This window comes from Cheilinus undulatus, linkage group 23 (assembly GCF_018320785.1).
Source record: "Cheilinus undulatus linkage group 23, ASM1832078v1, whole genome shotgun sequence".
Taxonomy (NCBI): domain Eukaryota; kingdom Metazoa; phylum Chordata; class Actinopteri; order Labriformes; family Labridae; genus Cheilinus; species Cheilinus undulatus.
The window spans coordinates 19,831,405-19,903,493 of record NC_054887.1 but is presented as its reverse complement, the minus strand read 5'-3'; the positions used below and the strand labels follow the sequence as shown (position 1 = coordinate 19,903,493).

General features: G+C 40.1%; 2 protein-coding genes across 2 annotated transcripts; one reads left to right on the top strand and one right to left on the bottom strand.

The window, feature by feature from the left end:
* Positions 1–48,388: 48,388 nt before the first annotated feature.
* On the top strand, positions 48,389–52,857 carry LOC121505282 (transmembrane protein 229A). The gene has a single exon (XM_041780447.1). The coding sequence runs from the start codon at positions 48,465–48,467 to the stop codon at positions 49,548–49,550; it is 1,086 nt and encodes a 361-aa protein (XP_041636381.1). The 5' UTR covers positions 48,389–48,464; the 3' UTR covers positions 49,551–52,857.
* A 4,555-nt stretch (positions 52,858–57,412) lies between these two features.
* Positions 57,413–67,621, bottom strand: LOC121505799 (hyaluronidase PH-20-like). The gene is made up of 9 exons (XM_041781352.1): positions 67,470–67,621; positions 66,008–66,171; positions 63,524–63,663; positions 63,270–63,436; positions 63,025–63,193; positions 62,713–62,931; positions 61,164–61,322; positions 60,647–60,736; positions 57,413–57,850 (listed from the first exon to the last, which is right to left on the bottom strand). Exons 1-9 carry the CDS (start codon positions 67,619–67,621, stop codon positions 57,413–57,415), a joined length of 1,698 nt encoding a protein of 565 aa, XP_041637286.1.
* Between the last annotated feature and the right edge of the window lie 4,468 nt (positions 67,622–72,089).

Sequence of the window (72,089 nt, the reverse complement as noted above, 5' to 3'; positions counted from 1 at the left end):
ACTGAGTCATGTGAGGCCTGCAGGTCTTTAGATGTTCTTCTGGGTTCTTCTGTGACTTCCTGGATGAGTCATTGATGTTCTCTGAGAGTAAGAGAAGTCTGGCCACTCCTGGGAAGCTTCACCGCTGTTCCAAGTTTTCTCCATTTGTGGATAATGGCTCTCACCATGGTTCCCTGGTATCCCAAAGCCTTTAAATGGCTTTTTAGTCCTTTCCAGACTGATAGACTGAATAAATGACGTTATTCTGAAAACATGCCAGGCCCTTGTGTTTTGCATTACTAACGTCACCAGATTGCATGCCATGGCCTTTATCAAAATTAGATTCTGTCCGGGTTTAGGCAAGGGTTTGGTATGTCTTCCAAATTCTGTTAGCAAGCTTGTATGTGTGTTTGAGGGAAATAAACAACAGACTTAAACAACATATTTTGACTAAAGGTCACTAGCAATTCATTTTTGAGGTTGTCTTCATTTTGCTTACGGTACGATCATTTCTACAGTGGTGTTCTGTTTGTGTCTGTGTGTTAGAGCAGCTCACAGGCATTGGAAATGTCAGTGTGTGTTAAAATGTGTATTTCTGCACATGGATTTGAAGTGAGCTCTCCACCTAGGTATAATTACACGGAGATGTGCTCAATCTGACTGCATTTATGAGCAACCTGTCACATTCATATCGCTGTATTGCCATAGTAACCAAAAGGTCTCTTTTTGAATATCACTCTTCAGAAGCTTTGCCGAAACCAACGTCATCAGACCAGTAACATGGTGCACGCTCGTTTGTATGTGCGCTGGTATACCTGCATGTGAGCATGTAAATTCATTCCCACTATTCCCAGTCACAGCATGAGATGGGGGAGTTGAAAGAGAGAGTGGGAATTAGAGAGGAGAGCAGGCTGAAAGAGAGAAAAAAAGAGAGCGGGTGTGCATGTGAAGGGTGCAGGCTGTTGCTAGGTGGAGCAGGTTTGATGCTAAAAAGAAAAGATGTCTGTATGTACACTTCTGACACCTCTTTCTCCCTTGCAAGTGCATCAAACCTGCACACAGATGTAGAAAATATGATAGCATACATACAGTGGGCCTATATGGAGCACACTAAACACAGCGCGGCCTTGTGACACAAACAGAACTGCAGAAACCCACGCAGCGAGGAGATAGAGCAAGCCGAGGCCACGAGAAATACAGGAAAAAAGTCAAAAGAAGGAGCAGATAAAAGAGTGCGAGACAGCAATAAGAAGAGATAGCAAGGAAGGTGAAGAAGATAAAGTGAGGGGATGGAAAGAAGAGGGAGATAGCAGCTTAGCAGAGAGGAGAAAATGAAAAAGGACGGAGAAAAGGATGTGGCCGAGAGATGGAGAACAGCACCTAGAGTTAAGTGAGAATTAAAGAAGAAGAAATGAGGAGTATTAGTGAAAAGTAGAAAAAGAGAAGAGACGATTAAAATCAAGCTTTAAAGAAAAGACAGAAGGTGAAAAAGACAGATATTCACAGCAGCAGAGATGACACAGAGCTCAATCTGCTGCAAGAAAATAGCCTGAGGAGAAGTGTAAAACTGCTCCCTATTACTGTTATTACAAAGCAGGGAATCAATTGTCTTAATCTGTAATTAAATCTATAGATAGTGGACGTGAAAACATACCACGTCTAAGAAACGCTACATACAAAGGAAAACCATTTTCAGCCCTCTAATTTAGTTTTTTTCTTTCTTTGTGGTGTGACATGTTTGGTGAACACCATTGTCTTGTCAATCATACTACAATGACAAAACATGAAGCTTCCTTCCAAAGCAAAAGTGTAAATGTAGAATGTGAGTATGTTAAAGTACTTCTTAAGCTGTGTTTCCACTGAGGAGTCTTGTTCAGATCAGTCCAGTATGGTACGCCATTTTTCTGTCAAAAGGGGATCTCTTCTCTTTTGGCACATTTCTGTTGAGGCATCAAGCATACCAACCCCACCCTGAAGGGTGGAGTGGAGTTAAGCTGCGTTTTTACCAGGTGGTCCTGTTTGACGGAGTACGGTTTGGTATGGTGAACCCAAAGATGGTGTGTGCTTCCACCAAGCGGCAACCTCCGGTCCTGAAAAATGAAGCCAATGCAGAAGTGCAAAAAACTGCTATACCATGAGTGTCCACTTGAGGCTGGCTGCAGGAACACTGGAAGTCCCATCTGGACACTTGTTAAACAGCCAGTTTTGACACTAGAAATAAACTGGTTTACAGCATGGTTCAAAACACCAAACGTGTCTCATTAGCTAGTGTCTTATTGTGCTCCCACTGTACGGGGGGTGAATTTTTTTGTACCATGATCATTTGGATTATATTTAGGATGAAAGCTGATTGGTGCATTTCATTTGATTGACAGATAGCTTGGCAGGCAGAGGCTCCGTTTCTGTCAACCAGAATGCTAGCGAGCAGGCTGACAGGAGGTCACACTTAGTGGGCAGGCTGTTAGGTTGATCCAAAGTTCGGTTGAGAGCGCAATTTCAATATGGAAGCCTCCATGGATTGGCCTCAAGAGCCGTTTGAGTCCGCCTATTGTAAGCAGATGATTGACGTCACATGGGGTTTGTCCAATTCCTTCTACAGTCTACAGCTTCCACCAAGACCTGTACCCTCACTTGGTAGGTGGTGTCAGGACCAGCTGGAAGGTCCGTGGGATGCTAAAATATGGCAGGTTCGGTGTTTGTGTTTATCACCACTGTGGTGTTGAAGATGATATTTCTTTCAACCAATCAGCGAACTGCAGTCTGTTTATTGTGTGCATAATTCCACTTCTTAGGGACAGATAGGTAAGCCTGGCACCCCTTTGAAAGAGTGCCAACAAAGCAGGATGGTACCAGTTGGTTATGTAGGATCCTTCCCAACTTTTGATAATGGAAGCCCTAATAGACGGCAAAGCGTGCCGTACCAAACTGAAAAGGCCCACTCTGTGGAAACCCCCCATTAAACTCAAAGGATTTTTTGGGGTTAGGAGTTGTCAAAGATACAATAAATCCCCCCCTGCGACCCAACTGTGTTTCGATTTAAAAAAAAAAAAAAAAAAAAGATTTTTCTGGCAAAGTGACTTATAGCTGAGGTTAAACCCAGCAGTCAAAAAGACTAATATTTTTGCACCAGATTGAAAACATTTTAATTCTATTGTAAAGCTCTGATTTTTAATATAGGACTTATTTGGGATTGACTCACTTTTAGAGCAAGTCTCAAGTGGCCACTTTAGGAACTGCAGTTTTTGGCACAATCATTCTTTAGCCCCAAATAGTTGTTGCTTTACTCAGACATGGCTGGATTGTTAGTTTTAGTTGGTATAGTTTTAAACCCTGCAGTCATCTTTGTTTCTATGACAAACATTTTTCACTTTTCAGTGGGATGTCTTTCCAGTTATATTTGCTACTGTGGCATTTCCAATCAATAGTACTGACACTGCCATGCTTGTCCTTATGACAACTTCCTGAAAAGCTAAGTTTGTCCAACATAATTGCTTATTGATTGTGTCAAGGATTAGTAAGACATCATTCAACAGCCTGTTTATTAAACTAAGATGATGCTGGCTCTGTCCGCTGCAGTCTGCAATCAATTTAGCTCTTTGTGCCTTCTACAAAGCCAGACTTATAAAACAAGTAGGTGAAAAGAGAAGATGAGAGAGTGAAACAAGTAAAAGAGGACAAGGGCTTCTTCCTCCCACTACTCTGAGTCATCACACCCCTGCTCCTACTTCTGTCTCAATGCTTTACAGCACAAGCAACCAGATAAAACACAGGCTGACATGCAAACATACACAAACACATGTGCATGCATCTACACAGGCATGCATAAATGTAGACACACGTGAAAAGCACAACATGAAGTTGCACACATGAATGGTTGCACGCACACACCTGTGCACTTGCTCGAGGCCAAAGAGAGTTCACCATGGCAACAGGAGAGTGGGGCAGCAGGATGCAGGCACAGGCTGACACAGGTGTGTGCACAAATAACACTTAGACCTGTATAGACACAGACGCAGGAACACACCAGTAAAAACAGAGTCTAAACTTAACCTGCAGCATCAGCTGATAGTGTCAGGAAGTGTGCTGTGTTCTTTGTTTGATGTCAGTTGAAGGTGTGTTTAGAAACTGGATAATAAATGAATTGAGGAAAAAGTCACTAAACTATTGCAGGTCTCACCTAACCATTCATACTCTTTGACTAACAAACTATGCCCTAAGGACTTCTTGAACCTTAATCAGAGGAGAGGTGACCAAGAAGCTGATGGTCACACTGACTGATCTCCAGAGATCCTGTGTGGAGATGGGACAAAGTTCTAACCATCATGGCAGTCCTCCACTGATCTGGACTTTATGGCAGTGGATGGACAGAAGCCTCTCCTCAGTGCAAAACACATGAAAGCCCACTTGGAGTTCGCAAAAAGCACATGAAGGACTCTGAAGTGGCCTCAGTTATTAATGTTATGTCTGGAGGAAACAAGGCATCATTCATTACCTTCCCAATACCAACAGTGAAGCATGGTGGCAGCATCATGCTGTGGGGGTGTCTTTCAGCAGTAGGCCCGGAGACTGGTCAGGGCTGAGCAGCTTAGCTCTACTTGGTTTGACTCGGCACAGCAACCCAGCTTGTTTTTCCACCACAACCAAGCGACCCATTTGAGGGGACATCTAGATCTGATGACGAGTCTATGGCGTTGAATAGCTGCGATTCAGTAAGCACTGATTTGTTCATATCACATCATGCTTGTCTAAGCTGTTATCCTGAGGTATTTCAAAGTTTGGTGCAGCGGTTGCTACTTAAACATGTCATCAAGGCGTCCCTGAATGATGACGAACCAATGTGACATCAATGTGGCCAGTTGGAAGCCAAGCAGTCACGCTTTAGCCCTACTCTAGAACAGGACCATTCTGGGTGCAGTCATGCTTGACTTGGCATTGCCCAGAGCAGTCCAACTGGTCATAGAATAGTAAATCAGCATGGCTTGGTTTGGATCTGCAAGGCCAATAGTCATCGTAGAAAAGCCCCAAAAGTTCAGATACACCTTCAATGAAAACCTGTTCTGTAGCACTCAGAACCTCAGGTTTCCAACAGGATAATGACCATAAGCACACAGCCAAGACAACACAGGAGTGGGCTTAGGGAGTGTGGATGTCCTTAAGTAGCCCAGCCAGAGCCCTGACTTGAACCCTATTGGACATCTCTTGAGAGACCTGAAAATGCCTGTCCACCGACGGTCTCCATCCAACCTGACTGAGCTTTAGAGGGTTTGCAAAATGAGTGGCAGATTATCCCCCAGTCCAAGTGTGCAAAGCTTGTTGCATCATATTCAAAGTACTAAGTCCTGGGTAAAGGATCTGGATACTGATGTCAATAAGTTTTCAGACCCTGGTATGCACAAAAAAATGTGCATGCCTGAATGAAAATGAGGCAGTCACACAGGTGGTGTGTAACCACCACGCAACCAGTCTGAAATGGCCCTGACATATCGAGCTGGTTTTAAGCTGCAATTGTCACATTATCTCCAATGGAAGCTGGATGTCATGATCATGGATTATGATCTGCTGCCTTTGCCCTCCATACTGACTGACGCCAAAGCCTGCCATTACATGACTGGTAACACCCCAAGAATACAGCAGAGCACACAGAGGAGCCTATAGGAGCTTGGATGGTGCCATCTTCCTTTGATAGACCAGAATGTCTCAGATTTGTGACAGAGCAATATGATAGCAGCATCCAAAATAATCCGGCTGAATTGAATGCTTCGCCACTTCTGACCATCAATCTATTTGACAGAAGACTCTCCTGGATGTGAGCCAGTTTTGTACGAAACCGACAGAATAACAAGGAGAAAATGTGTGACAGAAATATCTGTTATGAAGTGCCATGATTTGAAATGAGGTGCTACATTTCTCAGATTTAAGGACACCCATCTGTCACAGATTTAAAGTGCAGCTGTAAATGCAGACTTCTGTGAAACAAAATCAAGAGAATAAAATCACCACTACTGATATATGGGTGTTTCTTTAGGCGAGCTTCAAGAAAAGTGTGTAGGAGTAGTGTGTGGGAAAATTACACTGGACATGATGCTGACTTCAGCTCCCTTTTGGCTGACTTGCTGACTTTCCACAGGCAGATAAGGAGGTGGTTAGGGATTGAAAAGCATTTCAGGTGTCTTTATTCTAAGGATAGAGATGAGATATACACTAAAAAAAACATGTCAGACATTTCACACCAGTATCGATGTCAGCACAGTTGCAGAGTTGTTGTGTTTTGCTGTATGTGCATCATAAGTCCAGCACAGCCTTAAAAATGTAAGATTCAAGTTATTTTTGAGACAATTCCCATTGCAGAAATGTTCTTACCTATAACTTGCCAAGAGTAGGAAGACAGTACTTATGCTACTCAAACCATATGATATGTTGTATGTTAACTGGAGACTTTTAGCCAAAAGCACAGATGAAAAACTTAACCAATACAAAGTCACTGAGTGACTAGAACGAAAGTCACCAGTTTACGGGATCACTCATTGAACTGATACCTCGGGGGGGAAGTTAAATCCAGTTATCATGTTATCATTTTGTTTCTTTAATATTTTCCCCCATGCATAGATGTAGAGTACAGTTCTTTAAGAAATGTTTGGGCCTGAAATTGAGTCTGAACTAAGGTGTGTATTGGCAAGTAAGCTTGCTTTATGGTACCATAAGGCGAGAAGGAGGATTGACATATCCCAGGTAGTGCTCTGGATGTCCTTACATATTACCAGGGGCATGGGAAAATAATCTGTTGAAAAAATAAAGTCAACATCTAGTAACAGAGTAACATGCGACTGTGGCAAGTAAGCACAGCCAAGAGTCCCAGGTCATGCTGTGGATGTCTCAAAAATGCTGGCGGTCTCTAGGCGTATTACCAGGGTGAAAAGGCCTAGAAATACTGTTGAGCTTGAACTTTGCTGCCATTTGCCATTTAGTTTTCCGTGACTACACCTGAAAAGGAACTTATCAGTTGCCATTTATTTTGAAAGGCATGTATTTCACTGTGCAGTAGCATTGATAGATCATATAGGAGTTTGAAAAAGCTTTAAGATGCAAAGCAGTTGTCTTACCCCCATATTCCACTTAAGGCCGGCTCAGGCCACACAATTTTTTGGTCATTCATGACAGCACCATGTCAGACTATGCAACAAAAATCCCATCTTGGCTGGCTTCCTGGCCACACCACAAGAGTGATCCTGACCGCTCACTGTATGCTGATGTCACCACTGTCTGAGTGCAAGTTCACAGGTTGGGGGGGGGGGTCAAAGAGTGTCAGTCACTCTATAACAGAAGAAGTTTTTTTAGCAGTCTTTTGCTCATAAAAAAAGGGGAAATAAGACACAATTATGGATTGAATTATGCATAACAGTTATGAATGTCTCAAGAGGAGGACAGTATGGACTGGCTCTCCCTCAGATGGAACTTAAGGTATGCATGTGATAGCGTAAATAAAATAAAATAAAATGTACACATTACTTGTAGGGAATAAAAGGGGATCAAAAGTGGTAAGTCTTGTAAATGATGATGCAAAGATAAGGAGAAAATGCCCTCCTGTTGGTAGGCGTCAGGATTGATGTCGCTGAGGTCGGGTCAGGGTGTCAAACTAGACGACAATGTGAGAAAAATTCTGCTTATGCTAGTCTTGTTGAATCGTGGTTATGGGGCGTCTTGGACGCGTCGTTAATTGTGTCACACTACAAGACTGTTAGTCGTTCCCGACTCTCTAAATCGGGCCCGAGTTTTGACAATGAGCTGCGACGTTGCAGTCGGGATTAAATCTGGCTGAATTCTTGTAGACTGAGCCGGCCTTTACTCTGCCTGCAGCGCCTCAATCTGCACAGTGGAGCAGAGCACAGCTCCACGCAGCTGGAGGCTCGAAATCACAAGATCATTGGAGAGCAACCACTTCACATGGGCAGAGTACTTTAACTGATGTTTTTAAGCCTTTCTGGAGTTGATTTGCCATTCATTTTGATATTATTCCATGATTTTCTTTCTTCTGCCATGGGTGAGTACATAAGGAACTTAAAAGATTTGTTTTTTTCTTTGAAAGATTTGTGTTTTTTTATGTAAAATTCTGTGGTTTTGCACCTTGAGAGTTAACTTTCGGGGTGCAGATGGCCTAGTGGTTTACACGGGCAGCCCGGGTTCCAATCCGACCTGTGGCCATTTCCCGCATGTCTTTCCCCACTGTCTTGTTCCTGTTTCCAACTCTATCCTCCTAAAAGCCCAAAAGTAAAAAAAAAAAAAGGTATCTTTCTCTGTGTTGTATTAATGTTTATTCTTATGACAGTCAGCTGGTAACCTACCGACCTTATAGGATTCTTTCCATTCCTACTACTACCCTACCTCACTGCAAATGGCCTGAAAAGGCAAACCTGCCATTATCTGAAGGTAAAAAATTAACATCAATAACATTAAATGTCAACACAGCTCACTTAATGATTCAGAGTATGGTGAGCAGTCTGTTTGACTCTGCATCCCAGTGGTCACACCAACCAGTGGAACAACGTAAGACTAATTAGACAGATAGTGAAGATGACCAGTCAGACAGAGATAACTGCTGCCATTCACACTTTTAGATAATCTCACCACTAAGCATATCAGTGTCAGCTGACATCTCCCACTTGTAGATCCTGATAAAATCCCACATTTGTGTTGAGCAAATTCTGCGCTTTAAGAGAGGAGAGTGAGCGTGGGTCAAGTCTGCAGATATTGATTGAACTGTCCTTGGTTTAGAGGAGCATCATGTGCGAGTTAAATTGAGTGCTGTAATGCAGACGGAGGAGATTGGATATGATGATAGAGTGAATTCATTACAACCGCAGAAAGAGTCGCAGACAGCCAGAGAGAATTGGGTCACTGGCTAATTGGACAGAAATACATCAGCCCGCCCGCCCGATGAGTACACACATACTGGACACACTACTGGCACGCCTTTACAGTCAGACTTGCATGAATACACATGCAATTTACAGTATGCTAACATGCAAATTATACCATTTGTACAAACCTACATGTGTACACAGAGCAAACATAGCAAGCAATTACACTATACAGTATGTATAATGGTAGATTAGCATATAATAAGCATTTAATCAATTATATTTTATCTCAGTGGGGCTGCCCAGACAAGACCAGGGGATTTGCATTATGCATGACCAAGTCTGGCTTACAGAAACCCACCCACCCACATTTCCACCATCACTCACTTTGATTAGATCCATATATACAGCATGTATGATCTCATGCACGAACACACATGCATGACGTTTCTATGCACCCTGATTTACTGTACGCTAAGTGAGGGGGCTATAAATAGGGTGCAGCTAACATTATTCTGAATATATCGGAGAGGAGCGAGGAAGTAGAGCAGAGAAACAGGGGGAGAAAGAAGAAATACTGCCAGGAATAAAAAGGAAAAAGAGAAGAGGTTTATTATTCCGCCTGGAGCCATCGTGTGTCTGAATTTTAAAGGAGAGAAGGAAACAATAACAGCCGTTTTACTTATTCAAGGTGTTTTGCATTTTGCTGCATCATGCTACCGTCAAGCAGCTCAGAGCAGAGGAAGGAGGAGGAGGAGGAGAGAGAAAAGGGGGTGCACACTCACACATATATACAAGCTCATGCACACGGACTCCCCCTTGAGCCTTGATGTATTTCATCTCAGAGGTTTTTGAAGGAGTGATACTTTGATCCGGCAGATTTCGGAGGGTTGTAAGATTATAAAGGTTGTTAGCTGGAGATTCAGTGAAAAAGAGATCATTGAAAATGACTTGCTGAGCCTTTTCTTTCCGTATCGTGTGTCTCGTTATTTTGCTTTGCAATTGCATTGTTTGGTTGATTTGTTGTCTTTCCTCTTTTTTCCCCATCATTTTTTACTTTGCACTTTTCTAATAACATCTGCTGCACTAAGTCAGCTACCATCAAAATGATGTTCATGATTTATAAAATACTTACACACGATTGTATCATTATTCTCTTTGTTCCAAGAATCAAAAGGAGCACGAAGATGATCTAACAACGAAACCAAAATTCAAAATCAGTCTGTCAGTTTGTTCGAGTGCTTGATGCAGAGTACAAAAGGACAAATATGTCTCTTCCAAAAAAATCACATATGATTGAATTAAATCCAATTTAAAAGGCTGCACAATTAGTTGCAACAGCATCTACACTAACCATCCACTTTATTAGGTACACCTTGCTAGAACCGTGTTTGACCCCCTTTTGCCTTTAGAACTGCCTTAATTATTTGTAGCATAGTTTCAACAAGGTGTTGGAAACATTTCTCAGAGATTTTGGTCCATATTGACATGATGCAGATTTGTTGGCTGCTCATCCATGGTACGAATCTCCCGTTCCAACACATCCCAAAGGTGCTCTATCGGATTGAGATCATCAGTACTCAAGTAGGCTATGGTGTTTAAACAATGCTCAATTGGTACTTTGGGGCCCAAAGTGTGGCAAGAAAATATCACCTATATCATTATACCACCACCACCAGCCCAAACCACTAATTCAAGGCATGATGGATCCATGCTTTCATTGTTCACGCCAAGTTCTAACCCTACTATCTGAATTTCACAGCTTAAATCAAGACTCATTAGAGCAGGCAACATCTTCCCAATCTTCTATTGGTGAGCCCATGCAAAGTGTAGCCTCAGCTTCCTGTTCTTAGCCGACAAAAATGGCCCCGGTGTGGTCTTCTGCTGCTGTAGCCCATCTGCTTCAAGGACTGAAAGACTTGAATGCTGAGATACTGTGAGCACCATACCGCCTCATCCAGTGAACCAGTCGCCCCATGCACAGGTCCAAGTCTGTGGTTGATCTCAGCCTTGTGGTAAGCAACTTGATAGATTCCGCTGCCAAGGTAGGAACCAATCACAGACATAGACCTGATGGCAGAATCCAAGGCATCCCAGAAAGCCTGGATCTTTGTTTTGGCTCAAGAGATGAGCATCCCCACTCAAGAGATGAGCATCCCCACTCAAGACCCCCCCAAAGGAAATCTACGTAGGGATAAAAGAATCATCAGGAAAGTCTAGATCAATGATCTGGACATCACCGAATAACACCCCACAGTTTGCTACCCCTGTCACCCAGCTCATTCTCTGGCCCTTACAGATTTAACCAACAGGCTAAAACATTAGCTTAACTGTGAGGTAGTATGCTAGCTTATTTAGCTGAGCTAAGTTCTCCTATCTAGTAGTTTTACCGAGCAAAATATTGGTCAGTGGAAATACAAAACGATGTCTTCTACAGTTAGTAGGAATTGCTACTGCTAGCCTGCTAGGTGCTAGCATCAGCTAGCCCTAGAAGTAGTCACTGTCATATAAATCAGAGGTTATTCATTACTTTGACTGTCTGAGGTGCCCTGGCTTTTGTTCTTTGTTTCTCACTTTCCCATCTACTTAATTATGCATCGATAAAAGCTCAGAAGAAGAACTTTGGAAGTGAGAGGACGTGTTTCCCTGCCTTTCATTTACTTATGCATGAGAAAGAGAGAGAGAGTCAGATGGCGGGCAGACGGAGGAGATGAAAGATGTGGAGGGAGATAAAGTAGAAAATGAGGAGGGAGAGATAGCAACGCTAAGAAAGATGAGGGTCAAAGACACAGGAGGGAAGAAAATGAGGAACCATAATGGAGAAGACAAAAGGGCAGAAAAGGGATATTTAAATGTTTTTTTTCCTCATGTTTCTGGTAGAAATTAACAGCAGGGGTGACAGCACAGCCTCTGGGATGGCAGAGCGTGTGCGTGTTTGAACCAGACTGAATAATTCAGAGACAAGCTGGGACTGGCTGAGTAAACATTAAGTTGACATAAAGATGCACCCTCACACACTCACTGCGGCTCCCCCCGGTGTTCAGGGGGTTTCTCTCCTCCTCTGGGTCGGCAGACAGATGGGACAGGAAACGTGTCACTGGGTCAAACTCTGACAGCAGCGGCAGCCATCTTGGCACCGCGAAGACAACTGTCACCTCTATTAACCCTGGAGAGAAAGAGAGGCTTTTTTGGCGATGAAGACCATTAAAGTGCTGCCAGAGAAATCTGATTTTACACATCCGTGTGAGACTGAGTGTTGACGGTTTGATTTGATAAAACGTGTAAAAGAGAGAGTTCAGTGTTTGCTATTGAGAATGATTTGCATTTAAGTGGAAAAGTCTCGATGGAGTGAATAAAAATGAATTGAAGGTGAGTGGAATAAATCAGAAATTAGTATTTAGAAAGGAGAAGTAAAATTGTCGTTCAGTCTGCACTCTCCGATGAGTTTAAATGTTAATATGGTACTTACAGCTTCTTCAAGCAGATGAAAAATGTCCTTAAAGGCTCTCCAGGAGTTTACAGGCCCAAGGTGATGTCAAACAACAGTCCACCACAGTGGCTTGTGGGGCTGGCTGCCGTTGAAGCCACTGCTAAGCGGTGTTATCTCCCACCTGGTTTCCATACACTTTTGTGCACTTTTAAATAAATGTTACAAAAGGTTTCCACACTAACTGGTATTCTTGGCTGTGTTTATTACCCCCTTTCCCCTATAACAATCACAAACTCATGCCAAAGCAGCTTGGCAGGGGAGTGAAAACATCTTTCACTTCATGAAAACCTTTTAGTGCTGTTCTTTGCCCTTTATTTTATAAAGAAGTATGGTCCAGTTCTGATAAAACTGCTACTATAATGAAGCTACATAGCTAACAGCTACACTAAGCGGAAGCCATTGCTATCGCTCTCAGTACAACTAAACCCCACCTGTAGCTACCACCTCGTTCTCACCTTAAATGACGCTGATTGGCTGTTGTGGAATGGAGCTTTTCAAGATGGACTTGCCTGATAACATGCATGGAGTCGTCCAAGTTCATCAGCTTTGCAAGGTTAGCTTGAAGGTGCCTATTCTGCAGAAGTTTTCTTGGTCTGTAACCTGGCAGTCCATTCCTGTGCAGGGCTTTAGTGATTGTCTTCTTTGCAACTACAATTCCTGACTTGGCTAAGTAATTTAGAAGTGTTTTTGCAGTTGTTTTAGAGTCTTTAGGGGAGGAGCAGCTGGAAAATGATATGGCTGCCTTTTCCAATCAGTGCATGTCAAGTGCAACTTCATTAGACTGAACTATGTTTGCCCCTTTTATCATTTTTACCCACAACGCACAATTTTAGACACTTAATTCAAATGTAATATCACTGTTTACATTGAAGCTTATCATTGCAGTTCAAACATTAATCTCTTATACGGGAGTCTCAGCTGTTTACATACACATGTTCCTCCTACATAATCCCCATGTAGAGGCAGTGAATCGCTTACAGTCATAGAAAATGACAAAACTAAACAAAGCTTTTATCCATATTTTATTCTTTAAGCATGAGTGACATACAGTGAAGCTTTAAGGCTCATTTTTGGAGCTTCAAACTAATTAGATGAGTAAATGAACATAGTGTGTATGCTTACCAACCCAGAAGCAATCTCTTTGTCTCCTTTGTCGCCTTATTCAAACATAAACATAATTTGACTTCTCTGCATCCTAGTTTTTCTTTGTCTGCTTGTTAATTTCACTTTATTGTATTAATTTCACCAGGGTTTCTTTGTTTTCCACCTTTTTTTTTCCTACCAAGTGTTTCTCGCTCTCTACTTCTCCTGCATGTTCGTTCTCTGCGCTCCGTTGCTAAAGCAGTGGAACATGGGATAGCTGTCTAACCCCCCGTCACCTGTCGAGATATGCCGGATGGGTGCACCCTGCGGAAATTAACGCCAAGATTATGCAAATCCAAATTGAACTGTGAAGTTAAGAGGCTCGGCCCAGTGACCCCGTCGTCACACACAGGAAGGGAGCAGGCGTTCAGACGGATCTATGTACAGTACTCACATACATACACACATTCACTCCTAAGTACCCAAAACTCACACCTACACACGAGGATTTATTCGTGCACGTGCACGAAGACACGAGCACAGAGATGCAACTACAAATCACTGCCTCCTTCATGCTGCTAATTGTGTGCGCGTGCATGTGTGTACACTTCTCTGCCTGTGTGCATGAGCTGAATGATAATTTTGTCATTAGTGCCGAGTCCCAAATTACCTCGCATAGACACAGACATGAGTGCACAGGCCACTGGGTCCAGCTGTGACTGCAGAAGAAACTGACATTTATAAATACATATGTAAAAAAAAAAAAACCTTTTAATGAGGCACAACTGTGGATATCAGCAGCTCAGATTTTGTTTTTTCTTGCTTTATGAGGGATTTTGGTCTTAGTTGGGAAACACTCAAACCTCCTGCAGGACAACAGGTTGATGATGAGTCACTTTGGAACAAAATGATCAAGGTCTTCAATTCAGTGCTTTGATACTTTTGATTACCCTGTGTTTTAAAATGATACAATTGCTGATAATTTCATGATTTTACTCTTCTATATAAAACTGCTCATCTCTGTCAAGTTGCAATGTCATTGTCTCACTGAAAAATAAATATTCTCCCAAGCCATAATTTTCTTGCAGACTGAATGAAATTGCTCTCCAGGATTTTCCTATATTGCCATGTTCATTTTACCCTCTACCTTTACAAACCTTCCAGGGCTGACTGCCTAGAAGCATCCCCACAGCATGATACAGCCACCATCATGCTTCACAGTGGGAATGGTGTGTTTGTGGTAATGTGTGGTGTCTGCCAAACATACAGTAGTTTCTTTTCTAGTAGTGGTCTCACAGACCAAAGAACTTTCTTCCACTTGACCATGGAGTCAACCACATGCCTTTTGGCGAACTCTTTTGTGTGTTTTTTCTCTTTGCTACTCTCCTATAAATCGTTGGTGAAAAACGCGGGCTGCAGTTGTACGCACAGTCTCTTCCATCTCAGCTGCTGAAGCTTGTAACTCTTTCAGAGTAGTCTTGGTGGCCTCTCTCACTAGTCTCTGTCTTGCATGGTCACTCAGTTCATGAGGACGGCCTGATAGAGGCAGCTTTGCACATGTGTACTGAGTAGCTTGGAGTGTTCTTTTGTCTTCATGGTGAAATGGTAGCAAGGAAAACTCAGACATTAGTGACTGGATCTTCCAGACACAGATGTCTTTATATTGCAATCACTTGAGACACATTCACCGCACTCAGGTGATCCCCATTTCACTAATTGTGAGACCAGTTGGCTAGACCTTTGTTGGATTGGGTCAGTCATTTTTAAGGGAGTGAATATTTATGCATTCACTTATTTTACAATAAAATACGTATTTTTATTTTTTAAAAAGCCAAATTATATCGACCATGATTTATTTATAAAATCAGTTAAAGGGTAAAACATCCAAGGGGGTGAATACTTTTATCTTTTCTGATGTTGTGGGAATGCGCCAGTCGGATAGACTGTAAATCCTTCCACAGCAGGAGAGAAGTTTGAAGAGCTGAATGGATGTTCAGTCTATTTAAGAATAAAGACTAAAATCTGCAGTGTAAATACCAACACACCCCCCTGCTGGTGCACCTGGATCTTAAAGGGAATGGAAGCTGAGGCTGTGATTAGAGTGATGTTATACCCAGAACATACCTATATTTAAGGGATATAATCCATACTCTTTGCCCTGTGTAGCTAGGTTTGCACCAAGATTGTGCACCATCTAGCAGATAAAATGCAGACAAATGCCCAAATTTATTTAGTGCCATTAGAGGTGACACTCACCATCAAAGTAGGGAACTCTGATTTCTTTGAGTTTGCAGCATCTATTGGCCTGGGCCTAAGCTCTATTAAAGTCCAGACACACATCAAAAAGCTTGAAAATATATCAAAAGATCCAGAATTATTGATGAAATATTTCACATTACTCTAAATGTAGAGCATTTTAGAGTATCAATCCTCCAAAGAAAGAACAAAAATGTCTGGTAATAGTGATCTGAGTGAGCTGAAAAGGGCAAATGCAACCCAGTGGCCCAGAAAAAAATCACTCAGAAAGGGGCTGTATGTAGTCTGACATGTGAACATATGAATATAGGAACGAGGGAGTGAAACAAATAGAAAGTGATGGGTTAAAGAGCAGATATACGAGGTAAGTCCTCCATCTTTCGTATTTCCATTCTCCATCCTGTCATTCTGCCTCCATCCATGTCAGATACCCGATGATGATTGATGACAGATGACAGATATTAACGCAAGCACGCAGATACATTCACATCAGGGCTAAAATAACTCTCATACTCACACGTGCTCACACACAGCTCGCATATCCTTATCATAATCAAGCTTATGTGCTCACAGACTGCCAGATTTGAAAAGCGGCTAGAATCTAATGGTTGGCATTAGCTTAGCGTTCCCCTGACATTTAGCTGGAAAGGGCTTCAGCTCGTGTGTGACAGTGAGAGAGAGAAAAGAGGAGAGAGAGAGAGGTGGTACAGATGGAGATAGCGATGAAGACAATAAGGGGGACGGTTAGAAAGAAGTGAAGAGCAAAGGTGGGTCATATTGAAGTCCAGACGGAAGAAGAGAGAGAGAGAGAGAGGTGGGACAATGTGAGAAAGAGAGAGAAGTCTCCACAGTTCCTATTTCAACTCCCAGAAGCAGATTGTGAGCAGAAATGGAGCCAGCATGCTAATGTTATTTCAATCATCACTCATGGCTTAAATATTAATGTTTCTCCTTCTGTGGTTTGACCATGTTTTCCAAAAATATTGATTCATTTTATGTTAATCTAATGATTTTTTTCCCTAAACTCTAAAGGTGGATAAATAAACTGGTTTACAGCCTGGTTCAAAACACCAAACGTGTCTCATTAGCTAGCGTCTTGTTGTGCTTCCACTGTACGGGGGGGGATTTTTTTTTTGTACAACGATCATTTGGATTATATTTAGGGTGAAAGCTGATTGGCGCGTCTCATTTGATTGACAGATAGCTCAGCAGGCAGAGGCTTCATTTCTGTCAACCAGAATGCTAGCTAGCAGGCTGACAGGAAGTCGCGCTTAGTGGGCGGGCCTTTAGGTTGATCCAAAGTTCGGTTAAGACAGTGATTTCAATATGGAAGCCTCCACAGATTGGCTTCAAGAGCCGTTTGAGTCCGCCTATTGTAAGCAGGTGACTGACGTCACACGGGGTTGGTCCAATTTTTTCTACAGTCTGTGGGAGAGCCACATCCACTTCCTGAGAGGGGCGGAGTCAGACAGCTCAGTTATATTTAAAGCCACTCAGTCATCAGAGTGCAGTGAATGTGTCTTAATTGATTGTTGTATAAAGAAACTGGAAGGTCCAGTTACTGGTTGATCAGTATTCCTGACTACCATTACACCATGAAAACAAAAGAACATTACAAGCAACTCAGAGAAAAGTTATTGAAAAGTAGGAGTCAGGGGATGGATACAAAAAAAATCCAAGGCACTAAAGATCCCCTGGAGTTCAGTTAAATCCATCATCAAGAAATGGAAGGAATCTGCCTAGATCAGGCCATCCTCACAAACTGAGTGACCTTGCTAAACAGAGACTAATGACAGAGGCCACCTCCACACCTATGACTACTCTGAAGGAGTTACAAGCTTCAGCAGCAGAGTTGGATAGACTCTGGATGCAGCAACTGTTTCCCAGATTCTTAACCATTGAAAGCTTGTGACAAAGAGAAAGCCACTGTTGGAGGAAACTCATGAAATCTGGACTAGAGTTCACCAAAAGGCATGTGGGTGATTCTGTGGTCAAGTCAAGGAAAGTCCTTTGGTCTGATGAGACTAAAACAGTGCTTTTAAGCCATCAGACAAGACACTATGTCTGGTGGACACCAAACACTGTGAAGCATTTGGGTGGCAGCATCATGCTGTGGGGATGCTTCTAGTCAGCCAGCCCTTGAAGGCTTGTCAAGCCTTAGGCTAGGTTAGCTAAACTATAGTAAGACTGAATTGTAAAGTTTGCTACAAGGTAATGTTACTCATGCTGTTAATGACATAATGTGTGAGGTTATAAAAACAAAAAGTAAGGAAATTTGTGTTTGGTACATTATTTCTTTGTTGTAACAATGCTTCTTGGCAATAAATCTTAAACCGTTGGAAAGCCTGTTTATTACCCTTTCAAATGGTGCCACATTTGTAAGGATCATGCATTTGTGGGCTGAGCAGCAGAGCTGAGTATGTGGGTTGCACCCCTGAAAAATGTGCCAAATCTCTTCTGCCAATGCCAAACAGCTGATTCTGCCACTTACTCTTGTTTGGTGTTTGGTGGATTGGATGATTGAAGAAACAAGACATATTGACAATTTAACAAACAGGAGCCTCAATAGTGTGTGGAAGAACCATACACAGCCACAACAGCCTGGCACCTCCTACTTATGCAGGTCACCAGCCTGGTCACATACTGCTGTGGGATGGCATCCCATTCTTCAACCAGCATTTGTCGCAAGTCAGCCAACATGGTTGTATTGGTCACTTTGGCACAAACAGCATGCCCAAGCTGATCCCACAAGTGTTCAATGGGGTTAAGGTCAGGATTCCTGGCAGGCCGTTCCATCCTCTCCACTCCCAAATTCTGGAGGTAGTCTCTGATAAACCCCGCTCTGTGGGGGCGAGTGTTGTCATCTTGGAGGATAGAGTTCTTGCTGACAGGGTGAGAAAACAGTATTCTTGGGGTGTTGTCTTCTTGGGACGCCCACTTCGCAGCCTGTCTCTGACATTCCCAGTTATATGGAACTTGGCCTTCAGTGTGGAGATGGTACCAGGGTTCACTCCAAACAATGCCGCAACTTGGTTTTGAGGAACACCAGCTTGAAGTTGCCCAACCAACGGGCCCTATCCAGATCAGTCATGGGGAAGCCGATTCTTGAAGCAGACATCTACTGACCGCTGTAGCAGGGCCCATGCTCACAGGTGGTGCCAATCAGGCACCTGATTGGCAGCACCTGGGGGTACCAGAAGCTCAAAACAAGAGTCAATAGCAACAGCAAAATAAGCTGTTTGTCATTGGCAGAGAGTGTGAAGTGGCTGGGATGAGAATCAGCACCTCCAAATCCGAGGCCATGGTCCTCAGTCGGAAAAGGGTGGCATGCCTTCTCCAGGTTGGGAATGAGATCCTGCCCCAAGTGGAGGAGTTCAAGTATCTTGGGGTCTTGTTCACGAGTGAGGGAAGAGTGGAGCAGGAGATCGACAGGCGGGCCAGTGCGGCGTTAGCAGTGATGCGGTCTCTGCATCGGTCTGTCATGGTGAAGAAAGAGCTGAGTCGAAAGGCGAAGCTCTCGATTTACCGGTCAATCTACGTTCCCACCCTCACCTAGGGTCATGAGCTTTGGGTTGTGACCGAAAGAACAAGATCGCGGATACAGGCAGCTGAAATGAGTTTCCTCCACAGGGTGTCTGGGCTCTCCTGTAGAGATAGGGTGAGAAGCTCGGCCATCCGGGAGAGAGTCGGAGTAGAGCCGCTGCTCCTCCACATTGAGAGGAGCCAGATGAGGTGGCTCAAGCATCTAGTCCGGATGCCTCCTGGACGCCTCCCTGGTAAGGTGTTCCGGGCAAGTCCCACTGGGAGGAGGCCCCGGGGAAGACCTAGGACACGCTGGAGAGACTATGTCGCTTTGCTGGCCTGGGAACACCATGGGATCCCCCGGGGAGAGCTGGACTAAGTGGCCGGAGAGGGAAGTCTGGGCTTCCCTGCTTAGGCTGCTGCCCCCACGACCCGATCTTGGATTAGAGGAAGAAGATGGATGGATGGATGGATGGCATTGGCAGAGAAGATTTGGCACATTTTTCATGGGCGCGACCCACATACTCAGCTCTGCTGCTCATCCCACAAACGCATGATCCTTACAAATGTGGCATCATTTAAAAGGGTAATAAACACAAATTGCCTTACTTTTTGTTTTACGTTTATATACTTGTGACTTTGCAGAAAACTTTGCAACAGTATTTCTCCTTTCTTTAGAACAAATATTGACTCCTTCCTGAGATGACTATATGGTCCGTCACACACAGTATTCTTATCCAAAGGAGACATTTTGATGTTTTTATATGAGCTTTAATGGGTGGCTGGGCGGCGTAGGTGGTAAGCCTTTGCCTCACAGCAAGAAGGTTCCTGGTTTCTAAATCCAGACACAGTCTTTCTGTGCATTTGTGGGTTCTCTGGGGACTCTGGCTTCCCCTCGCAGGTGAATTGGTGACTCTTAATTGTGAGAGAGAAGATGCTTGGTTGTTTGTCTCTCTAAGTCAGCCCTGGCAACCAGTTCAGGGTGCACCCCACCCAATCTCATCTTGTCCAATGACAGCTGGGATAGGCTCCAGCCCCTGGTGATAAGCGGTGTATAAAATGGATGGATGAATGTGAGCTTTAGCTTAGGGGAATGGGTTATGAAACACTTCATTACCTCATATTAGCGCTGTCTTTACCCCTTGCACATTGATTGACATTTCTTTTTTTTTTGGTTTGAACTGTTTTAGTTTGAATAGATTTCAATAAATCAAAATTTCCATTATCATTTAAATCAATGCCATGCTACTTTGAAACATGATGGGTAAACCTTCAATAATCCAACGTAGAGTGGAACAAATTAAAAGGAATCTGTTTCTTCAGACTCTGGGACATAGATTAGAGTCTTTGGTATTTCACCTACATATATGTCAGTCCTCCCATGATCCTCTTCAGGATTTGCCCATGTGCTGTCATAGTCCTCTCTCTCTCTCTCTCTCTTCCTGGACCTCCCCCACTCCTTCCGTTCACCCTCGGTTTTCCAATGACACAGAGGATCAGATCCTCTCTCTGGGGAATACGATGTAACTTAATGCGGGTCAGTGATACACAGAGAAATGCCCTACCACCCTTAACCCAGTTAGTCACTGACAGTGTAGTGAGTGTGCTGCTTGGGGTGTGTGTGTGTGGCTATGAATATAGATACACTGAATCTATACAAGTGTATGTATGTGTGGATTACACCTTCCAACCCCCAGCGTTAGTCATGGAAAGCAGATACTGTCTTCTACAGTGGGTTAAAATAGTCATTATGACCTTTCATTATCTCCATGACCTCTGCATGCTTCATTAACACTAACAGGATGATACTATTAGCTGTAGATGAAGATGCAAGAAGTGTCTTCATCTCTTGCATTGGTGCAAAAGTGAAGCCAAAACAGCATTATGGTGCTATGGGAAATTCTGTTTCAGTCATATATGCCACATTTCCTCTTGCCGTTCTTCCTCTCCCCCCTAGTCTCCCACAATAATATAGAAGCTGCATTACAGTGGCAAGGAAAAACTTCTCTTTTACAGGCAGGAACCTTGAGCATAGGTGTGTGTCACTTGTAAGGAAATTGATCAACCTTGAAGAAAAATATTCCATCTACTATTGATTGTAAGGATGAAGATAATGTGGATGTGAGGCCGTCTATAAGTGGGGATGAAAGGGAGAGCTTTCTGGGTCCCAGCCAAATGAGGGGCCCGTGGAGGTCAGGTCCAGGTCCACAACAATGTGGATGGGCACACTGACTAAAACATTTGGAAAATAATATCGGACTACATAGCTAAGTCATGGTCTGCACAAATATCAGGGGGGCAGGGAACAAAGAAGAAGGAAATGAAATAACTTTAAGAGGAAAAACAATGAAATAACTGCAAAAAGGAAACCAAATTGGTGAAAATTGGCAAACAAAAAAATGCATAGAAAAGCTGTTACAGAGAGGCAAAAATGGGGTTAAAGCTACAATAATGAGTAAAGAAAGACAAAAAAATGGGCTGGAAATGGTGAAAAGCTGTTAAAAAGTGGCAGAAATTGCTGAAAAAGCTGCAAAAATGGGTTAAAATTGGCAAAAAAAGTTAGCAGGAAAATATGAGAAGTGGTTAAATGGCAAAAAAATTGGTTTAAAATAGTAACGTTGAGTTAAGAAAGGTAAAAAAAGAGGCAAAAATGGGCTGGAAAGGGTGAAAGGTATTTCAAAAGTAGAAGAAATGGTTAAAAAATTACAAATGGGTTAAAATTTGCAAGAAGTTCGCGTAAAAAATGAAAGGGGGTTAAGAGTGGGAAAATGGGTTAAAAGTGAAAAATGAGTTAAGAATGAGGCAAAAATGGACAGTAAACGAGTGAAAACCAGTTGAAAAGTGGAAAAATCAACAGGAAGATCAGTTCAAGAGTGTCAGAAGCTGGTTTAAAGTAAAAAAAAAGTGTTTGAAGTGGCAAAATGAGCAGGAAATGTTGAAAAGCAGTTCAAAAGTGGCAAAAGTGGGTTAAAACTGCATAAATGAGTTAAGCAATGCAAGAATGAGGCAAAATGGGCAGGAAATGAGTGAAAAGCAGTTAAAAAGTGGTAAAAGTGTGCAGGAAATTGTTGAGGATTGTTTCAAAATTGGGTTAGAAGTGGAAAAAAATGGTTCAAAAGTGGCAAAATTAGGTTAGAAGTGGAAACAAAATTGTTAGAAGTGAAAAAAATATGGAAACAGTGATGAAAAGGTCTTTAAAAGCGGCACAGATAAGTCATTTGAACATCAAACTGACTCACTTTTTAGCTCCAAAACGAAGTAACTGTGAGCAAGGATGCTAGCACTGATGCTACTGATCCAATACATATGCAGTGATATCATCAGTAAATCTGGGGAGGGCCCATTCACTAGGTTTTTCAGGGTCCCAGCCAACTCTGTGAGCAGGTATGTGAAACAAAAACATCATGTCCTCTTTGCTTGAGAGGGCTTTCATATGTACAAGGACACCGTTCTAGCTCCTTCATTTAAAATAGATAATGTACCGTTTTCAGTAAAGACTGTATTTACTTTTCAGCATGGATTCCTTACTGCAGCAGCATTTTCTGAAGTGCTTCTGGCTGCTTGTGCATTGGAGTTAGCAATCATTATGCTGACCTTGATTGGAGATGACCAGCGTCAATACTCTGTCAGTTGACCAGTCACAGCCTATAATACCACTTTCTCTTCACTGATAGAGGATGAATTAAAAAGAAAGCTAGCTGTGTATTGTTACGTCCTGTTTTTCCTCTCATGACCATGCAGACTATGAGAATGCCAACGATGAAAATCTTAGGGTCGTATTTTGAAGGCATCAAATGCATTGCTGAAGAGCATGGCACAAAGAGATTTGGGCAGTGCTTGTCTACATTTGCTAACCTGATCGCCAACCCAGCGCAGAGAGGATGAGTAAAGTGCCTTGATTATACAAAGGCATGCCTTTTGTGTTTGACATTGGTGTTTTTGTGCCTTTAAACGTAATAAAAAAGAATAAAATGATTTTATCAGGAAATATTTGTCGCTGAGTTCTCATCCACTTGAACAGTGTGCAGTCAGAAGTAGGAGAATAATGAGTGTAATGTGCCTGAGCAGAAAGGTTGAGTGTGTGTGGGTTGCTTGTAATGGGCTAACCACTTGTTCTGGTTGTCTGTGAATCTACAATGCATGATAAATGTGCTGAGTTTGAAACAGGTGAGAGTTTTACTCATGCACTCTGCTAATGTCATTGTTTAGTAAAGAAACTTAGCTCATGAGTTCACTATTGTGCATTAAAATTAACATAAAGTCTTTGATTTTTTTACGTAACACATTTGAGCTAATATTACTCCTGAGTAAAATCTTCTTTGTGTATAATGAGTGTTATGATGAGGCTTATATACTAAACAGATGCTCTTTCTCTTCCTCAAGCATAGCCTGCAGCTCATTTTTGCTGCTGTTAATAGTCCCACAGCCGCTGTACTGCAGCTTCATGAAATTTTTATGACACCCGTGAGGAAAATTGTGTCTTTGTTGTTGCTGCAACATCCATCGGCCTTTGGAAACACGTTTATGTTTACCTGTAGTCAGGAGTGATGGATTCAGAACACGAGTCAGACAACGTTAAGCTGTAATGTCACCCTGTTTCTGCTTTTTGTAACAACACCAAGCATTAAGGATGAAAGGAGTAAAACTTTTTCTTCCAGTGTTCACTAGAGCATATTTTCTCTCTGCTCTGAGTCTTTTTCCTGCTGACCTCTAAAGTCAACCACCAATTAACCTTCAATTAATATGGCCACTCAGCAACCTTTCCCACCTCCATAAACATTGTTAAACAGAGAGAAAACTTATGAAAGTGGCCACCTCCATACTAATTGTATGCAAATAAAGTCAGAGCATCTGCATCCTCCTCAGCATTCAGCAGCTTGCAGGGAGCTGAAATGAAGCAGGAGCTGGATTTTCTATCTGACCCTGAATTATAAAGCTCAAGCAGCTTTGTGGGGCATCAACAGGGAAATTAGACCGGGAGGATTCAAGCAGCAGCCTCAAGTGTGGGATCCAGTACAAAAGTGGATATAATGCAGTTCCTAGATTGGCCACTAGGGATTTTCTCCAAATGTGTGTCAATCCCTATCACACCCCATATTACAAAAAACAATTTTAAAGTTAGTTAAACATGTTCACAGCCAAGTACCAGGGTTTTCCTGGTTTGAATCTGGGCATAGGCGGTACCTTTCCCTGTACCTGAAAAAACGTACGTGTCACACAGTTAAAAGGAAGGAAACAACACTGTTACTAAGATGTGATGACGCTGTATATAAATGAATATTATCAAAATTAGAGATGCACTGATGCGTGTATTTGAGCCGGCATCGGTTAACAAAAATCGTCCATCAGTAAGTAACCTAGCATGAACAGATGTCACTCAGTTGTTATCCGCTGGACAAACTCTAATCTGTTTTCATGGCCAAACACATTCCTGACCAAAGGATTGACCGGGCACCTGAAAAACAGACAAAGGTCCCTCCCTAGTTGTGATTTATTTAAGATATCTTTGCATCTGTGTAAGATTAGTAGCATTTGTGTTAGCATGCTGGCTAACAGTTACCTTATTTTGGAGCTGAAAAGAGTGTCAACCTATTCAAGCTTAGTCAAGCTATTATTGGGGTCTGATGTTGATGTAGAAATTATTTATGTTTGCTACTTTTTAATACCTTTTTCACATTTTCTACCAATTTTTGCTACTTCTTTTACCTCTGTTAGCCCTTTTTTTCCCTCTTTTTTGCCTCTTTTAACTAATTTTTTGTCATGTTTTCTTGGCCCACTTTCACCACTGGTTTTCCCGCATTTAACCCATTTTAGCAGCTTTTGTGCCACATTTTTCATCTTTTAGCCATTTTTGCCACTTTTGTTGCAATATTTGACCCATTTTGCCCATTTTTTTTGGTATATTTTGACACCTTAAACCCATTTTGACATTTGTTTTTCCTTTTTCCCCTTTATCCCATTTTTGTCCGTTTGTGGCTACTTTTAACCTATTTTTGCCATTCTATGCCACTTTTTTGCCACTTAACTCATTTTTTTCCACTTTTGAACCATTTTGTTGTCTCTTTTGAAACATTTTTTGCCTGTTTTTGCCATATTTTTGCCACCTGTGACCCATATTCATCACTTTTGTTTTCACTTTTGTTGTCAGTTTTATTGCCGTTTTTAACCAATTTTTCATCTCGTTAAACCCATTTTTTGACACATTTTTTTGCAACCTTTACCCATTTTTGTTGCTGTTCTTCATTTTTTCCCACTTTTTGCCTCATTTTACCTATTTTATTTCACCTTTTCCCTCTTTCAACCCATTTTGTCACACTTGACCCCGTTTTTCTCCATTTTTGGGCACTTTTTTGCCACTTGTGACCCATTATCAACACATTTTTCCTGCATTTAATTGTTCCTGCTTTTTGCCCTTTTGTGCCGCCTTTTTGCCTTTTTTTTTCAACTTGTTGTCCAATTATGCCACTTCTTTTTGCATCATTTCACCAATTTCTGCCACTTTTTACCCATCTTTGCCATTTTTCACCACTTTTGTCAATTTTTGACATTCTTTTGCCATGTTAACACATTTTAACTTTTTGCCACTGTTCCCCTATTTTTGCCACTTTTGGCTCCTTTATGTCCTTTTTCACGATAATTTTCATTGTTTCCATTAAAGGTTTCTTCAATTTGATTTTCTGGCATCCTGACGTTTGTGCACATTATGGCTTACAAAATCATTTTTAGTGATCTTATGATCAGACATATGCCATTAAAGTCTTGTTTTAGGGGGAGAAGGAGGGCTTTAGCACCTGAATATGCATTTAAATGTATTATTTCTGTCTTTTAGTGGTATTCTGTCACCAAAAAGGCTGTAAAAAAATATGATATGATATAATATGATATGAGTTATAGACCACATTGCCCAGGCCTATTAATCAGCCACTAAAGCTGGCTACTAGGCAATCTTCAATCAGAACTGGTTTCCAAGGCAAGGTACACTATGGACAGAAGGACAGTTTCAGCCAAATCTTAATGTAATATTCCTTAAAATGCCCACACTAAACATTTGGCATTTGCTAACTTTTTGCACCCAAAAATCAAATTTTGTCACCTCTGGCCACAGAAAACCAACATGGCGGCAGCCATATACCAAGCTTGTCTTTACTTTTCCCAGCCAAAAAACGATGGATTGCGTTGCGCTTGCCGTGTCCATTATTTATACATTGCTGACGGGATGTTGGGAGAAAAGGAATGAGGTGTTAGTAGCTAAATAAAAAGGAGAAAAGACAACTCCTTGATGCAAACAGATAGATGACAGACGAGTAAGCTAAAGTCGTAAATGTTTAGTCCTGCAGACATTTCATGCTGGCTATTAATAAAGTGACAGCACGCCTCAAGGAAATCACCTGTAAGAGAGTAGATACAAGACTGGCACTCATTTTAAAACCTTCATTTGAACGGCAGCCATTGTGTTTTCCCAGGGAGTAATGATTTGTCCCACTGATTCAAGACAGAGAAAGAAGTAATTTGGTTATTTGTGAATAATGGTAATACAACGAGTCTCTGCTGGAGTCATGCCTGCAGCCAGTCATTGTTTTAATTCAGACAGGAAGTCAATTTTGATGAATGGGAAGCCTGCAGAGACGAAAAAACACTTGCTATTCTCATTTGTAGATCACAGGAAATGTGTATTGTTATCAGCAATGACCGATTTATAAGCTTTGACCTACAGAATATGCTAAATGTTGCACATTAATATGTATGACTTTTAAACCGAATCACAGCTGTTTTGAATACAAAGCGAAACGTCGAGATCCAGGGTGAAACAATCGTGAAAATCCACCGGAGAGTTTCTGTGTGAACCTGTGTAGGCAGGCTGCCATGGGACCTCATTAGGGGAAAGGTTTTGTTTTGTTTGTTCCCTCATTGAATTTTTCCAATAAGAAGGGAAATGAAGTCATGAAATTTCATCTTTATTTACAGTTGCAACTTTATTTTAGGCCTGTGAGGCATTTTGACACATAAAAGTTGAACTCCTTGTCCTATTTCCATATCCAAGCAGTCGTTCTGCTCGTAAAAGGCACCAGTTGTGCTAAGAATAGGTGTCAGAGAGTGAGAGGAGAGACTTTTTGATTGGGAAATGAAGCTTAATGACAAAAACAGTTGAACTGTTAACGGCTTTGGTGGTATATACTGAAATTTTAAGTTGTTTTTAAGGTTATAGAGGGGGTATTATACTTTTCTGATTTTTTAAAACATAAAGTCACAATGTTGGGCGTCCATACTTCACGTATGCAAGTTTTCAAAGCGCAAGATAAATGTACGTGGGAGTAATCTTAGTATTAGAGTGTAAACTGATGAAAATGGTTTGTTGGGAATCTTTCCAAGATCTTCCCGAAACGAAATTTTGATGGAGTGAACTGATGAGGTCATCGTAATAGGATCTCCTGACTGGTTCGTCTGTGCTGCCGGCAAAGCGGAACAGACCGCCCCCACAAGATGGACAGAGATGAATAAATACACCGCTAAATGCGGCAAGGGATAAGTCCGCCATTATCAAAGCCATTTAGTAACACAGTAATTAAACACTTAGCAAGCAGTTACGTCCTTCTCCATCCTTCGCTGCTGCTGGTTTCTCTCTCCAAACTATCAGGGTCAGACTCCACGTCTAACACGTACGGATGTATATCAAAATTCGCCACATTTTACTCAGTCGGACCGGTTCATTCAAAGTTTGTAAGTACTAGCATAGCAACATAGCCACAATGGAGGGGGCAGGCACAAAACATTGAGTCCCGCCGCCAGCCAGCCTCCAGAAAATCGGCCAATCGGAGGAAAGGCCCGGGGAGGGGGGGTGTTGAAGAGACAGCAGCGACAAAGCGTTTCAGACAGAATTTAAAATAAGGGTTTTTCAGGACGTCAGTGTGAGAAACAAGGAGTTTTTTGAGCTGTAAACCATGTAAAGCTACTACGTGGGTATCAGAGAGATGGTGTAAAGCTTTGAAAAAAGGCATAACACCCCCACTTTACCTTACACATTTAAACAGAACAGAATTGTTTTATCCAGGTACAAAGATCGATGTTCATTAAGAGCTTCAAAACTACAAATTTAAATGGCTAAATCCATGATAATATGACTACCTTTTTCTCTTTTTTTGCAATGAAAAACTTAGCAGTCTTGCTGTCCTCTACTGTTACAATGAAAGCAACAGACAACAACCTTTTGTCAGTCTGACGGACGATCATAATGCTCCTATTCCTTATTCTTTTGTTTTTCTTGGTGGTAGCAACCAATCAGGGCTAGCCAAAGATCTCAAAGAGACAAGATAGATATCTGCCTGTTTGAAAGGTTTAAAGCAGTTCTCTATGGCCCAAATAACAACATGTGCATTTTATATACTGGAATACTAAATACATGCAAAAAGCTTCTGTTGTTTGTTAGAAAGTTATTTTTTCTCCTTCTAGACGAGGCCTGTAGGAACTGAATGGAGATGAAAAAGGGCTTGGAAAAAGGAGTTGGGTGTGGTTTGTATAATAAGATTCAATTTCCGTTTTGTTCTTTTACTTGGTCTTTCTGGCCATATAATATTTGATGCATTCATCTGACATCCTTGCAGGACGAATACTCCAAATAAACAGATATCTAAAACGTGTTAGTGCTTAAAGGGGTTGAGATTCTACAGGTGTTTTAGCATAAACACTACAGGCATACCAAAAGTAGAAAAAGGGCTTGGGGGTTCCAGAGGTTTAAATCAGAACAAAAGCTTGTCCTCCATGAAAACACTCAAACGCTAAAGCTAAAGCTACAGCTACAGCTAACAAAGTTACATTAGCTGCATAAGCCTATGCTATGTTTGCTAAAGCACATGTAGCTATGTTGCTACATTACTTACGTAGCTAATGCAGCTTTGTACATTAGCTTTAACTACATTTGCTAAAGCTCACATTGCTAAAGATAAAGCTAATCTAGCTGTATTAGCCTATGTAGTAATGTTAACTACATAGCTAGCATAGCTAAGTTAGCTCCAGCTTAAGCTAATGAAGCTAAAGTGAGCAAAAATTTTTGGCCTACTCCTAAAATTGGACCTTTAAAGTTTTTCTCTGTTTTATTTATGAAATGCTGCTCAGTTTTAATGTTTCTTTGTGGTTGTTTTGAGAATGTAACAGCCAGACCTTTTTTAGTAAAGTTTAATTTAAAAAAAATTTCTCAAACGTTGCACTCGTATATTATGTCACTTTCATCTCAACAGTAGTGGTCTGTAAGGGGGGCACTCTGAGATCTGAACCCAGAATCCTCTTAAATAGTGTCCCTTTAATAAATGGGAATTAAGTATTTAGTTTCTCATTTGTTTCTTATTTTTCTCTACTGATAATGCCAAATATTTTCCCATTCATCAAAGCCTAAATAACTGACATTTCTCATCTGTTCCCCATTTAAACTTTAACAACTATCCCAAATTTTTGCCATTAAAAATCAGCACATTTATTAAGCAACAAATGAGAAGTAAATGATGGACTCAGTGCTAGTTAACCATCAGTCCATGACAAACTAATTGTTGCCTCAGGGTTAGTTCCTCAATCATCCCTAATTTTCCTCTAGTAACTTTTTCCTTTTCCCAATTAACTGATGTTGAAGTTGTTAGTTCCTCTCTTCTGCTTTATTTTATTCCCGGTAACAAGCGCTCCAGACTCACTTTTTTTTCTCTGAACAGTCCACCTCCCCCACAAAAATTCTAACATCCCAAAGTGAATCTAAATTGCCCCCTCCAAAAACAGAACCTAAAAAATTTACAGTTCAGTGGTGCAGAATAACCTGCTTTGACTGAATTTGGTCACCAGATGTTGCCATGTATGATGGAGCCATTATGGGTGAATTTGGACCATTCTTCAGTTATCTTCTTTAATATTTATAGAGCCTCTACATTTTAGATATTTTAACCCTTCCATGCAGTTAAATATCAGGGATCTTACAGTAAAATCTGAAATCTATAGTAACTATCAGATTGTACATTATTTTAAAAAATTGGCTCATGAGTATTTACTGTTGTTAAACTACCAGACACTGGTTTCCTGACCATGGTGCTACTTTATTTAATTGGCCAGCCAACTGACCTGACCTGAACCCCCTTGCAGAATAATAATGCATTGAATCAACTTAGCATTAGCTCTAGCCAAGCTATTACTAAAAAGAGATTTTAAGAGAGGTCTGGCTGCAGACCTTACATTTCTGATGGCTACTCTCACAGACCAATCATTTGAGACATCTATATCTCAGAATGGAGGGCCATAATTTACAGATTGCAACATATTTCCAGTTATACTTTTTGTTTGTTTGTTTGTTTGTTTTTTGTTTTTTGTTTTTTTTTTGTTTTTTTAAGTTTCAACTTTATTCAACAAAGTCTAGCTGTGACATTCATAAAATAACCACATTAAAACATTACAGGCTAAGAAAGATTTCATAAATAAAACCGATAAAAATGTCAAAGGTCTAATCCAAGATTAAATAATTAATAATGTATAGACCCATTTTAGCAGTAGTTACATGAGCGGTGGCTTGCTTTAGCTTCATAAGCTTTAGCTTAAGCTAACATAGCTACACTAGCTATGGAATAAACATCACTACATAAGTCAATGTAGCTAAAGCTTCTTTATGCAACATAAGCTTTAGCAAATGTAGTTAAAGCAGCATAGCGATAACATTCCTACAGATCTTACATAGCTGCTTTGTGAGCGTAGCTTTAGCTACCTTAGGTGCGTTAGCTACGTAGTTACATATTTAGGTTATCTGCATAACTAAGTTAGCTTTAGCTATGTTTGCTAAAGCTCATATTGCTAGTTTCTATGTAGCTTACATAGCTCCTTAGTGAGCTTAGCATTAGTTATGTTAGAAGCTACATAGCGCTGTTATCTACAGTTCCATTAGAAAGCTAACTCAATTGTAGATTGATCTAGGTAGCTATGTAGCTAACATACCTAACGTAACTAATGTATGTGATCATGTGCAGTACATCAGCACATCAACAGCTTAGCACTACAGCACTTTACCATCTGCTTTATGCACTTTAACACCTTGCGCACCATGACAGCAATGGTCCCATTATTCCTGGTCAGTCTTAAGAAAAGTCATAAGGCCATCTCTTGTATTGTTATATGTGGGTCTTTGTATAGTATTGTACTGTTTATGTTGTTTGGTCTCTGGGTGTTGTCTCTGTGTCTCTGTGCAATAAAAAGATCAATTTAAAAAAGCTATGCTCACAAAGCAGCTTTGTAAGCTAAGTAGGAACGTATCTATGTAGCTAGCTTTAGCAAGCCCAGCTAAAACTAAATTAGTTATGCAGATAATGTAGCTTATGTAGCTGCTTTGTGAACTTAGCTCTAGCTCTGTTATCTACGTAGCCCTGTTAGCTACATAGCTATGTTATCTACATAGCTTACACACTTAACGGAGCCATGTAAGCTACACTAGCTACATTGGAATGTTTTCATGGAGGATGAGGTTTTTTCCCTTTAAGCATACTGTTTACTCTGCATTACTAAACATTTTGTAATCAAAATTTGCAGGTAAGGCTTTTGATTTTAACTTTTGGTATCTTAATCATTACCATAATACTTACCCTAACTGTAAACAGAAGTTTAAATCAATTTTATTCTGAAAGTTTTAGTTTTTGTTCTGTGATGTATGGTGTCTCAGATGAATGGTCACGAGAGTGACTGTCAGAAATGATCGTGCTGCAGCCAAACTGTTTCAGAGATTTTTGGCAGCCCTGTCCAGACTATGTACAGCCGTTAATCATCATAGCCTCACGGCAACTGGGGCATCAATTTAAGATCACCTTAACGTGGCAACAGAGATGCATATCCATGCTTCACTGGGCTATAGAGACATTAAGTGACAGCAGCCCCTACACTGTAAGCATAGCTGGTAGTCAGTTAGGCCTGTGTGGCTCTGCTCAAACAAATCACCCATTAATTTACTATGGATGGCAGGGAGCTGGTAGTTTGCTTTATGGGTAAGACTGGTATAGTAACTAGTCACTTCAAAATGTAAACTTTGAGTATAGAACTGAGTCCATTTATGTTTATATGTGCAACTTTAAGATTATATCTTGAGCAAATCCTCACAGACCTCCAAGTAAATCCTCCAGATATGCTAAAATACCTAAAAGGCTAAAGGTCAGATGGCCAACAGACAAAACTCCCACTGTTATTTTCTCCGTTTCCCTCCTGGCGTCACAGTTGATAGACAACATCCCACGCTCTGCTTTCACTGCATGTCTACGTCTACTCACAGCGCTGACCCGTCACTCTGATATCTCTCAATCTACTTGTTCGCTCACACTCTTTTCTCTTTTCTCGTCACTTGTCTCTGCCTGTCTCTGTCAGACAGACAGCGATTGTACTGTAGAGAACACAGCAGAGAGAAAAACAGGCTGCAGACAAAAGGGAGGCCGAGGGCAGGGAGAGCATCATCATCATCAATGATCCATATCTATATCACCACTGGTCTAATGGCAGGCTGAACCAATCACAGTTTGACACACATTCATAGAGTGTCGTATCCCATGGCTACAATCTCCCAGACCCCCCTTGGGCATACAAAGGCAGTAAACAAAATGGATGGGATGCACAAAGGCTCGAAAATACACAGCCTGTTGTTGTGTCTTTCTGTCATTTTATCCTTTTCTTTATTTTTTTGATACCATTTCTCCTGCAGGATTCTAGTTGCAGTACTCAGCCTTGAGTATCTACAGATAGTGAGTTCCCATCTGATGACATTAGAGCTTAAAAATTTATGAGCTTCAACATTAAACTCTCATCTAGCACTGCAGTGTTGTTACATGTTAGAATCACAAGTTAAATTAACTAAAATATGGATTTTCCAAGTTGCTAATTTAACCCCAATTCCAAAAAAGTTGGGGCGCAGAATGCAATAATTTGCAAATCTCATAAACCCATTATTCATTTACAATAGACCATAAACAATATATCTGACACTGAAGCTTAGATGATTCACCATTTCATGAAAAAATATCAACTTATTTTAAATTTTATAGCAGCAACACATGTCAAAAAAGTAGGGACAGGACCTTGCTTACCATTGTGTAGCATCCCTTCTTCTTTTAATAGCAGCATTTAAACTTCTTGGAAGTGAGGACACCAGTTGCTGGAGTTTTGGGAAAGGAATGTTGTCCCATTCTTGTCTGATGTAAGGACTCTTGCCGGATTTCACGCTTTATGATTATGTAAACAAGCTGGATGGTTCCTCTCCTCTTAAGTGTGTTGGACACGGCATCCATGGTTTCCAAAAAAGAATTTAAAATTTTGATTCATCTGACCACAGAACAGTTTTCCATTTTGCCTCCATCCATTTTAAATGAGCTTTGGCCCGGAGAAGACTTTGGCATTTCTGGATTTTGTTCACATATGGCTTCTTCTTTGCGTGCTTTTGTTGATGGCATGGCAAACTATGTTTCCAGATGGGGATTTCTGGAACTGATCCTGAGTCCATGCAGTGATTTCCAGTACAGAATCATGCCTGTTTTCAACGCAGTGACACCTGAGGGCCGGAAGATCAAAAGCATCCACAAATGACCCTCAGCCTTGTCCCTTGTGCGCAGAGATTTCTCTGAATCTTACAATAATATTGTGTACTTTCAGGCCTGCCTTCATATTGGGCTGGGCCCCTTACAAACCCAGAAAATGGGCCCTCGCTAGCTGTGATTTATTGATGGTATCAATGTATGTATGTTGGTTAACAAATTCTTGATTCTGGAGCTCAAAAGTGTGCGTTTGACTTTCCAGGGAGCACATCGCTGGCAACTCCCATATGGCTACATTAATAGCAATGCCTACTGAATACAATAAAATTAATCCATAGTAGTATGAATCTCAATATGAGGGTGCAACAAGCATTATCCTGTAAAGGAGGCGGCTGGGGTGGAGGAAGTTAAGCTTTACCAGCAGCAGCGTGGTGAGTCAGCATAAATGCAAGTAGGGATTAGTGAGAAGTGCATCATATATAAATACACTGCTGTTTGTATACACCACAGGGATGATCACAGCTGGGCATATAACTACTGCGTCCTGCCTAAATTAATGCTGAGTTTCATTTTTGGCCATATTTAACCCCTTTTCATCACTTTTTTTTCTGTCCAGTTTTGCCACTTTCCACCAATTTTTTGCCACTTCGAAACTCATGTGCCTCTTTCAACCCATTTTTGCCACATCTCAGCCTATTTCACCACCTTTACGGCCCATTATTGCTACTTTTAACCCAATTTTTGCCACTTTAAACCCATTATAACTGTTTTGAGGAAAGAGGTGCACATTTTAAAGGCTATACTCTGTAGCATAAATAAAAATAAAAGAGATTTGTTAATCTTAACAATGTACCATGATTTTGCTGACCTCCAAGGTCCCCCCATCTGCCTGGGATCCAGAAAGCTCTCCCCTTTATCCCCCTTACAGGCAGCCTTGTATACTGTAGATGGTAGGATATTCAAAGTCTCTGCAATCAATGTTGAGGAATTTTTAGACACAGTACTTCACAGATTGGTGAACATCTGCCCATTTTTACTTCTGAGAGACCTTGCCACTCTAAAATGCTCCTTTTATACCCAGTTATGTCGCTGACCTGTTGCTAGTTAACCTAATTAGTTGCGAAACACTTCTCCAGTTGTAAGTGCCACTTTATTTTCTAGCTTTTTTTGCCCGCATTTGCATTTTACAGAGCGTCCCAACTTTTTTGAAAATTAAGTTATCTTGGCAGTCAATTAATTAGTGTACTAGTCATTATCGAAACTATATTCTAAGTGGTACTGGAGGCTGATAAGGATAGGCTACTTTCTTTTTGGCACATCTGGTCACAGGATGAGGTGTTTGTCCAGTTTGACAGAATCTGATCTTGGAAAGTCTACCTCTCTTTTCTATTCCTGCACATTACTGCAGAAATATCCTAACCTTGAACCAGACATTTCTAACCAGAGTCCAAAAACCTCAGGCGAGCAAAATTAAATCATACCAACCTCCTCTGCTGCTGCTTTCACCGTCTAGATGGAGAGAGAGAGAGAGAGACAGGGAGCACCAAAGCAGACAGAGGACAGAGACTGTCTGGCAACAGGTACGCGGAAGGCATGGAGAGTGCTGAGCTGAGCTCACTAACTGAGTTTGCTCTGAGATGATTAAACATGCATAGGAGAGGAGGATATAAAAAAGAGGGAGAGTAATTGGGATGAGCAAAGGCCAAAGGGGAACAAAGGACTTGTATTTGTCAGAGTGAGTCGACAGGACGGTAAGGAGGGGCTGGAGTGTGGAAAGGAGGTCGCACAGGGCTGGAAGATTAAGTTTGGAATACATGTTGAAATCTGTGCCTGACAGAAGAGGAAAAGATAGGTCAGAAGGTAAAATTGGGTTTAGATGAGAGGAAAAATGACACCTTCATATGAGCTTAGACCTTTCCCTCTGTTTCTCCTGGATTAAACCTATGTGGAAAGCTTTTACTCTCATGTATGTAGTCTTTTAACAACCATAAGGGTTCGAATGCTCATGTTTAGCTTTGGCTTGACCTTTGCAGCAGATTTCTCATAAGGAATGTGTTTGGAGCAAACACTGGTGGCATATTAAGTCTGTTATTTCCCAACGACAGTCATTCGGTGTTTATCCAATTGAATGCCTTTAATTTGAAGCAGCAGAGCACTTGTGCCCTGACGGCATCCTAACACAGCTATAGGAGGTGAAAAGTAAACAGACTTCAGTGAAAGCAATCAGAACAGTTACACAGTGTTACAGTGCATGCATTGTTTACAATTATTCTAGATGCATGTAAATGTAATTCTGATCCATTATGAGATTAGCTCACTGAACAGTGGGAGAACAGCACGTAACTGCAGAATGTAAATAACCTCAAGTGTATTTAAAGGAGAAAGGCAAGAATGAATATGTTTAAAAGTTTGAAGAGACTCTCAAGGTCTTCTCTGGAGCTTTTAAATCTCCAGTACTATGTCTGTCTTACTTTAACAAATCAAAGCACTGCCTTATACAAATGCAATTTAAAACATTATAATATGATACATACAGTGCAACCTTGGATTGTTTTCTACCTTTTATTGATTTTATATATCAGCCATGGTCAATATAATTTGGATTTATTGACCAAAAAAATACAAAAAAGAATCTCTTTAATGTCAAAGTGAAAACAGGTTTCTACAAAGAAATGACAATTAAATAAAAATATGTAAAGTAAAATAAATGACTGCAAAAATATTCACCCCTTTAAAGTGACTGACCTAATTCAGCAGAGGTCTGACTGCACTGAATGTGTCTCAAGTGATTGTAGTAAAGACCCCTGTATCTGGAAGGTTCAGTCACTGGTTGATCAGTATTCCTGGCTACCATTACACCCCAAAGACACAAGAACTCTCAAAGCAACTCAGAGAAAAGATTATGAAATAGTTAAAGGCTGGCCATACACTAAACGGTTTTCAAATCTTAAACGATTTTTAAAATGTGGGGGACCACAGATTTAAGGGCAATTACAAATGATTTTTCACCTTATAGTCCTCTGAGCGAACACACTGGACGACTCAGCCAGACTGTGACACCACACACCTGCCGATCATGTGATTTCAGAATAATACCGTTGGCTTGCTGTCCCTGCAATCAGCTTTCCTGTCATGTGTTACAGTTGCAGCTAAAGCCATAAACAAGGAACATAATCAGGCAGGAATGAAGGAACAACTGTGGGTTATGCTTGTCAGTGGTGAAAGTACGTATGATCCAGTGGGTGACGCTACCCAGTCTGCTCACTCTCATTGGTTGTTGTGGATCTTCTGTCAGAAAAAAAAAACATTATGAGACCAAAGTGGGGCTTTTTGGCCATCAGACAAGACGCTATATCACCACAAACACCCCAACTCCCACTGTGAAGCATGGTGGTGGCAGCATCATGCTGATGGGATGTTTCTCAGCAGCCAGGCCTGGAAGGCTTGTAAATGTAAAAGGTAGAATGGATGCAGCAAAATATAGGATAATCTTGGAGGACTATCTTATTCAGTTTGAACTTTGCCCACTTTGCTCAAGCAGAGAAAGTACAGAGGCTCACGAAGACTAAGGGTTAAAGTGTTTGACAAAGGGTAGAAGCATAGAGGGCTAAAGGTTACGCAACTTGGTAGGGGTATGAGTGAATTTAAACAATGAAGAAGACAATACCTATTATTGTGAGTGGTGAAAGGGGGGTTAAGGGGTTGAAAAAAGGAGGAAATGAAGGTTAGAGTGAGGTTGATGGGATGTGAAAGGGAGGAGGTGTTGGTGAAAAGGTTATTTAAGATGACAAGGTTAAAAGGAGGGTCACTAAGGTCACTGAGGAGATGTAACAGGAGAGCGAGCCGTGTGGAGAGGAGAATGGTGGAGGCGGAGCCTTAATCACTCTAGTAGATCCACTGCGGCTCACACAGGAGAGAAGTAGAGGCAAGGTAGAATAGGAAAAAATATGTGAGGATAGGAGCGTTTAGAGGTGAGCATTGACAGGTGAGTCAAAGGGCTGTGTTGCTGAGTTACTGGGTGAGTTCAGGAAGGTCTCAAGGGTTGAGTGGAATTCCTAATGAGGGAGAAACTGCAAACAAGAGCCCGAAGTACTCACGGGAATAACGCAAACCCCATACTGGGGGCAAGTGATCTTTATCCCCTCTTCATCCTCCCTCCTTTTCTTCCTCCTCCTGTCTCAAGAGGTTGTGCACACGCACGCAAGCTCGATGATAAAAGCAACAGGCACAAAAAGATCTGAAACATCAGGAAACAAACAAGGTTAATGTGGAGAAAGAGAGGAATACAAGCACGCGGTGGAGCTTTTAGTCACACACAAACATTACCTTACCTAATGTGACCATGTGAGACAATACAAGAGGCCAGCGCTGCATTCAATAATGGCTCAAATTGGAGGAAATGGCTTCTGAAATTACATTTTCAGAGGTTCTCCTTTTAAGTGCATGAGCGCAGATGCACGTTCATTTCCTGTGGGACTCGGTCAGGCATCACATCGATCAAACATCATGCAACTTCATCTCACAAATCCAAATGCAGATAAAGCAGCCCTGTCTGTCATAAAGGAGAGAAGTCTGGTTAATGACCCTGCAGAATCTACATGACAAATATCTAGATTCAAGGCTTGAAATGGCATTCTAAAAGAATGAAAGCAGCACCAGAGTATGCCTGAATCCTCCACTGTAAACATTTTAATCATGCCGAGTATTGCAAGCCCACATAATGGCTATTCAGGCCACCAGACAGAGCTCTGTCATTTGCATCTCCTGCTGTAATTTGTGCACGCGAATAAACCCCGAACATCAAAATACAGGCATGCAAAGCATTTTCATTTCATTTCTGTGAATGAAAACATCAACAGTCACAGGGGCCCACCCAAGCCATGAGCCACTGTGTTGCACTGCTGCCCTCTAGTGGTCAAACATGGGGAGGCAGAATGTGAAGCAACACAAATGGGATTTATGTCAAAGCAGGTTGAAGTGGTTTAAATCGATTCTATGAAGCATAAATGGGATGATACACTTTCATGGTCTGACGGAACAAATACTCGCTTTTTGGCTACAAACTGATAGCACAGTCGATTCTGCACCATTGTTATCCCCAGTCTCCATCAGTTTAAAAAAAAGCACTATTAGCCCTTTATTTGGTTCTCACTGACATTTTTAGAAATTCAAAATCTAAGCCCTGCAATATTATTGTTGGACATCCCAGGATTTTGTTTTTCTTTTGTTGAATATGTATATTTTTTACATTATTATGGTTAAAATTCAAGGTCAATGAAGTGACCATATATGGTTCCTTGCCTGGTTATGGTTAAAAAATAACATAGAGTGTATGTTAGCTCTCCTCTTTCTCCTCCCCTATGGGCGACCTTGGTGATGAAGCTCACAATGAAAATAAAAACCAATTTATGCCATTTAACTGTCAGAAAACTGTGTTGTAAAACTGACTAAAGTCACATATATTTTACTATTTATTCCATTCATTTTTCTGTATAATTCAGAAAGTGAAACGAAACTAAAACCTCACAAATATTACGTCTGACTTCATTTAAGCAAAAATAAGGCTCAAAGTAAAATAAAAACTGATTTAAACCACCAAAGTGTAATAAATCAGTTTTACGGTTATAAAATTGACCAAAAATCACACCTATTTTACTACCTATACCTTAAAAATGTCTATAAATGAATAAAATGTACCACTGGATTACTCTATGATTTTTTACAAATTCGTGGTAACCATAGAGTACCACTATCCTACAATAAAATAAGTTATTTGTCAAGAAAATAACCTTAATATGATTGAAAGATGAGTTAGCAGTATGTTGTAACATAGACAACATTTTACACCTCATATCAGGTAAATGTCCAAATAAGGTTTCTCAATATTTCATGCAAAAATTTCAGTAACTGGAAGAATTCCTATACAAAAAAAACCTACCATGACATTAAACACTTCTTTAGGCGTTTATTATGTGATAGTTTCATCAGCTTATGCTGGCCTTACACCTGAAGACTCTAAAAAGACTGACATCTGAGACCGTCTCATATCTAAAGACAATTTGTCAGCAAGTTGTTGAGTTTTTGATCCCAGACTAAGATTTTGCAAAGACTGTTGGCCACTAACTACACCACTAGAATACAATTACTTTTGAGATTATTTCCCATCATGCATCTGGTGGAAATACAAAACAACAATTTTTGAGCAGAGAACAAGATGTAGGAGATGGAGATCACATTTGGGTTAATATCTCTCATAATCTGATGTTTTTAAATCATTTACATCGAGTAGAAACGAAAGGAAAGTTCAACACCGAAGCAACTTTGCATGTCACTGCAACAACCGAAGAACAATACCTGAAACGCTTCAGAATAAGAGTTGTCTCACCAAAGAAACAAACTGATCGGGCTTTTACTTTGAAAAATCCCAGTGGCGGTGTTTCGTACCTGTCATGTCAGCCTGCGATGCAGTAAATTGACAGACAGGGAACACAAACACACAGGTGCAGAGATCTGACAGCAGCTCTGAGCAGTAAAGTTTTTCAGTCTCTTGAGTTCTGAGCGGACATTCAGCGGCTCCAGATTGATCTACACTCACATTCATGTTATGAAAAATAAAGTGAATTAATGTGCTTATGCACAACACTGCCTCCTTTGGTCGTAGACAAAGGCCGCATTACTGAGAAACACAATACACATCCGACCAGACTTAAGACTTAAAAACACATTTGATGTTATCGTAACACCAACACTGAAGAAAGACCATCTTAAAACTGCTAAAATCCAGTCTTATGACCACCTTACACCTAACACCTGAGACAACAGGCAAGACAAACATGATATTACTCCAACTTCAGGAGAGAGAAGTCTTTAGGTGTCAGGCTGCCTTAACATGGTTGGTTAAGATTTTTGGGCCATTTCTTTGCGACCACTTTTTTGAGTTCTGGAGGAAACAGGAAGTCTTAGATGCTCCAGGCTGCTCCTGATTGGCTAGACAGTTTGATGCCACTTTCTGTGATGTTGACTGAGAAAAATCATTCTGCTTCTTCTGTATGACAGAGAGTTAGGGGAGAGACCAGGAGGAAATCGACCATATATGGTTCCTTGCCACATAAAGGGTTAAGATGTGTAAAACATGCCTGAGGAGACAAAGAGAACTGGCATTAATTTAAGGTCTGCAGGGTTTTATCTGATTAACATGAACTCTCAAACTCACTCACAAGAAGAAAGGTTTAGTATAAGAGGAAACAAGGTAAAGATTACAGAAACTATCAGCAATTTTTATGATCTCTTCCATTGTTTGAAAGCTTAATTTAAAGTAATGCATTATGCAATCATGTCTGGAAGTCAGCTAAAAAGGAGTGATTTCACTCATTTATTTAAAAAAGGGTTTCAAAAAAGCTCTGCAACATCACAAGCTATTCTCCAACCCTGCAAGACCTGGTTTCATCTCTACGATAAATGTGTTCACATATTGCGTCGTCTCCTTTTACTCGTCTCTCTTATGAAATAATGAACATTTGTCAGATCCTCTTTGTCCTCTGACAAATGAAATGAAACAGTAAAAATAGCTCACAGTAATACAAAGAGATTTAATATGTGAGGCTGCACTGACCTCCTCTATCTCTGCTGCTGACTCAGACTCTGTGCAGAGTGAAGCTGGATGAGTTTTATATTAATGATAATATTCTTAGCAGTGAAGTCGAGCGTTATCTCCTGTATGTGGAAACTTGTTTGTCTTTGTCCGGTCGTAAACACCGAAATACTCCAGACTAATGAAGGTGGGTATGATATTTGCAATATCAACATCTTAGTGGATTTCAAATGTTGAAACATTTCACCATTTCACAAAAAATATTTGAACTTGACACATCTCAAAAAAGTTGGAACAGGGCTATGTTTACCATTGTGTGGCATCCTCTCTTCTTTTAGCAACAGTCTGTAAACGTCTGGGAAGTGAGGAGACTAGTTGCTGATGTTGCTGATGGAAGGAGCGGTGAACTGTGTTGACAGTCAGTGATTCCTGGAAGTGTTCCTGAGCCCAAGCAGTGGTTTCCAGTAGAGAATCATGCTGGTTTTTAATGCAGTGCCTCCTGAAAGCCCAAAAATCATGAGCATCCAACAGCTTTACTTCTGAGAGACTCTGCCTCTCTAAAATTATCCCTTTATGCCCAGTCATGTTACTGACTTAATTAACCTAAATAGCTTCAAATTGCTCCACCAGCTGTTTTCCATCAATACCTCTTACTTTTCCAGCCTTTTGTTAACCTATCCCTATTTTTTTTGAGATATGTTGCTGCCATTAAATTCAAAATTAGATATTTTTCATGCAATGGTAAAATATCTTCATTTTAACATCTGATAGGTTATTTATTGTTAATAAAATGTGGTTTTATGAGATTTTAAAATCATTCTCAATCCATTTATATTTACATTTTACACAGCACCCCAACCTTTTTGTCATTGGGGTTGTACATATCACACAGTGCCTAAACATTTTTGGAACTGGGGATGCATTTCGATATTTTTATTTTCAATGCCAGACACTGTTGATGGATAGGTGTCATATCAAGTTCAATGTTATTGAACATTTTCCTAAGCAAAGATTCTTGAATGTTGAAACAAAGCAAGTGGAGTCTTATGCAAGAATTTGGTTTGGTGCTCTTTGGTCATAACTGACAGTCTCTACCACATAGACTGGTTAATACTGGTTAATATTGAATATATACCATAGCTACACCAAAGTCACCTATGTCTTGGTTACTAACATGGTCCCAAGAGAGGGGACCAAGGGGTTGGGGGGCTTCCAAAATACTATGAACACATTGGACCCCTTGAGAATGGTGGAGGGGTTTGTGTGTCCCACTGAACCTGGTAGTTATGTTGGGAGCCAGACCTGGAGGGTAGCACAATGGCGAGCGTCAGGCGGCCAGGCTTCACTCCATGGGGTCTGGTCAGGCTCAGCCCAGAAAAACAACATGGAGCCACCACCCTGTGAGCCCACCATCAGCAGGGATAGGCATGAGGTTCAGATGCAGTGGAGAACAGGAAGCAGGAAAGGGTTGAGGCCTAGGAGAACTGACCCCAGGTAGCGTAGACTGGTTTTGGGTACGCGGAACATCACCTTATGGTGGAAAAGTAGCCAGAGCTAGTGCAGGAGGAGGAGCATTAGATATAGTTGGGCTCTCCTCCAAGCTCTGGAACCACACTCCTGGAGAGGGGCTGGACACATTTTTATTCTGGAGTTGCCCAGGTTGAGAGGCGTCGGGCGGGTGTGGGGATACTCACAAGCCTCTGGCTGGTGTCTCTGCGGCTCCAGGTTACAGGGAGGACGGCTCTGACTATTGTTGGTGCATATGCACTGAACAGCAGTTAGGAGTACCCGGCCCTCTTGGAGTCTCTGGGTGGTGTCCTGGAAGGGGTGCAGCTAGGGGACTCCATTGTCATACTGGGGGACTACAACACCTATGTGGGCAACAACAGAGAAACCTGCCCGATCTAACCCCCAAGTGGTGCTTTATTATCGGACTTAGACTAGTCATGGACTCTCCATAACGAAAGACATATAAAGATTTGTTCATATAATTTGAGTTATTCTGGAGATTTTCAAGATTAAGTTGATAACTGATAATCAACCACAAAAATTTCATACCAACGACTACAGTGGGCTGCAATACCTCTGACTCTAGCCTCTTCTTTACTTTACACTGAAAAAAGCATAGACTGTAAGGGTGACAGACTCATGAAGAATAATGGCCTGTGACCTGTAGCAGTGCACTCATAGGAGGTAAAAAATGTACAGTTGCAGTATTAGAGGTGTCTGAAATGAAAGCTGTGTTTTTGCTGTCAGTTCTGGGTCACGACTGTGTGGGTTCAGTCAGTGCTGAAGTGATTCTGGTAGTTTTAAAGCTTGCAGAGACACTGTTATCTCTGCAGCCCAGAAGGACCACCTTATATCTCTATTTCCTCTGAGTACATGCACATACACACTCTATTCTTCTGTGTTCACACCCAAATGCACACAGATACTGTACCAAGGCAGAAGCGCTCAATAAGCAGACATGAATGCACACAAACAAAGCAGAGACACACATGCTGACTTCACCTTGTGCTCACATATGCTATCAAATAAATGCATTCTCTAAATTTAAGAGGTCCAATAAAAACACTTATACTCTGAGAGTGGACACACAACACTAATGCATGTTTTCAGCACACTAGAGACACAGTCAGAGCTAAACCAATCACGCACATTTTGAGAGACGCCAGTGATGAAAATGCACTCAGCTCCCCAGGGTGAAATGAGCCTCATCTACAGTATCACTGTCTATTTTGGTCACATGCACACAGCAGTGCCCCCATGTGGTCAGACGAATGTACTGCAAGTCTTTGCATCTGGATTTGAATGTGCTGTGCAGCCTGTGTCTAATTTCTAATGATAAAAACAAGATGAAGAATCTGCTGCTGGTAATAATCCATCCCTTTATGCATTATTTATACTGCTTGTCCTATTCAGGGTCCTGGGGGGCTGGAGCTGATCACAGCTGTCACTGGGTGAGAGGCGTGGTACGCCCTGGACCAGTCAGTCACAGGGCTGACATATAGAGATAAACAACCAGGCACACTTCCATTACCACCTACAGTCAATTAAGAGCCTGAGAATAGCCTAACGAGCATGTCTGACACTGTGGGAAGAAGCTGGAGTACCTGTAGAGAACCAATGCATGAAATGTGCTGTTTTTTCACAACCATCCAAATCATTTGAATGGGTAACTGACTCAGTAAACGCATCAGACTCAGTGTTCAAGGTCTGAGTATGACTTTTTTTATTACAGGTCTGAAAAACACATCCAAAAATAACAGAGCCAGTGTGCAAAGACCTTTACACTGAATATCAGCACATCTTTCATACCTCAGCTGAATCACAGCTGTACCAGTGTTCATTTACAACAGCCCAGCCTCTGTGTACCGCAGCCTGTTTGAACTTGAGCACCTTTAATTTGCTATGTTCATGGATGGATAATAAGATGTATTGTCTGGGCCAAAGGTGACAGAAGTTCAGCTAAAGGGGGAATGTTAAAAGCAACCACTGCTAAAATCAAGAGTTCTAGAGCATATTTAATATTGTTCAGGGTGGTTATTATTTCTGTGAAGCAAATATAATAATTGAGGGCTTATGTCCCACTCCTTATTTATTGAGCCCCTCGTTTTTGATTATGTTATTTTTTCCCCAACTTTAACTGGTGTTTTTTAGGTAAATATATATCGTATATGGTTCCATGGTCTGGTATAGTACATAATGATTTATTTTTTTCAATGTCAAAAGTAGGGAAGGTACCAAAATACAGATCCACACTCTCCTACTTTTAAGCATCCCTATGCTGGGGTACCAAGTGTTTTTTTTCCACAACTGTCTGGCTGCAGACCGTTCATCTCTAACAGCCACTCTCTGTCATCTGAGATGCCGGATATCTCAGAACGGAAGTGCCGCAATATTTCAGTACGATGTTTTAGATTTCATTAACGAAACAGAAAAAGATTTACAGTCTAATCCAGAATTTAAATTCTGTATTGACCCGTTTTAGAAACAGTTACACGAACTGTCTAGCTTTAGCTTCGTTAGCGTAAACTAAAGCTAGCACACCCACTCTAGCTATATAATTAACGTAACTACATAAGCCAATGTAGCTAAGTTAGCTTTAGAAACATGCAAACATAGCTAAAGCAAATGTAGCTAAAGCCAACATAGCTACATAGAGAACAAAGCCACTTTGTGAGTTGAGCTTTTGCTACATTACCTACATAGCCAGCTTATGCAGCTAATAGCGCTGAGAACGTAGCTACATAGTTTACATAGCTTACGTAGCTGATGTAGCCACTTTGTGAGCTGAGCTTTTGCTACATTACCTACATAGCTAGCTTACGCAGCTAATTGAGCTGAGAACATAGCTACATAATTTACATAGCTTACATAGCTAATGGAGCCACTTTGTGAGCTGAGCTCTAGCTACCTTACCTACATAGCTAGCTTACGCAGCTTATTGAGCTGAGAATGTAGCTACATAGCTTACATAGCTTACAATGCTTACGTAGCTGATGTAGCCACTTTGAGAGCTTAGCTCTAGCTACGTTAGCTATGTAGCTAGCTTACACAGCTAATGGAGCTAGCTTTTTTTCCTAAAAGCAGACTGCTTATTCAGCTTTATTTAATGTTTTGTATTTAGGTTCTGTGGGTCAGGTTTTTTACTTTGGACTGTTGGTATCCTTAGCCTGACCTTATTCCTTACAACAGCCCTAAACTGAAGTTGAATTCCAATTTCAATGAAATTTTTAGCATGTATTTATGTTCTGAAAGAAACAGCGACTGATATTAACATCTGCAACCAGACCCTTCTTGTTTTTTTCACCCCTACGGTGGTCAAAAAATATCAGCACTTCCATGGGACAACAGTAATAATAAAGAAATAGCACACCAAGTTTAGATATTGCATGGATTTTGAGTGAATATTTCCAAGAATAAAAATGTAAGATGCCCTCAGATGTCACCCTTTGTTTACCGTGTTGCATTTTTCTTCTTCATCCAACTTTTGGAAAGCTACCCTGTATGGCGCTGCTTTAATGTCACACTATTACCTAACTGGCAGGCCAATCACGAGCCAGCTTACATCACGCCTACTAAGTACAGCTGAAGTCAGGCTAAACATTGTGGCTGCTGTGCCAGATTAGGTAATCACAGAGTCTAATCAGATACATTCATGCTGTGACTTGACAGCAATGACAGACCACGTGGAGGGATCAATCATTGTGACTGTTGCGATGACATCAGAAGGAAGACTGGAAGCATACTGTGTTAACAGTAGTTTACTGTTTTTGTTTGTCTATCCACATATTACAATCAATATAAGCTAGCTTGATGTGAATACGAACAGCACTGGTTGCTATTTCTCTCCAACATTTCTCTTTTTCAGTCTTATGTGGTTGTACCTCTCAGCACATCATGAAGGCTGGGATGCTATAATCAGAGCTCAACAAACTTTTTACCCGTCTCATAGTTTCATCTCACAATTCCAACTTCATCACTCCTCTTTGGCTTTGCCATTTGATTGGTTCACATCTGTGACAGCTGCACAGACAGAGCACTGATCAAGCATTGATTTAAACATCAAATACAGTATACTTTCAATGCATTATCTATTTATAGTTTTTTTTATTTTACAAGTCTCAAGGCAGTAAACAGGAAACCACAAGAGGAAGCAGGCAGAGATACTGTGACTGAACTACTACCACTTCAAGCCGAAAACATCACAGTAAATATTCATACTTTACTCTGCTGTGCAGCTTTCAGTGCACAAGTTTGAACAAATACAGGGCTATCAATCAATCTGTTATTCACATGTCTAGTTACCTATATTAGGATAATCATAAGTCTGACTGAAGATGATTTATCACTCTATTTCTTTAACAGATGAGTTCATAGAGGAGCGATGTTGGGCTGTGGGACCAGCAGACTAATCTGCTGTAATTATCATTAATGACTCGTAATCAAACAGCGTCACAACGTCGCAGAGGAACGTGAGCTCAATTAATTGCCTAGTCAGAGCCAGAGCGTCCTGTCTCCACCACAGGCATAGAGCCACACCACCTCCTCCATCAGAGTCTCTCTTATGCTGCCTTCACATGCAATAGGAAAGTAAGAAACATTGCTAGAATAATGCAAATAAGGCCTAGAGCAAAAGATACTTGTGTGGCTTGTAATATTTTCACTGAACAGACTAAAATTAGATGTGGTAGATAGCATCCACTGAACTCCAGGGGGATGTTCAGTGCCTTAGAATTTTTTTTTTTTCCATATTCGTGACGGCTACTTTTCAATAATCTTTCCTCTGAGTTGCTTTGAGTGTTCTTTTGTCTTTGGGGTGTAATAGTAGCCAGCTGATTAACCAGTGACTGGACCTATTCTACAATCACCTGAGGCACATTTACTGCCCTCAGGAGATCTCCATTTCACTATTTGCCCCAACTGGCTGGAACTAGGTTAGTCACTTGGGGTGAATATTTAAGCAGTCACTTATTTTACCTCACATATTTTTGTTTAATTGACATTACTCTGTAGGAAATCTCTTAAAAAGTAACTGCATCCAAGGGGTTGAATACTGTATTGTTTCGACTCACGTGTGCTGTGCCCCTTTTTTAACCCAACTATATCAGTCTGGCTGCTAGCCCTTCCCCTTTATGTATTCATATTGACTATACTTGTAAATAAAAAAGCATCTAAACCCTGTTATCATTTCTCATTGGGTCGTTTAGAGGTCCCTCGGGGCTTCTGTCAAAGATTTTGCCTTTCAATTTTAATTTTCAAGTTGGTCTTTCCCTTTTGTAGTACAGCTACATGCATTTATGGGTAACTAGCTAGCTAACTAGCTAGTTAGCTTGCTAATGTCTTCACTAATGCAGAGAAAGAAACCCCCCAAACAGGAATGTAAATAAAGTATTCATCAAATTACGAGACCTTGAGTGTAAAAAAAAAATGCCTTGGTCAGAAACGCCCTTTTTTCAGGACTTTTTCAAACTTATCCTACAAGAAAACTTCTAAGTGCATGTTCAACCGTATTAAGCTAGAAGCCGGTTTTCCAAGGCGCCCCTGAACGCCTCAGTCACTCTGCACCGTGCAGGAGATGCTTGCAGCTGCAGCAAAACATAAGAGAGAAAACAATGTGTGGTAAAAGGGCAGCTGGACCTCACCAAACACAGTGACTGAACATGGCCAGCCGGGGCAGAGACGGCCTTCGTGGCCGCTCGGGAGAGCCCGTCGGTTGCCTCAAATCGACGCGAATCTCCTGCCAGGATGAACCGTCCGCAGAGACCGAGGACACCGCGGAGTCGCAGCGGGAGCTGCCGCGCTGGATGCGGCTTTACTTCTACGGTATGCACGGCGTGACTCTGGATGTCCTGCTGTCATCGTTACAGCGGGTTTTAAAATACAGGGACCCTAAACTGGTGGGTTTTTCCTCTCCTTATCTCTGCATTATGCATTCACTAACCCACTTTGCGTTGGAGAAGATCTACTCCCAGAAGAGGTGCTTCCGAGGTCGGCCTGTGGTGTTTCATCTGGTTTTCTATCCGTCTGTGTACATTGGGCTGCAGATCCTGATAGGGAATATCAACACTTTAGCTGAGCAGGTGAGGATGGTGTCTGGGACTCAGCTAGCAGTGCATTACATCCTGGCTCTTTATTTCTCCCAGGTTTTCCACAGAGGGCTTTCAAAGCTGCAGTATCACCCCTCCTCATGCACCTCCGCACCCTCGAGGAAACTGCTCCCGGAGGAGAGCACACATTCCCGGGTGCCTCTCCACGGTCTCCCCGGCTTTGTGCGGTTCTTGTTCTTCGGGATGCACGGCTTCCTGGACGAGGTGCTTTTCACTTCAGTTTTCAACCTCGTGGAGAAGTCCGACCGGACCCTCAGTGGACACACGTCCCTGTGGTCCTTCCTCATGTACGGGAGCTGCAGCTTCGTGGTGGAGAAACTCTACCTCCACCTGCACTTCAGCAGAGGGTGGGGGACGTGCAGGAGGCTCCCCATCTACATCTGCTTCATCTACACCTGGGAGTTCTGCTGGGGGCTCACCCTGAGGCAGTTTGATGCCTGCTCTTGGGACTACTCCCATTACCCTCACAACTTTATGGGACTCATCACCCTCCTTTACCTGCCAGGCTGGGTCTGCCTCAGTTTCTACCAGGACGTCCTGTCCAATGTGCTTCTGAGGATCAAATGCACCAAAGATGCTATTGAAAAAAGTGAAGGGAATGGAGAAGTTAATGGGCAACTGGAGAAAAAACACATCTAATTGATGTTTTTGGACGTTGACCTTCCAAAATTATCTGACGTTAATTCATTATTTATATGTTAATAAACAATTCAGAGGTGTAAAATGAAAATATGGGACCAGTTTGGCTTCAAAACTACAAAAAAAAACCTAGTATAACATATCAGCTAACTTGCCACGTCTCAAAGTATTTAATTGTTTGAGTTTTTTAAAAATTAGAATATACAAAAACACTTGGTGCAATTAATAATTTTAATTAAGTTAAACTGAAGTTATCTTGAGCCTTTGCAGTTGTTACTGGTCCTCAGAAGAGACATTTTTCAGTCAGCTCCGCAAAGTTGGACATTTTGGTCCTGTAAACGCAACTAAAGGACTTCAAACGTTTACCAGATTTGTTTAAATTTTGTTAAAATACTGCCATTTCTATCTATTTAATGTAAAATATAGCTGTAATATTTTACAAAGCCACATGACCTTGGAATTGTGATTATTTTTAATGACTGCAGTTTCAGACTGTGTTGAAACTTTCACATTAAAGCTCCTGTGAGGAATTATTCAACTGGCTATGAAACAGGCTAGAATTAATGCTGAGGCATCTCTTTGATCTGAAAAAGCAAACAAGGTCAACAGCATACAGATTCATTATTTTTAATGAGTTACTTTTTACTGCCTGAAAACAGTGCTGCCAGGGGGTAGGTGTCAAGACAAGAATATAAACAGCTGCTGCAGAAAAAATACTGTTTATATTTAAGAGAGTGGTACGATTGGCTTAAAGGAGAGCAGTTAGAAGTGCTATTTCGCATTAGAAAACAAGATCAGACAACAACAGGGTGTACCTCCTTGTCCCCGGGGTGCCAAAATCAATACCTATTAAAAGTTCCTCACAGGAGCTTTAACCTCCTGAGACTTGGGCTTTTGTTTAGGATGCAATTTCCTTTCAGATTATTAGAGATTCTCAAGACATTACAAATACATTTGCCTCAAATTTCCAAGACATTGCCAGAAATCTCAGTGAAAATTCTCATACATGTTTTTAAAATCCTAAAAACTACCCCAAAATTTCCTCAGACATCCCTTAAATGTTTCAGTGAAAATTCATGATAAAAGCCTGCAGATTTAAATAAGTTTCCCCCCAAAAAATCCATGAATATTCCTAAAATTTTAAGCAATTTCCTCAAAATTTCAAAGCAAAATTCCATTCAAAATGTACATAAAACCAGAGGAAGTTCCCCTCCAAAATTCCATTCAATTTCCCAAAGCATACAAATAAATTCCCCAAATTTAATAAAAATGCCATTAAAAAAACAAAGTAACCCCCCCCCCCCAAAAAAACTCCAGTATTGCAAACATATCCCCCAAATTTTTAGGAAAAGTTCCTGAAAATTAAAGCAAATCCTACAAAATTTCAAAGCATTTTCCATCCAGAATTTCCAATCAAATTCCCAAAGTTTTACAGTTTCCCCTTAAATTTCATGGTAAAGATGGAAAATATTCAAAAGCATTCGCCTGAACATTAAAACAAATTTCCCTAAAAATTAAGAGGAAAATTTCCTCAAAATTTCAGTTCAATTTCGCAAAACAAAACAAATGAATTATATTAAAAATTAAATTCCCAAAATTTCATAAAAATACCTTAAAATTTTTAAATTTTAAAAGAACCCAGTATTGCAAACATATCCCAAGAAATTTTAGGAAAACTGAAGTCTTGAAATGTAAATAATATCCCCCAAAGCAAATTCCCAAAGTTTTACAAGTAATTCTCCCCAAAATGTTGTGGAAAATGGAAAATACCATACAAATTCCCATAAAAATTCAGGAAATTTGAGGAAATGTCTTCTTTGTCCTAAAATTAAACTGATAATAAATGTATGAATAAGTACATTTCACAAATTTTCATAAAAGTATCAAAATGTATAAAACTCAAAATCTCCAAAATTAACAAACGTATACCCAAATTTCTAGTGTAAAAAAAAAAATGTAAATTGAAAGCAGATTCCTCCAACATTCATAGCTTAACTTCTGTGGATATTCCGGACAATTAACTAAAAAATTCTAATAGCAGATATTATGACTTTTTAGTAAGGAAGCCAAATGTAAAGTCCTCATATGTTCATGCAGGGTCTCAGGAGGTTTAAGTCATTTTGGCAAGTGTACTGTATTTTCAGTGTAATTGTTTTCATCATTTATATTTGCACTAGCATGCTTCAGCGATAATCTCTTATATCTGCATGCTCATAAGTATGAAAAAACAACATGTGGAACATTTTGTTTGAAAGTTTCAAGTTTAGTTCAACAAAACATGCGACCAAATATTTTAAAATCAGTATTTTAAACTGGGTAGTGCTGTAGTGTTTTTAAATGGTAGTAACTTTTAAAGATTAAATTACAGATTTTAACTCCCCTTTTGTCAATAAGACCCCAGAAATATGCATGCCAGCTATTAGAGTAGATGAACCCAGCACTAAATGTAGCAGGAGAACATGTAGCTGAAAGAATACATGAGCATAGTGAGATTTTACTGTGATCAGGAACCAAACATTACTGTGCTGGAGTGCCTTCCTGTACATCTCTTCACTTTAGCTTATCAGACTTATGTGCAAACAGGTGCTCATAACAACGTAAAATATCCAACTAATTTAAATTAATCAGTGAAGGTGGCTTTATATCCATGAGGCTGCAGATTCAGATGCCTTGTCCTCTTATTTGGCACACCTTATTATACTCACAAGCTCCTGTTGTAAATAATCATGGTTAAACGGACTTTCAACTGCTCTGAACTTCCCTTTTCAGAATGAGTCAGTGTCTTGTGAAGTCATATTCTCATAAGTGCAAACTGATTTGCCTCAAAATGAAGGTAGTCTTCCCAAAGTGCACGATGTGTTAAGCAGCACAGAGCTGATAGAAAGAGTCAAATAAAATATACTTGGTTAAAATCAGCCCAGTTGTAATATTGTACACAGAAATTATAAACCAAGAAGAATTTGCTATGGATGAGATAAACTGCATCTGCTTACTCTGACTTCCAAATGAGCTTTACATTGTCCGTCAGCCTTATTGAATACCCAATCAAAGTACCTTACACTGTGACTAAACTAATGTTAATAAATCTCATAATGCTAATTTATGAAGCTTCCCTTAAACAATCCTACATAAATAAGGGTGGGATTTTTCTGATCTATTTGATAGGCTTAATATCTACTGGATGTAACGTTTGAATGAATGTTCTGCCTGTTTTAATGGTTCAGTAATCCTTGTAATACATTTTAAAACATATTATGAATAATCTTTGGTGCCCCCATGTATGAGGTTGGGAAATTAAAAGAAAAAACTTGTTTGTGGCTGACTTTTTTTAATCAATAAAACCTTAAATAAAGTCTTGTATGCATGTTATTTAGTTCTTATTGACCCATTTATGTTCAAACGCAGTGCTGTTTTCTGGCAGCTATAGTGAAAATGTGCATAAATTTGTATATTTTGAATATTTATTATAGTCACGTTACTGTATTTTAACCATATTTTGCTCTGTGTTGCTTCATTAGGTTATAAAAGACCAAAGTGCTTTCAGAAAATTTGACTGTCATTTTTGAAAATGAGAAACAAAAGGTCACCTATTTCCAATGGCATGCACTGTATGACTTAAAATTTGTATTAAATATGAGGGGTTTTTTGCTGCTGTACTTGCATTTGTGCATAATTACATTAGCAGAGTTAAATGTGCGACGGCTTTCCTAGAGAGGAGTATAAAGCATAAGCAAGGCTTGGAGAGTTTGTAATTAGGTTTCTTTGCTCTTTCTCTTCTTTGTAGCCCTCAGGTCTGTTTTTCCCTCTGCAGAAACCTCACTTTCATAGTCTACCAGCAGAAAAAAAAGTCTGCAACTCATTTCCAAGCTGACTCATAATTCTGACATGTTTTTGCCTACTGTAAGCAGCAGTTTCTTGTTTGCTATCTCCGTTGTGAAACATGTCTAAGCAAAGTCCACCTCTAAACGTCACCCAAAGACAAGAGCAGCAGATTGTAATAGGTCGCACTGGCTTTATAGCTTTAAAGTTCCTGTTTCCACACCAGTTCCTGGCACATGTAAAACCTAATCTTGTCTTTATTGCTCTGGGATATTGTTGTTTAAAAAGTACCTCAATGCAGATCAAAGAAGTAAAAGAAATTCTCAAACTTTTACTTTATGCATGTGGTTCTTTTGATGCTTTCTGCTGTAGTTTATAAGAGTGGAACATCGTCAAGGCAACATGTGTTTGTGTTTGGGGTTTGTTGGTTGCATGGATTAGACAAATATAGCAATGACCTGTTTCATACTTTTCCTACCAAGCAAATTGCACATGTAGGACATGTGCAATTTGCTTGGTTGTCACAGGGAATAATCACAACAACAGTAAATAACTGAGCCATTAAAACCAACGTGTGGCCATACAGTTGGCACACAGGAGTGTAGCACCAACAATGTGTCAAACTGTCGTCCCCCTCTCTCTCTTTCTTTGTGACACCAGCAAACATACCTCACATGCTAATCACCCTGAGGACTCAGTAAATACACCCATGACCGACAGTATCTGCTGACAACACCACAAAGGGAATATAATACACTACTCCCACAGAAAGACTCATTAGCAATAGCTTTGAAAAGCACGCAAGAGTGCTGTGTACAAACATCTTTCACATAGATGAAAACAAGAACTTAGCAGCAGATGTTTCAGTGTTTGTTAGCATAAATATTAGCTTGTATCACTAATACAATGACTTAAAATGAACCTTATGTCAGTTTGCATAGGCTCCATCGTTGAAAATATTAACTGAGAATAAAATTTTAATGTCAGTGAGGTGATCATGTCATTAAAGATCACAGAAACTCTTTGCAGGATCTAAGTTGTGGCTAACGCCAAACTGTGCCAATCTATAGCTTGTTTAAGCTAGCTGTTTAGGGTTTTCACAAATATGTTCTATACAAACATATGTTTCCAAACTCTTGGGAAACCCGTTTCCAGTTGAAACTAGTTGCTATTTTCCAGCTGCAACAAAACAAAGTAAACAAACTGCTTAACACCATGAACAAGGCATCGTTAGCTACTAGCTTGTAAATGCTATTGCTAGGGAAAACAACTCTGCTGCATCCCAGGAGTTAAAGACCAAAAAGCAGAGATAAAAAAATATTTATATTTTGGAGTTTATTTGATAAGGTAAGTACTCGTAGTGACCTGGCATTGACAAGTCCAAGAGTTTGGCTGAAGACCAGACATATCTGACAGCCACTCTGACAGACTGTTAATTGGAGACACTGTCTCTTTGAGAAGAAAGTGCCGTACTTTGCCAGTTAAACATTTTTCATAAATACAACGGACAAAAATGTCACAGGTCTAATTTGGGATGAAAGAATGTATAGACCTGTTTCAGGAGTAGTCATACAAACAATGGCCTTGTTTAACTTGCTTATTTAACATTAGCTAAAGCTAACATTGCTGTGCTAGCTACATAATTAATGTTACATAAGCTAATGTAGCTAAGTTAGCTCCATTGTGAGCTTATCTTTGCGTTAGCTACATAGGCTACATAGCTTAACCAATTAAGCTACATTTGCTGCGTTAGAGTGTTTAATGGAGGATGAGCTTTATTCCTGTAAGCAAACTTTACTCTGCTTTGTTTAATGTTTTGTAATCAGGTTTTGATTAGCTGACTTTTAACTTTTGATATTCTAGCCATTACCTTAACCCTTATCCTAACTCCTAATAGAGGTATAATCTGATTTTATTTTAAAAGCTTTATTTTGTATTTCTGTTCTGACAGTTGTATAAGGTGCAACTGCCAGTCAGTCATTATTTTGCAGTATACTGGACCCAAGCTGGTTTTTCACAAAACATTTTAATAAAGGTGAGTAAACTGTGTCCTTACTGGGAAAAACAGTGTAAAAATTTTAACGTAGCAAACTTACGTAGCTACATAAGTGACCTACATACATTAACGGAGTGACATAGCTAATACTAGAAAAGCACTCTCAGTGCGCAGACCTCCGCCATTAGCCCTATCTCCCAATAGTACAGAATCCTTTGAAAAATTCCTGGATTCAGATTGTGATCCGGATCACCCCCAAAATCAAATCAGTTCTTCCTTATGCCATTTCTGACATTTCCTGAAAATTTTATCAAAATCTGTCCATAACTTTTTGAGTTATGTTGCTAACAAACTAACTAACAAACGAACAAACCCACCCGATCACATAACCTCCTTGGCGGAGGTAATTACAAAAACTAAAGTTCACGTAGCTCATGGAAATCCATAGTAGCAAGCTAACGTTAGCTACATAAACTATGTTGTTTACATAGCTAAATATTGATCATTTTAGCTACATTTGCTAATACTCATGTTGCTAATGCTAACATAGCTGATTTGGCTTACATAGATGCTAAAGCTTATGAAGCTAAAGGGAGCCACCATTTGTGTATCTTCCTCTAAAAAGAGTCTAAACCCCTGGGTCAGACTTGTGACCTTTTTTACTGTTTTATTTTTAAAATGTTGCTTAGTTTGTAACATTTGCAATTTGGTTATTTCATGAATGTAACTGCCAGATAAAGGGTTTTTTTTTTTTATCTGTAACTGGAAATATGTTGTAAGAGCAAATTATGGCACTTATGTTCTGACGGATGCAGCGTCTCACAGTAACGGTCTGCAGGAGGGGTCTCTAAGATCTGTGCTTCTATGGTAAAGCATCCACTTAAAGCAGTGATTCAGTTAGTTTTCATGGTTTTTAAAGAGAATAACATTTACCTGTAGGATATGTAACACCTTATAAAAATTCAAATTTATGGGCTTTTATGCCTTTATTTCTAGAGTACAGAGGATAAAATTATAAACAGGAAAAAGAGAGTAGGGAAGAGACACCGCTGAATCAGTACGACACCTGGGTATTTTTTTGATGCTGCAGACCTTGCACTTTCTTGCATATTACATGCTGCATACTGTATCTCAGCCAAATCAATACAACTTCCAGTGTAGCAGACAGTTCTGAATCAATATTTAAAGCTGTGTACATCCACACAGGTGTTTTAAATTACCTGATTAGCACTCAGCTCAAGTTGCATTTGGGTGTGATTTCTTGTAGACAAAGCTCATGTTAAAATAGACAGCCCTGATATAAATAAAGAAAACAAACCAGTAAAGAGGATTGGGGAGATGTGAGTAAAGACACTTCACACATAAAATATTGAGACATGTTACTGCAGAGAAATAGCTTTTGTCCATGCTAGCTCCCAATAAATGACTTGCAGATTTTTGGCATATGTATTAGTAATCAATAGGCAACATTTTATGTATTGCTGTGCAAACAACCATACTTTTATACCTGTGAAAGAATGAAGCCATGTGATTAAAATGATAGAATAAAGTTAATAGTGTCAGTTCAGTTAATCTGACTGATATATTTTGAAACAGATTTTTGCAGAAACCTTAACTAAGAGAATATGAAGTCATTCTTTTTTATCTGTTTTGTAAAAGTTCAAAGCAATCTCATTAAAACATCCTCATTATTCTTGCTCTCTGACTCTTTTCATTTATTTACATATACAGTCAAATCATATACAAATGACGAATGGGAATAGTATTGCCTTGTAACTTGATACAGAACCATATTTGTTTGGTTAAGGTATGAGCACTGTGGATGATGTGATGCTTTCTGAGTCATCATCTCTCTCTGACCAGCTGTTCAGAGTCATATGAAGATTGAGAGGCAATACCAATCAAATTTAAAAGAGAAGGATGACAAAGAAATGACCAAAAGTGCACACAGCTGGTAAATTCAATAATCTGATCTTAAGTGTTTTTGGCTTAAGTGGTAGCACTCCTGAAACAACAAAATAGGATAACTTTGACCAGATGTGTCTTTTCAGACCAAAACTTTAAATTTCCTTTTTGCTTTGGTTAAACTGGCTTGCGGTGTGTCCTCCATCATGGCTTTATTCAGAGTGTGAGCCTTAAGGTGCAGCCACTGCTTCACACTGAACTTCAGAGCCTTGGCTAGCTCTTTGTATGTCCTGGGAGAGCAGTTGAGTCCTTCATAGCATTGACAGGTAAACCGCTTGCTAAAAATCTTAAGGTCCGTCAAGGTGGGTCTCCCAAGGACCAGGTAGCGATTCTGCACATATAAGACCTTGAAGTTCTCTGGATTTAGGTGGAGGTAGTAGTTTGAATTGTAGTTTTTGCGGACACAGCGGCCATTCCCTCGGCACAGGAAGTTGCTGCAGAGCTGAGCGGCCAAAGTCACGTTAGTGATGTAGGGGTTGAGGGTGGAGGAGAGGTAGGATGAGAGCGCTTCACAAGAGTTCTACAAAGGAAAGAGAAGCAAAATTAAAATCTGTTGTCTCTCGCGCCAAGTTAGAAATGTTAATTAATGCTTTCATTTCTTCATGTCTAGACTACTGTAATTCCCTCTTTACCTGCCTCAATAAATCATCTCTTGTCAGCCTACAGCTGATACAGAATGCTGCTGCTAGATTAACCAGGTCCAGCAGATCAACCCACATGACACCCATTTTATATTCTCTACACTGGCTTCCAGTGAAATTCAGAATTCACTTTAAGACCCTTGTGTTTGTTTATAAAGCCCTTCATAATCAGGCACCTGAATATACTGCTGACCTGCTCCATTCTTATGTCCCCAGCAGAACCCTCAGGTCCTCAGATCAGGGTCTATTTGTTGTCCCTCGGGTACGACTTAAAACCAAAGGGGATCAAGCCTTTGAGGTTGTTGCCCCGACTCTTTGGAAGCAAATGAAAACACATCTCTTTAAACTGGCTTTTGATCTCTTGATGTAAACTTGTATGCTTGTACTTATTTTGTCTTTTATTCTTGCTCTTTGTATGTATTTTTGCTGTATTATTTATTTTTTTGTTATGTAAAGCATTTTGTGACTTGCTCTGTGAAAGTGCTATATCAAATAAATTTTACCTACTTAATAAATACCACCCAATGTTCATCTACCTGTAATTTTAAGCTAATGTTAAAGTGGTTTGTCTGCATGTATAAAACAATGTAAAGGGTCAGGGGTCTACCCCTGGTTTAAATTATGTATAGACCCATTTTACTAGTTACACAAACAGTGGCCTGCTTTAGTATTTTTATCTTTAGCCAAAGCTAGCATAGCTACATTGACTTTTGTAGTCTATTTATGTAACTACATAAGTCAATGTAGCTAAGTTAGCTTTAGCAATATGAGTTTTAGCAAGCATAGCTAAAGCTAATGTAGCAACATAGCTTACATAGCTGCTTTATTATCTTAGCTTTAAACATAGATAAAGCTAACTTAGTTATAGATAAGCAACTGTTTTGTGAGCTGAACTCTAGCTACATAGCTACATTATCAATATAGTTTATGCAGCTAACAGCGCTACATAAGCTACACTGGCTGTGTTAGAGTTTTTTCATGGAGGACAAGCTTTATCCAGTACGCAGGTTGTGTTCAGCTTTTTTTTCCAGTATAAGGTTTTTTAACTTTTGTCATAACTCTTACCCAAACCCTAAACAAACGTTTAAGACGATTTTATTTCGAAAGTTTTTGCATGGTCTTATATATGGTTCTCAGAAACCAGTCTATGAGAGTGGCCATCAGAAATGAACAGTCTCTAGCCTGGCTGTCTTGAACAAATAGAAATTTTAAAATATCAATTTACAGTTTTAAAGGGATACTTCAACATTTTGGCAAATTCGCCCATTGCCATAATTCCTATAGTCTTAGTAATAGGTTTATTTCCTTTAGTTGTCGGTGCAAGCTGTTTTAGATCTGGGAGGACTGACATATATATATATATATATATATATATATATATATATATATATATATATATGGTATTTTTTGCCTTCCCTCATCAAACTCATCAAATACACAATCCAAAAACTCCAAAAATCCCTTGTGGACAAGTTGTGGCCTGCACATTCACCACACTATGAAATAATCATGGAACATTACTAGACGGAGATGTTTTAAAGTTAAATGCAAAGCCAGAACTACACTCCAGACATGGCTGCTGCACTGTGTCACTCCGCCCAGTGGTTTACTCAAGAAATAGTTTTGTTTCATGTGTCGTAATGTTACATAATTAGACGTTATTATTTCATAGCGTGGTGAATGTGCAGGTCACAACTTGTCCACGAGAGGGTTTTTGAGTTGGTGGATTGTGTATTTGATGAGTTTGATGAGGGAAAGCAAAAAATACCATCTGCTTACATAGCGTTAGCTGTGCAGCTGGTATATCGGTCCCCCCAGATCTAAAAACAGCTTGCACTGACAACTAAAGGAAACGAACATATTACTAAGACTACAGGAATTATGGCAATGGGCGAATTTGCCAAAATGTTGAAGTATCTCTTTAAAATTTGTCCTGCACTATTTCTAAAAGAAGTTGTTGCTCACAGATAAGAAGTAGGCTAGTCCTGCGAGAAGCTAAACCAAAACCAACCCACAACTTGTTTATTCTTAGTTTTTTATGTAGCTTTAGCACATTAGCTTAAGAAAACATAGCTATGTAGGTAAAGTAGCCAGCCTTACCAACATGAGCTTTAGCTATGTAAGCTAGCATAGCTAGCTAGCTGTTTCTGAAAGCAGACTGTTTAGTTGGCTGCAGTAAGCAACTTGTAATCAGGTTTCGCAGGTCAGGGCTTTAACTCTTAAATTTGGGGTCCCAGCTTCCTCTCTAACTCTCACAGGAAGTTTGGCTGAATTTTATTTTGAGTTTTTTGGGGGGTATTTCCATCTTGATTTTGGGGGTGTCTGGGCCAGGCTGTAGCCCTTTATTGAATGTACAGGCATTATAATGGTATCAAACATCTATCTAACTATGTCATGTGTTATTTAAGTAAATATAGACAAGTCTGGGAAAAACAGAATTTTTGTTGGTAAAATAACATCTTGTGCTAATTATTACACAATAAACATGTAACTACATGAAGAATTTTAACTGTAGTGTATAAGTAAGGTAGACTGAGCCGCTGATGTATTGTCAGCCTCATCAAGACCACTCCAATATCATCTACCTGAGCACACTGTCTCCAGTAAGACTACCTGCCACCAGTGCTCTGTCGTGTCTTTCAGCTGTCCAGTGGAGGTCTGCGGTGTGATGTTACCTGGTCATTGAAGTCAGCGCTGGCCCCCCACATCACCGCTCCAGAGGCCCCCACTGCTGCACTCTCACCAATGGTTCTGACCAAGTCTACCTGTATGTAAAGGGTAAAATATGTTATTATTATCTTCGTTTGTCATTTAAAATCAACAGCAGTGATGTGCACTCTCATGCAGCACAGACATTTATTCTCATTGCCCAAAAATGCTCATCGTACAAGGTGACAAAGAGGATCAGGGTTACAACATTAGCAGAAACCAAACTCCTCTTAAAACTGGACCTCAGGCCGGAAACACCACACTACTCAAATGAAGAAGTAACTTAAGATATATCTAATTTAGACGAGTGGTCACTGGGTAATGAGTTAGATGTATTCTTAATGGTGGACTTAATTATTGATTGAGCAGTCAGGGGTTCTGGGTTGGTAATTTAAGTTTCCCAAAGAGATGCCTCCGTTGCATGATAAATCTTTGAATGCAATTTGCATTTATCAAATCAGAGCCTAGATTGCTCTTATTCACCTGGCTGAGGAAGCGCCTATGGTGGTCGACAAAGACAGGTCTCATGTAGACAAACACGGGTGCAGTGGCACTCCTTCTGGGCTGGGCTGCTACTCTCAAAGATTCCTGGACACGGTTTCTCACCATCAGGCTGGCTTTGGGATTGTCTGCTAGAGAAACCTGAAACATTGAAACAGGAAGTAAGGATAAACCCAACTCAAAATATCATACGCATCATAATTCTGGTGGTGAATGTAAAGAAATAATATTGAATTCAAATTAAATAATGTCACTATTTAATTTCTATGGGTCGAAAGTAAAATGCAAGTCATATAATTACCTATTTTTCTTTGTAAATATTAGTAAATCCTTTTGGAATTTTAGGTTTTATAGTTACAAAAAATGCCAGTTTTCTTCAATCCTTGCACAACATCCATCTTGACTTAGGGATGAACTGTTTAGAATTTGGAGGTCAGGACCAAGGTCACTGGTAGAGATACAGGATCAGCTGGCTAAATGATAGTTGGCAGCAGAATTGCAAGTTGGTTAAACTAATTATGAATAATAATTTATTGGTTCAGGTCCACAACCCTGGACAAATGCTCAATCTAAACTGTAGCAAAGCCACCCATGACTACTGCCATGCTGCCACAATGCTCTGTAACTCAGTGTAAACAACTGTGAGATGATAGTATTGATAGCAACTTATAGGAACAGCATGGTTTAGACTATTTTGACCTAAAATACAGCCATATTGTGTTTTAATGTGCGATTGCAATATACTGGACAATATTGCGAATTTAAGATGCAAATATTAAGTAGCATAAAAATAAAAAAGCGGAAGTTTTTATTGTAGTGCTTTCAAAATAATACTTTCCAAAAAAAACTCCTTAATGTCAAAGTGAAAAAGATTTCTACAAAGTGGGTCAATTAAATAATAATCTGTTATATTAAATAAATGACTGCATAAATATTCACCCCCTTCAAGGCAGTATTTAGTCATTAGTTTAGTTTGCCAGTCCTACAGGGCCAGCTGCAAAGAAGCATCCCCACAGCATGATGCTGCCACCACTGTCCACCATTTTGGTCTCATCAGTACAAAGAATCTTTTGGCGAACTCTAGTCGAGATTTTATGAGTTTTCTTCAACAGCGGCTTTCTCTTTGCCCCTGTCTCATAAAGCTTTGACTGGTAAATAACATTTTCTCTGAGTAGCTTGGAGTGTTCTTTTTTCTTCATGGTGTAATGGTAGCCAGGGATACTGATCAACCAGTGACTGGACCTTCCAGACACAGGTGTCTTTACACTACAGTCCCTTAAGGCACATTCTACCTTTTCACTAATTGGCTGGACGTGTTTTCAGATGACAGAAACTAGAAACAAATCTCATCCTCTGCTGATTAAAGAAGATTATTCCTTTGTTTATCTTACTGATTTAAATTGTCCCTAATTTGGTTTCACTTGTATTGCAAGATAAGTTGACATCCCCTACATTAGTTGTAGTCTGCATGACTAGACAGAATCTTTACATTTCATTAAAACATATAATAAGGGGGTAACTTGACTCTAACCTGCAGGTAGACAGAGGGGAAGAGAGCCGTGCTGGACTCCCACAGCCAGAGCAGCTCATCATTCTGCTTCTTGACCTCCTCAGAGCATTGTCCTGTGTAGTCTGGATGTTCCCAGCCATGGTTGTAGCAGTTAGGAAAGAGGTAGAAGCCCCACAGATAATTTGGCCTCATTGCTCTGCCCAGTGTTAACACCCCCAACATGAAATTCTTTGCTGCCACCTAAAAAGATGATTAAAAGAAAGCTCTGAAAATAAATACTGTATGTAGATGAACAGTAGTTAAGATGAACGTCTCTGTGGTGCCGGTTCTGACCTGGAACTGTTGTTTGGCTATTTCTGTGGCCTCCTCCTCTGTCAGAGAGAGGTTTTTCTGCATCACAAGAGCCACTGATAAAGTTTGGTAGATTCTCTTAGTGCCCCAGTTTCTGTCCCACAGAGGGCGCCATTCTTCCCAGTCTATCACAGCCAAGCCAGGACGTATCCTGAGGAATAAAGAAGAGGTTAGAGGTCACAGTCACAAATGCCAAGAGGGTAGGGTTATAAATGCTGAAGGCTCACTTGGATGGGATGTAGTAGTTAATATCCGCCTTAGCTTTGATCGTACTGGCTTTCAGGTTACCCCTCTGTGGAATCCCACCGTTAAGCAGTTTTCTGCTTTTGAAGTCTACATGTGGGTAAAGACCCAGGCGGTCTGTGTAGAACAGGGTCAGAAACTGATCTGGGACCTGAAGCAGAAACAAGGACTAGTGACATTATGGCTCTTAAAAATGTGTAAATGAATGGGATTTTTTTCTGTTGAGTGTTTTTCTTGCCTTTGCAGGTGTGCTCACTCCATAAAAGGGGGATGTGTCCAGTGAGATGTTGTGCTTCCTACACACCTGATCGGGGATGTTCCACGTCACAAAGAAGGGCTGGTGCTCAAACAGCGGGCTTGTGGTGTCAGGAAGAGGAGCTTTGGCAGAGTGGGGTGGCCATGTTTTAGAGATTAAAGCTTTGGGAAAGGATGGTGTTGAGACTGGAGGGGAACGCTGGCGTGAAGCGGTTCGAGATGGAGAAGAAGGTGAAGATTTAAAGCGGACTCTGACTGACACTGGAACTGGTGATTTGGATGGGACTGAATTTGTGTGATGGTTCTCTGATGAAGACTCTGGCCTCATGTTGGATGAACTTCCTAATTCAGTGGATTCAGGTAGAGAACTCCCAGTAGGACGGGTCATTGCTCCTGATTGGAGGACAGAGATGGGCAGTGAGAGAAGCAGCAGCACACAGCTTCTGCCCACCCACATGACTGAAAACATCCTTTCTTCTGCCTGATAAAAGCCGGGGACACAAAGAGAAGTCATTAAACTCCATATTTATAGGAAATCCAAACAACATACTCTAATGCTCTGTGTTTTTGCACTGAAAGTTTTTGAGGTCTTGGAAAATTTTCTTTGAAATTATGAGAGATTTCTAATACCAAAAAATCCCCTAAAATTTATGAAAATCTCCAGGAAATTACTTGATATTTCTGTGAAAATCCCATAAAATTCATATTAAAAAGGCCTTGAACATTTACCATATGTTTCAGTAAAAACTTTATGAAAATAAAACAAAATATTTCAGTTTTTTAAAAATCCCCCCCAAAAAAGTGGAAATTTAAAAAAAAAAAAAAAAAAAAGTCAAGTAAGTTTTCAAAAATTCCAAAGCAAGTTCCACCCAAAAAATTATAATCAAATCCACAAATACAGATAAATTTCCGCAAAATCCATGGGAAATTGTGGTAAATTTACAAACAAAATCCCCAAATTTCCATGAAAATGAAGGCAATATTTGAAGAAAATTCTCCCCAACTGTCCAAGTAAATTTCCAAAAGAAATTGCAAAAATAAATTCAAACAAGTTTTGCAAAAAATTCAAAGCAAATGTCATCCCAAAATTTATAATCCAATCCTCAAAAAATTATGAATAAATTTCTCCAAAATCCATGGGAAATTGTGGAAAATTTACAAAATAATTGCCCCGACAAATTCCCCAAACTTCCATGAAAATGTAAACAAAATTTGAAATACATTCTCCTCTATTTTCCAACTAAATTTTTCAAAAGATTTTTTTTCAAAAAGAAAATTCAAGCAAGTTTCTAGAAATTTAAAAGAAAATTCCACCCAAAAATTCATTGTCAAATATTTGCAACTAAATTTACCCCAAATTCATGGAAAATTTACAAACATTCCCCCAAACAATTTTTTTTCTAGAAAATGTAAGCATTCCCCAACATCCGAATAAAACTACTTAAATTTCTATGTAAATTCTAATAGCAGAATTTATCACTGTGTTGTAGGAAAGCTTAAATGTAACGACCTCATATTTACATGCAGGGTCACATGAGGTTAAAGTGAAGCTTCAGGACATGCGAAATAAACATTTATCATGTTGTGTGAATTTAACCCAAAAATTGAGAACTGCTGATTTAAAGGATTTAATCTGGATAAGCATGATTGTAATCAGGGATTTTTTAAAGATGGAACTGTAAGGAATCACCCTGATCTGATGCAGATTTTAAGGATTAATCGATCACATATTAGTGCTTTAAGAGGAGCTCTAGTATTTATATATTTTGTCCACGGGGGGCAGAATTCTCACAAACTTGAAGAACCTCACAGATTCTTCAAATCACATGTATTTTGATGACTTATTTTTGGATTTTATTTATTGTGAATGATACTATATTCAAGTTTTAAATATGAGAAATAATACAAATATATAAATATGCAATATTGCTGAGTATTTATTGTTGAATTTTATGTATTTTTAAAGGCCAGCTAAAGACAGGCATTGCAAATTAGCTCAGGCTATAGATGCTGGAGAGTGAGGTAATGTTTGATTGTCTCATACTTGTCCTTATACAAATAAACTTTTTCTAAATAAAGAAATGTTCTGATAAAGCTGCAGCCACGCTTATCTCACAAATGCAAGCTAGTTCAGGCCGTCAGCTGGAGCTGCTCTGATATCAAACATGCACCATCAGCTGCAATGAAGCTTCAAGATTCCCCATCACTCCCTCTGCTCTGTTTGCTCTAGCCTACATCAGCACTGCTTTCAGCCTCAACACCAACCCAGTATCCACCTGAAGGCTCAGACCTGAGGGGCTGAGATACTGCATCATCACTCCACACACACAAACAGGTTCTATTTAAGGGTTTTTTTATTCAACAGGTCCAGCAGTAATCAGGCTTTTATCTAAGTTTGAACAACCTGTTTTCAAGAAGATATAAAAAGACACATTACCTGGACATGCCGTCAGTGGAAGCGTCTCACCTTCACATGTGCTGAGCGTCTCCCAGGGCGAGTCCACAGAGAAATGACTCTGATATAGGTGGGACAGGAGACGCATGGTGGGCAGAGCTGTGTACGAGGATGCACTCCTCTTGTTTTGATTGCTCTGTGCCAAGTTTGGGCTGGAGCCGGGGAGGACGGCACACCTGGGTGTGAGGTCATGAAGCATACATACTGGGACACAATGAGTGGGGCATCCGTGAATCATGAGTGGGGCATCAGTGTGGGGCTGAGGCTGTAATTGCCGTGGGGCTGATGATGGTATTTGTCACCTGGGGAGGGATTTACTACATGCACTGCTGATGTCATGGACTTAAGACGGTAATGGCATACAATTAGAGTTTGATTCTGAGGGCTGTGGGGATAATATTTTAGCGTTTTAGAGCATGTACAACCCTGAGAATTCAAGAAATGCTTACATGGAAAGGGCTTGCGTAACATGCTGTCAAGCTGCAGTCAGATCTTTACATGTGTTTCCCCGGTACAGCAAGGAGACAGGGAGATTTGACACCTAGGTGGCAGGAGAGGAGCTAAACACTGACAGAATTAAGAACGTCATGTCTATTTTGAGTCAATTTTGGGTGTTTAAGGAAGGAAATCTGACATTCAGACTGGGATTAAAAGACACAACTATCCAAACTACATCTGTTAGTAGCACTTAAATGTTAAAGTAATGGTATCCAGTGTTATTTATGCAGGACTGTTTACTCTATGTGTTTATGAGTCTGGTCAGGAGCTTGTCATACCAAATGGTGGTGGTTGCTTCACAGGTTAGTGACATGGTGAGCAATCAGATGACCGTTGACCCTAAACGCTGTTTTTAGTGAGATGGTTATGAATAACAATGATAGGAAAATACAGAATTTAAAGTTCATCTGAGGCGGCTTTAAACAGATTTTAGAGTAGCTAAACCTCAGCTGAGGTGTATCTACAACACCGATTCCAAAAAAGCTGGGGCGCTGAGCTGAATGTGAATAAAGACAGAGTGAAAAGTTTAGCAAATCTCATAAACCCAAATCAGAATAGAACATTAATAACATAACAGATGTTGAACACAGACATTTGACTATTTCATGAAATATATGCTCATTTTGAATTTGATGGCCACAGAGGGTTTGTGGGCTTTGTCAGAGTAAACAACAACGTTAAAACACAACAAAAATGTGCAACTTCAGCACGAGTGGTGATGACGTGAGGTTTACTGTGGACAAGAGTTGGCCAAGCCCCTGAAAAACCCCTGGCATATCACTACTTCTCCACCCATTTTGTTACTTCTTTTGTCACTCTTCAAACATTTTGTCCTGATTTGTTACCACTTTTTTGTTATATTTGACCCCCTTTTGAACTATGATGCCTGTTTTTGCCACTTTTGTCCTCTTTTCACCGATGTCTGCCACTTCAAGCCATTTTTTCCACCTTTTTGCCTATTTTTTTAGTTTTTTGCCCCGTCTCTCTGATCTCGTCCACGTAGCCGCCTCCTCCTGCTGCCTCAGGTCCTCCTCCTCCATCCAACTCACTGTGTCCTCTGCCCGTCTCACCACCATGGGGAGTAGAGCTTTCAGCCGCCCAACTCTGGAACTCACTTCCACCAGACATCCAGAACATTGACTCTCTCCCTCTCTTTAAGTCTCGACTCAAAACCCACCTGTTCAGGATTGCCTGCTCTTTGTAAGTTCTTTGTCTCATTTCATACTGTTTGCTTTTATCTATTGTTTATCCTGTACTGTTTTATCTGTTAAGTGACCTTGAGTGTTCAGAAAGGCGCTTATAAATGAAATGTGTTATTATTATTAATTTCCAACCATTATTGCCACTTTCACCCATTTCTGCCACTTCCCACCAATATTTTCCGATGTTTTGCCCCTTTTCTCCTCTTTTCAGCCATTTCTGCCGCTATTTGCCCGTTCTTTTCTAATTTTCTTTTGCCACTTTTCACTCATTTTTGCCACTTCATTATATTTTTGGCCACTTTTTTGTCTTTTCACCAATTTCTGCTACTTTCCATCAATTTTATTTCCACATTTCGCCCCTTTTCAACAATTTTTTCCACATCATACCACTTTTTTCCTATTTTTTTTTTCACTTTTTGCCCATTTCTCTCCACTGTTTGCCCCTTTTCACCCATTTTGGCCACTTTCCATTGTTTTGGCCGCTTTTTTCTTATTATTTCCACTTTTTGCCCATATCTGACACTTTTTTGCTTCCTTTCACCAATTTTTTGCCACTTTTCACCCAGTTTTGCCACTTCACACCGTCTTTTGCTCCTATTTTTTCCACTTTTTTGTCATTTCTCTCCACTTTTTGCCCCCTTTTTGCTGATTTTTTCCATTTTTTGCCACCTTTCACTCATTTCTTTCAATTTTTACCACTTTTTGCCATTTTCAGCCACTTTTTCACCCATTTTTACCAATTTTTGCCTAATTTTTTCCACTTATTATCTAATTAAGCCATTTCATGCCACTTTTTCCTATTTTTCCCCATTTGCCCATTTCTTTCCACTTTTTGCCCCTTTTTTCCATTTTTGCCACTTTATTCAATTTTTTCCCCACTTTTTGCAGATGTCCACCACTTTTTCCCTCTTTTTGCTACTGTTCTCCACTTTTCCATTTTTTTGCTGCTTTCTGCCCATTTTTGTCACTATTTTTGCCACATTTTTGCAAGTTCTATCAACTGTACCTTTTCACCCATTTTGTCACCACTTTCCACAGACCAAAACAGACCCAAACTGCTGAGCAGAAACTCTGCGGTGCAAGAGCACTTAGCCATGAGCTGAAGCTTGGATTGCAAAATAGCACCAAACACAGAGGCTTTCTGGGTAAAAAATTAAGTGCTTCAGAAAAACTTTTGTTATTGCTTACAATTGGACAGTATTGTTTTTGACACATTTTACCTGAAACTTAGTTTACACTGAGCTTCTGTAACCATCTCTATAGCCCAGTTTCCCTAAGCACGTCATGTTTAAAGGGCCAATGCTCATTAAAATCACTGGATGCTAATGCCACTAATATTGCCAAGTACCTTATACAACACAACACAAAAAATACCAAAATAATTATAAATATATAAGAAACAGAGCAAAAACAAACCCTCAACAACTGAACTGACAATAAAACAAGACAAGTCACAAACCAAATCCTGTAAAATAACAAACACATCATGCATGACTTAGGCCTGAGCTGATGTTGTCCAGTGAAAACTGAGCCCCTCTGTAAGCCATACAACATCAGTGATAGAAAGAAAGACACAAGTATGTCTTCTCCTGCTTAGTATGAGCTGCGTTGAGCTTTTTGCAAACATGACAATGCTTTACAGCAAGTCAGGAAAACTTTGTCAGTTAAAATTTGAACTTTAAAGCCCAACTATGTTTTTGAGAGATTTACCAAGATAACATATGTATAACTCACATCCTCCCTGTTGGTCATAATGTATCTGGATACACAGTCACCAAGGAGCTGAGTGCATCAAACAGAGAGACAGTTAATTCACTATTTTAGCTTGTGAAATGCTGCCATCTTGTGGTCAAAGCGCAGACATGGTACAAGATTTCACACGTCAATAATATACATGGACGAAAGTATTGGCACCCCTGGAATTTTTCCAGAAAATACACCATTTCTCCCAGAAATTGTTGCAATTACAAATGTTTTTGGTTTACACATGTTTATTTCCTTTATGTGCATTGGAACAACACAAAAAATTAAAAGAAAACAGACAAAACTGGCATAATTTTAAAGAAAACTCAAAAAATGGGCCGGACCAAATCATTGGCACCCTTTTAAAACTGTGGGTAAATCATTTCATTTCAAGCATGTGATGCTCATTTAAACTCACCTGTGGCAGTAACAGGTGCTGGCAATCTAGAAATCCCTCCTGAAGCCAGTTAGAATGCATAAAAGCTGACTCAGCCTTTGTGTTGTGTGCCTGTGTGTGTCACACCAAGCATGGAGAAGAGAAAGAAGAGCCCAGAATTGTCTGAAGACTTAAGAAGCAAAATTGTGGAAAAATACGAACAACCTCAAGGTTACAAACCATCTCCAGAGATCTTGAAATTCCTTTGTCCACTGTGCTTAATATAATCAAGAAGTTTATAACCCATGGGACTGTGGCTAACCTCCCTGGATGTGGACGGAAGAGAAAAATTGACCAAAAAAATGCAACACATGATAGTTGGAATGGTGGATAAACATCCTCAGTCAATTTCCACACAAATTCAGGCTGTCCTGCAGACTCGGGGTGAAAAAGTGTCAGCTCGGACCATACGTGGTCATCTGTGGCAGGAGACCGAGGAGAACCCCACTGCTGACAAAGAGACATAAAAAAGCCAGACTGGAGTTTGCAAAAATGTACCTGAGTAAGCCTCAATCCTTCTGGGAGAACATTTTGTGGACAGATGAGACTAAGGTAGAGCTTTGTGGAAAAGCACGTCATTCTACTGTTTACAGAAAATGGAATGAGGCCTACAAAGAAAAGAACACAGTACCTACAGTCAAACATGGTGGAGGTTCAAAGATATTTGGGGTTATTTTGCAGCCTCTGGCACTGGGTGCCTTGACTGTGTGCAAGGAATCATGAAATCTGGAGACTATCAAAAGATTTTGGCCCGCAATGTAGGGCCTAGTGTCAGAAAGCTGGGTCTGCATCAGAGGTCATGGGTGTTCCAGCAGGACAATGACCCCAAACATACCTCAAAAAGCACCAAGAAATGGTTGGAGACAAAGCGCTGGAGAGTTCTGAAGTGGCCAGCAATGAGTCCAGATCTAAATCCCATTGAACACCTATGAAGAGATCTTAAAACTGCTGTTGAAAGAAGGCACCCTTCAAATCTGAGAGACCTGGAGTAGTTTGCAAAAGAAGACTGGTCCAAAAATCCAGTTTAGAGGTGTAAGAAGCTTGTTGATGGTTATAGGAAGTGATTGGTTTCAGTTTTTTTTTTTTCCAAGGGTGTGCAACCAGATGTTAAATTGAGGGTGCCAACAATTTTGTCTGGCCCATTTATTGAGTTTTGTGTAAATTTATGTCAATTTTGGTCTTTTTTCTTCTGCTTTTTTGAGTTGTTCCAATGCACATAAAGGAAATAAACATGTGTATACCAAAAACATTTGTAATTGCTACAATTTCTGGGAGAAATGATGTATTTTCTGGAAAAATTCCAGAGGTGCCAAAACTTTCGTCCATGACTGTACTTACTCTAACCCTATATAGTCTAATATATAAAAATATTTGCTGTTCCACATTTGGCACCATCAGGTAAGGAGGGTCTTTGGTACCAGAGTATATTTCAAGCATCAGATATTTATTTACCTTCATACTGATCTTATTAAACCAATCAGTGCATTTTCTTCACCACTTTATACATTTAATTTTGATTTTGTGTTCTCGTCTGTGCCTTTAAATCTCTTCTAGTATTCATCAGGAAAAGTTTCCCACAGCCTATAAAAAGTATGCTTTACCCTTTTTATTGATTTTAAATCGATAGCAGTCAGTATATTGACCTTTTTTACAAAAAAAAAAATACAAAAGAGCCCCTCTATAATTCTGTCTTCTGTATCAGAGCAGCCTTGTCAGCCTTATAGTTTCCAGATGTGGCCCTCAGTGAACACGCTTGGACATCCTTGAGTTAAGAGATAACTGGAATGAATAGCAGTGATTGTTTTATAATAACAAAGTAAATCAAATATTTGAGTAAAACATAAAGTATTTTTGCGAACCTGTGTACGTATTTAATCTTTATTCATGATGAGGGCGAGGGCGACCCACATTATGAAATTTGCACAAATCCACACTGTTAAACAAGCTGAGGAGACACACAAAGGCCAAAAGTATGAAATATTCATCCAGCAGCCTGAAGGGGAAGTCTTCCTCCAGAATATCAAATCTAATATTCATGTTGTCCTCTTCCTCCCCTCTCTCATAACCTCCATTTCTCCTTTTGTTGTTGAAAATGGGTCAAATGAATCTTTCACAAGGGCGAAACCCCAAGAGGTGTCTTCACCTCCAAAACACTGTGAGCGTCTTCATTCAGATAACACACACTTTTCTATTCTTTATGAGACAATACAAATAC

Bases quoted from the DNA above. Each gene is read 5' to 3' on its own strand.
- LOC121505282 (XM_041780447.1), top strand. From the start codon at position 48,465: ATGGCCAGCCGGGGCAGAGACGGCCTTCGTGGCCGCTCGGGAGAGCCC.
- LOC121505799 (XM_041781352.1), bottom strand. From the start codon at position 67,621: ATGTCTGGTGGAAGTGAGTTCCAGAGTTGGGCGGCTGAAAGCTCTACT. The intron at 63,437-63,523 runs GCAAGAAAAACA...TTTCTGCTTCAG, and splicing joins GAGTGAGCACACCTGCAAAG to GTCCCAGATCAGTTTCTGAC. The intron at 61,323-62,712 runs GTTAGAGTCAAG...TCAATGTTTCAG, and splicing joins TCCCCTCTGTCTACCTGCAG to GTTTCTCTAGCAGACAATCC.